This window comes from Schistocerca cancellata, chromosome 6, assembly GCF_023864275.1.
Source record: "Schistocerca cancellata isolate TAMUIC-IGC-003103 chromosome 6, iqSchCanc2.1, whole genome shotgun sequence".
In the NCBI taxonomy this organism is placed as follows: Eukaryota; Metazoa; Arthropoda; class Insecta; order Orthoptera; family Acrididae; genus Schistocerca; species Schistocerca cancellata.
Genome location: NC_064631.1, coordinates 624,833,502 through 624,905,590, shown reverse-complemented (window position 1 = coordinate 624,905,590; position 72,089 = coordinate 624,833,502).

Sequence of the window (72,089 nt, the reverse complement as noted above, 5' to 3'; positions counted from 1 at the left end):
GTTTTACTACCATACAATGTTGTATTCCAGACGTACATCCTCAGAAATTTCTTCCTCAAATTAAGGCCGGTATTTGATATTAGTAGACTTCTATTGGCCAGAAATGCCTTTTTTGCCATAGCGAGTCTGCTTTTGATGTCCTCCTTGCTCCGTCCGTCATTGGTTATTTTACTGCCTAGGTAGCAGAATTTCTTAACTTCATTGACTTCGTGACCATCAATCCTGATGTTTAGTTTCTGGCTGTTCTCATTTCTACTACTTCTCATTACCTTCGTCTTTCTCCGATTTACTCTCAAACCATACTGTGTACTCATTAGACTGTTCATTCCGTTCAGCAGATCATTTACTTCTTCTTCACTTTCACTCAGGATAGCAATGTCGTCAGCGAATCGTATCATTGATATCCTTTCACCTTGTATTTTAATTCCACTCCTGAACCTTTCTTTTATTTCCATCATTGCTTTCTCGATGTACAGATTGAAGAGTAGGGGCGAAAGGCTACAGCCTTGTCTTACGCCCTTCTTAATACGAGCACTTCGTTCTTGATCGTACACTCTTATTATTCCCTCTTGGTTGTTGTACTTATTGTATATGACCCGTCTCTCCCTATAGCTTACCCCTACTTTTTTCAGAATCTCGAACAGCTTGCACAATTTTATATTGTCGAACGCTTTTTCCAGTTCGACGAATCCTATGAAAGTGTCTTGATTTTTCCTTTAGTACGGCTACAATTTCGATTTTTTGACAAATCCTATGAAAGTGTCTTGATTTTTCTTTAGTACGGCTACAACTTCGATTTGTCTCCATATCTGTGGTGTTTCCAATCTTGAAACACAGCTGCTTAGCATGTCTACAATCTACGTCTTGTATGCTGGTCCAAACATTTTTAGTTGTTCCATTCTCAGGTCATCTAAACCAGCAGCTTTGTAGGTTTTCATTTTCTAATTTTTGCAAAGAGAAAGGTGTGCCAATATAGTTTTTTTCCTCCAATTCCTTGGCCTTTGGATTACAGATTTTTTATTAATTTTGTCATCCAGCAATAATTGCTGCGCTGTCTGGTTAGGTGTTATATTGGAATGGCAGAGGGAGCTGTTGAGTCGTTTCCAAGGGTATTCAGCAGTCGACATGCATCTCTATTGTTTTGTGTCATATCTAGCTGCATAATGAGGTCGCACTATTTTTCTTTCCTTGTATCTGATATGGGTAGCATCAAGTCTTCACCCGTCTCTATTGTTTCTTAAGAAAATGGATCGTCTTCGAAGTGGTGTTCATATTTATTCAGAAGAGTCTTTGTATCTTTGTCCAGTCCCGGTATTAGGTTGTTTTACATCCCTGAGGTGTGTGCCACCGTGTGACCTTTTTGACCAGTTTCATAAAGGTTCATATTTCTTTAGGGATGGATCGAATTCGAGGATTTTGGAGTCAAGTACCTTCATTGTGCTCGTTTAAAGTTAAACCTTCTCTTGAAAATGGTATTCTTGGATTTGGTGGTTACTTCTATAGTGCAGATAATAGCTCGGTGTTGTGTCCATGTAACTGGATTTCCCATTTCTTTATCATTTCGTGGCAAACGTTTTGACTTCCAAATATATTATCTGGGTTACATCCATGGCCCCATCTTCCACTCCATAAGGTAGCTTTGGGTCATGTATGAGCTTCAGTCCCCTCCGGAAGTTAGCTTTGGATCATGATGAGCCTCAGTCCCTTTCCGTTCGTCCCAGATTTCAAAGTCTTCTGCACTTTGGTCTGTTTCTCTGTAGCCGCATTATACACTGTGGTGGCTAAAATCTCCCATAACCAACTTCACTGGTTGCGAACAGAGATTATGTGATTTCTTGAAACTAAATATATTATTTGGGGATTTCTACGTGGATGTAACAGTATGAGTATGTGTTTGTACAGTCAGTATTCCTGTGGCGTTGTCTTCAATTAAGTTTGTGGACGAGATATTCAGCCCTAGTTTAGCAAATACTGCACTGCCATACTGTGCGCTGGGTCTCTCAACGATTAAGGTCAGTCCATTTATCTTTGGCCTTCTGTCATTTGGGTGTCTATAAATTTCCTGGACGAGCATTACATCACAGCTCTTTGTGTACTGATATTGGATAGTGGTATTTCTTTCTCTAATGGTATTCCTTGAATATTTGTGAGGGCTGGCTTTGAAGAAAGCCTTATTGGCTTACAATCAGGAATAATGTTCTGGTGGTCGAAGGATTTGCCGATAGGATTAATCCCAGTGATTCCCAGGGTGCACCCGATAACTGATAATGACATGTCGTGTCGTGCCTATTTCTCTGCGTTGCGATCTTCAGGGAGCCTCTCCCATGTGTCCTGCTATCCCCAGCAATAGTGAGGAAGAACTACAAGATCTGCTGAATCTGATGGTCTAACGAGTACAGAATATTTATTGAGAGTAAATCGAAGAAAGACGAAAGTAATGAGGAGTAGCAGAAATGAGAACTGCGAGAAACTTAGCATCGGAATTGGTGATGACGAAGATGATGAAATTAAGGAATTCTGCTACCTAGGGAGAAAAATAATCCAAGATGGGCGAAGTAAGGAGGTCAAAAGAAGAAGACTAGTGTTGGAAAAAGAGGGAATTCCTGGCCAAGAGAAGTATTCTAGTGTAAAAAAAAAATGGTTCAAATGGCTCTGAGCACTATGGGACTTAACATCTGTGGTCATCAGTCCCGTAGAACTTAGAACTACTTAAACCTAACTAACCTAAGGACATCACACACATCCTTGCCCGAGGCAGGATTCGAACCTGCGACCGTAGCAGTCGCGTGGTTCCAGACTGAGCGCCTAGAACCGCTAGGCCACGGCGGCCGGATATTCTAGTATCAAATAGGGCTTAATTAGATAAATAAATTTATGAGAATGTACGTTTCGACCACAGCATTATATGGTAGTGAAACATGGGCTGTGTGAAAACCGTAACAGAAGAGAATCGAAGCATTTGGGATGTGGTGCTACAGATGAATGTTGAAAATTCGGTGGACTGATGACGTATGGAAGGAGGAGATCTGTGCAGAATCTTTGAGGAAAGCTGCATATTGCAGAGGACACTAGCTATGTATTTTCTGTATGGGATGTCATGAAATCTTGGATATAGCTTAGATATACGTTACACCATGTCAAAGTTGTAATTATACATTACTGTCTTATGTCAATATATAAGTGTAAGATATGGGTATCTGAACTGCGGTACCTTCATTGTCGAGGATGACGCGGTCCCCGTAGCAACGACACTACATACGTAATATAGAACTTATTCTCGTTGGAGTTTGTTGTGTATCACGCTAGCTTATTTGTCGTGGGTGTTGTAAATCTGACAGGCGTTGATTGAAAGATTTCTATATTGCCTTTGATAATCTCTGAAATAAACAATTTACGCTGTGACTGTATTGATATCACTAACTTTTTTCAGCGTGAGACATAGTGTTCTATCACATTACAATCGTACTGTGAATTTTCATACAATTTGTAGCATAATGTAAGTGGATACATTATTTTCTTTGTGTTTCAATGGAATCTACGTACTGCAGTATTGTCTTCTGTTATAACTGCATTCTCAGTTAAATGTTTTAGTCGCTTATTTGGTGTTTGATTCATGTAGAATAGAGTGCGTTTTAATTGTTAATTAAGGTGCTATTGAATTTTTCTGTGAATGTATTGTTGCAATGTTATGTTTGGTCGTTTAAAATTTGTTCTGTGTGCTTATTCGTATGAATGTTGATTTCTGTTTCTTCTAAAATGTCCATTAATTGTCCTACGGAGGCATCATGTAAAATAATGTTTCCCTCGATATTTTTCTGGAGTATTTGTTTTTCTCTGAGGAGTGTGCCGGAAGCGAAAAGGTCATTTACGTTTATGTGTTCTCTATGTCTTGTTTTAATAGGTTTGTCTTTCTGTCCAATGAAGCCTGCATTACGCTCTCTGCACTCGACTTTGTAAGCACCAGGATGATTATGCTGTATGGTTATGGTTTGTCTATTTTGTGAATGGTGTTGCTGGTGTAGTTGGGGTCAATTCTAGTGTCCTTTTCCAGATGTCAGTTTATTTACGTAGGGCAGGGCGCAGCCCCGAATCCTCCCGAAACCAGGTAGGTAGGCAGGTAACAGGACCGAATCCTCCCAAACTGACACAGTGTATGTTGTATAATAGACAATAATATAATTATCTCTGCCATGTTTCTTATCTCCTTCCCCTACCCCTCCCATGTTTAAAACAAAAAATAATGATTCACTTATGTACGCTTAGCGCGTGACCTTGAGCGGGCTGGACTTTATCTCAATAAGATAAAAGATAAAACTTTTAAACATACAATAAACGCGAAATATTTTTACATCTTCTAGTGTAACTTCGTATGCTTTCCTTTGCCTGCTTGGAGTATTCATAACGTATAGAACTGCTGCCTGCTTCAAACGGGAGGAATCAGTCCCACCGTTTTTCAGACCCTTGCGGGCTTGGGAGGAGGATTTGGTACCATTTTTCTGAACGCGGGAGGTTGCGGGGCTGCACCCGTCGGACATTCCGTTAGCTGACGTTAAAGGTAGTTTTTGCGGTTACGCGGGTAAATTATAAATTCAGTATGTATTCGATTCTTTTCCATATCGTAGTTTTTTATTTAATACCTTTCTGGAAATACTTACGTGTTATGTTTGGATTGTCTACAATAACCTTGACCATATTTTCCATCATGGACACGCCAATTGTCTCTAGGGCGAAAAGGTTGTGGACAGTTCATTCATTTGCTACAGGTTTCGGTCAATGGCCATCATCCGCCGACACCGGGAGTGATACTTTCAATTAAAATGTCTCTCCTGTACTGGAGTGTACATATGAATGTACAAGTGCAAGCTGTAGACACATGACTGGCGACATATTGAAGTTTGAGTCTGGCAGCGAGTCGTGCTCGGAGAGTCAGTTGGTAAGACAACCGCTCACGATGAGCAGGAAAACAGAGTTCGTGGTCATTACACAGCTTATGGCTGTCCATATTCGCAACTGCGAATGCTTTTCGTGTATACCAAATATGGAAATCCGTAACAAAGCAATGCACGCATCTACCGCAAAAACCCTGCAAATAAAGAGCCTGTCAACTGATATGTAGAACTGACCAACATGTTACCTTTTCTTTCATTTTGCGGCTGTTGTGTTAGGTTTTATTTTGAATGTTGGGCTCCATAAGGTTCCCTTTCTGTGCAGCGACCGTGGAATATAAAATTATAAAGACTGTAGCTACCAGTCACGGAACCATAATTTATTTATTTTATTTATGACTTCAAGATAGAAATCTGCCAAGAACAGTACTTATGGCATGTATCGGTTGGAAAAATGCACCGATGATGACTGATGACACTCGAAATCGATTTGCAACAAGATAAATAAATTATGTTTCCGCGACTGGTTGCTATACTCTTTTAAATTTTCCTTTTTCGCAGCACAAAACTCGCAGCATCCCACTATATCGCCCTCCGACTCAATATTTCTTATTAAGATTCGCCACTATTCCAAAATATATCGAGTTCACGATGTTTGACATTGCAGCGGACTTTGGAAGTCGTCTGGCGTCCGTCCTTGTACGTCGGTAAACTAAGATAATAATTTATTTCACGTATTTGTATTTCCTTTTCTCGAGTTATTAATTTTATTCCTTTGCTATATAAGTCGCGGCTATGTAATTAATCGCGCCAACTGCGAATGTATTTTATAAGTATGAGTATTAATTTTTTTCTGTGATTCATTAGGTCGTTCACGAATAAAACTCGTTGTCCTCAAATATCGGTTTTGTTTAGTGTCTTTCGCTTTGGTATTACTTCATTGGTGAAAGCAGACCGGTGGAGTCGGGCTCCAGAATTTATGCCTGTTTTGAGTTTTGCTTCATTTAATGTGCAGTTTAATCTCAACATGAAATGTGCTCACATATTGTGAATACGGTACCACAAAGTCTATAAACTTTACAAGAATCATATTAAAATCTGTGCCGAATCGGGACTCGAACCCCGATCTCCCGTTTTCCGTGAGCAGTCATCATAACCATCTCGCCTCTCCGAGCACGCTTCCAGGATCGATCCAGACCTCTGTATGTCCCTGCGCCTGCGTCCCATAGTGCTCGCACAACTATGTGAGTTTCGCATAGGGACTTACTTATTTTTCTCATCAGGCTGCATTGTCTTGGGTATGAAATACGTTAAAGCAGTGTCTGTATTTTAACACTGACAGCTCTGGGCAATGTAATGCATGCATGACAAAAATAACAGATACTGCTGACGATCGATACGACAGAACAAACAGACACTGCACTAATGTACGTATTTCACGCTGTAGTCAAGGGAACTGACGAGAGAAACGAGTGCAGCAGCCACATAACTGTGCGAGCACCATGGGAAGTAGGGATTAGAATATATGGAGATTTGAGACGGTTCTGGTAACATTTTCTGATATCTGAAGTGGCTAAGGCGATTACTCGCTATAAGCAAGAAATCCAGATTCGAGTCCCAGTACGGCATAGATTTTTATGTTTTCAGGAAAGTTTACGGCTATTGTAGTATCGTATTGACAATTTGCGAATATATTTCATAATACGACTGTCGATCATTAGCACCGTCTGTTCCCTAAGACAGAGATGCGTTACATCGGCCGGTAGAGAGACTAACAAAATACAAACACTGCACTAATGTATAGTAATTTATTGTGTATGATACATTTCCCCACGGAAGATACACAAATTTATGTCTGAAGATGGTCCTGTAAGCCGAAAACCGGTCAACAATAAAAGTAATATTGTAGAACAAAAGTAAACTGGTGCTTTTCATTTATTATTTTCTAATTTGTTTCAATTTCGTCAGCCTTCTTTCGTCTTTAAAGCCATTTTTTTATGTTTACTTTCTTTTTATATTGTTTGTCGGCTATCTCTAGCTTCGTTGTTGATTGCAAATGCTGTCTCTCCAATTCTGATTTAATATTTGCGTTGCTATATCTAAAGTGTGATGACGTACGATGGTCACCCAGAAGGCAAAGAACGATTGCGCACCACAACATTGTGATCTCGAGACTACCAGTTAGCCCCTCCCCCATCTTAGTGTGACCGAGTTTTGTTTCCGAGCGGTCACATCTCTTTGTTGTGTAAGCTTTCGAACACGCGGCGCCTATTTAAAATTAAAATCCCACCAAACGCGAAGTCTGTATTGTCATTTATTTCCTTAATGCATAAAATGGTTGGCCTGTTGCAATTTATGGGCAAATAAAGAACGTCGATCGTGATAGTGCTATAAATGAGTCGTTTGTGACGCGGAATGTTGTAAGCAAAGCTGTTTCTCATTCATAATAATGCGCGCCCACATGCACCAGCTTGAACACAGCAAGAACTTCTACGATTTAAGTGGTAAATTTTTTGGTTATCCTCCTTACCAACCTGACTTTTCACCTAGTGATGTTTACTTATTATCGAAATTAAGGAATTTTTTTGATTGGAAAATAATTCACAGGCGATGAAGACCCCCAACAAGCAGTAACATACTGGCTCATAACTTTGGCGGTTGGCGGTAGAGGTGTACATCGTATGAATTGAAAAACTGATCGCCTGTTGCAATAAGTGCCTTGAAAGTTATCATGATTGGCTTGGAAAATAGAATAAGGCACTGAAACTTTGACATATAGTTTTGTGTTGATATCTTTCGTTTTTATTTGTTTTCTGGACGACCTTCGTAAACACCACTTTTCACACCAAATCTATCCCAAATACAAAATACCTACCATGTGGACAAAATTTGACGTACATCCAAAGTATGATGAATACAAATGTCCACTTCAACTACGTCTCAAATACAAGGTATACAGGTTTTTCCGTAAGAGCACGCAAAAATTTAACAGGACATGGAGGATGCTCCATTTGAGGTAGGGAACCAGGAATCGGAGAAGCTATCTTAAGGAGATAATAGGAATAAAATCGCATTACTGTGTACTTTTTTATTTACATTAGTTACAGCTAACTGCAAATACCATCATTGAGACAATGAATGTACTTTCTGTACTTCATCTTACAAAATGTGCTGCAACTGATGTCCATGAACCTCAACGCAAGCTTGACATCGGCGAACAAGATTCTGACGCACCCTGACAAATATTCCTGGTGTGTTACGAATCACATCACAGACAGCTATAATTCCGGAAAATAATTCCCATAAGAAATAATCAAGCGGATTTAGGTCACGTGATCTCGTAGGCCATGGAATAGGACCTCCCCTTCAAACCAGGAAGTACACCATTGAGATGGTTGGGGACATTCACACTGAACGGAGGTGATGCACTGTCGTGTTGTAATCACATCCTCTCACGAACAGCCAAGGGGACAACGTAAATACGATACAACAGTCGCCTCATGGACAAGTAAAGTAAACAAAACCTGCATCATGACTTCCTAGTAATCAGGCAGGTCCTCCTTGTTTCTCCACAGGGAATAAAGAATGCATATGTAAGTAAACATCATTGTGCTCGTAAAGCAAAAGCAAAGGCGAAGTCTTGAATTTCGCGTTTAAGAAATCGTTCATGCAACAGAATCGTACAAGCATACCAATTAAAGAATATTCTTCGTGATAGCGCAATACATGAGTCGCACAGTTTGCGGGTGTTTGCTGATCATGCTCTGGTGTACGGCAACATGTCGCCGCTGAGTGATTGTGCAACAATACAAGATGATTTACTCAGAATTTGAAGTTGGTATGATGAAAGGCAGGTAGCTCAAAATGTCAAAATTTAGGTTAATGCAGATTGCGACGGGGCGAGGTCGGTCGTCTGGGTTGTTGTTAACGCCATCGTTCAGTCCATCTACCTCGAAAGGATTCTTGCCGATCTCCCTTCACTCCGTGGTAGCAGATGCATGCTAGGCAGTGTAAAGCAGCGTTGATGAAACCAACACCTAACACCTACCACACAGAGGCCGCGTAACTCTAGTTGAAAGTCGGCTCCTGAAAGTTCCCGATTAAAAAATCGGGCGTTCGGGATACTCAGTCTACTTGCAGAAAAGCGTTTAAAATTAGATTAACCATGCTTTTTACTTATACTGAAACACATGAAATGGCTATCAAATCTGCAGTTTATATGGTGGAACGTTACCATTGTAGGTTCACTGTCTGTATAATAAATATTTACTCGGAAAAATAGGCAGAATTTTAGTAAGTCCGACCAGACAAATTTTCACGTTCTACCAGTCACAGACCCACAACTATTCCCGAGTTAAACATTCGGTCGTTTCAGTGGTCTTCTTCGTAAGAATTGCATGCCAAAATATTCCGCACAGAGCGCGAAACACGCCAGACGGAGTTGTTACTAAGACAAAAAAGTTCACACGCTCGTATCTCTCAAAATATTGAACTTAGAAACACCAAACTTTTATCAAAATCTTCGTAACTCCAGTCACTTCAGTCACGATGTGTTCGAACCGAAATTAGCTCACTATTTCCTCATCTTACAGAATATTGTTTTAGGAGCGATCCAACATCATGTTATCCGTAGGCCGGCTAGCAAGTGACTCCCGTGAGGTACTCTCTTCTCTGCTCACTCCTCTATTCGTGCGTCAACTGCTTATTTGTGATTGGCTGTCGATCTAAGAAACCAATCAGAACGTTCTTTTCCCCATCATTCTCGCCGCAAATCTTGCCTTATCCAATCACTAATTTGATAGCAATTAATGTCAGCCAAACTTCAGTTTCTTGTATTATGTTTAATCAAAATAAGCTTTGTGCGAAAATTCTACAAATTGATAAACTAATTCCGCCTCTAACTTCCCCATTCTTGCTGCTTTTCTACAAAAGCATGCTCACACAGATATACGTCACCTGAATCGTGGTTGCAACATAATTCTGCCACGGTTCGTTTGTACAAGGTTTTATGTAAAATGAAATATTAAATTTTAACATATGTCCCACATACACACTCTCAATCATTCTCACGCACACACACAACTAAATATAATCAAATAATAATTTTTTACAGATTTTTGAATTATGTAATGCAAAGTGACTAAAGCTCAAAAACGAAAATTCTAATTCATTGATTTTCATGCAGTGACAACTTTGTAATGGCTTGAAATGATAATGAAAGTCAATCTGTTATTGTTCATAACTTGGTGTTAAAAATGAAGCTTAGGTTTTAGGACTCTTAGGTATTTCTCTTTATCTTCGGAATTACAATAATTAAAAATCTGAAATTTTGACAGCATCATTCCATTAATAACTAAAGGCTGTGTACCAAATTTGAACAAAATCGGATAATAACTGATATAGATTATGTATATTCGCTGAAGGTATGAATCTTCGTGTCGACTGAATGTTACGCCATGCTGTCCTCACGGCAAGCTGTGAGCAGGGCGGAAAAAACATAGCGATCCTGCAGCCACCCTACTACACGGCTGTGTGCCTTACTGCAACGAATGTCACCTCGTAATAATTTGCTGCGCTACAAGATGATTAGGGAAAACAAGCTAATAACGTCTAAATATAGCATTAATAGTGTGCTTATTGACAGAGTTACAACGATTAACTACATTGATGTTACTTTAAAAAGCCTTATGAAATGAATTTTATGTTAGGATGGTAGTGAGGAAGGTGGATCGTCCACTCAGGTTTATTGGGAGAATTTTGAGGAAGTGTGGTTCATCTGTACAGAAGAGCATAGCAGGGACTTGCTATGACCCATTCTCGAGTACTGTTCCATTGTTTGGGATCCACACCAGGTCGAATTAAAGGAATACACTGAAGCAGTTGAGGTTTGTTACCTGTAGTTTTGGACAACAGGCAAGTATGATGGTGATGCTTCTGGTACTCATATGGGAATCTCTGGAGGAAATGGAACTTTCTTTTCGAGGAACACTATTGAGAAAATTCAGAGAACCGGCATTTGAAACTGACTGCAGAGCGATTTTACTGCCACCATTGTACGTGTTGCATAATGTCCACGTTGATTAGAGAAACTAGGGCTCGTACAGATGCATATAGACAATCGTCCCTTCCTCACTCTGTCTGCGCATGGAACAGAAAAAAAAATGACTATTGGTGCTACAGATTACCCTTCGCCACGTATTGTACAATTGTACAAAGCTTTACGGACGTATAGATATGTCCGTACTGAGTGTAACAATGAACACCACTGTAGAATATACAGACTGTACAGATCAAACTGTTAGAATAAGACATAAAAATGAATTTAATGCTCTTTCAACTAAAATTACCTGTACTTACCTTATATCTTCCAACAAACGGTTTTTATTGTTTTTGAAATTGCTTATAATCAACAGATCTTGTTCTTAATAATAATGAATTGAATTTGTTACAAAAGGGGCTCAATTATAATTTTCTACCAAATACAACTGCATCAAAACGCATTAGCTTTAAAAGCAGACAGACGTAATACTCTAGTCTTGATGAATAAATACACCATCATCATCATCATCATCATCAGCCAATTCTGTCACTAGGCGATGTGGCCTCAATGAGTCGGCGTGCAACAGGGAGTCTAAGTATTCTTCCGCTCCTGCCGATTCAAGACGGCTGCATTTTTCAAGTCTCTGTACCAGCTGCCTGGTGGTCCTCCCCTTGGTCTTTTGTGGTAAATTGGGCCCCATGTGCCATGTTATCTTCGAGCGACATGACCAGCCTACTGACATTTCATATGCATTCACTCTTTCCATGATGTCACTGACCTTCATTGTCTGTCTGAAATCAACTGCTTTCTTTCTATCCTTGTTTGTGTAGCCCAACATTGATGTTTCCGTTCCTCTTTTGGCAGCTGTTAGTGTTCTGAACTCATTTAACGTCCATGTCTTAACAGGCGTAAGTTATCACTGGCAGTATGCATCTGTCAAAAACTGTTTTCTTCAACTCGGCCGACATCAAAACTGAGGAGTTTAACGAAGCATATCTGGTTTTAGGATTCCTTTCATACGCGCCATGTTTAGCCGAGAGCTCTAATGCGTTGCTTCCTGGATTCGGGTAGGCGTGACGGCCCTGGATCGAAACCTCCTTGCGGATTAACGACGAGGGCCGGTGTGTCGACCAGCCTTGATGTGGCTTCTCGGCGGTTTTCCACATCTCACTAGGTGAATACTGGGCTGGTCTAACGTCCCGCCTCAGTTACACGACTCGTAGACATGTGAAAATGTTTGCACTATTTCAAGGCTTACACTAGATGCATATAGTTGGGGGTAACTTTGACACCTCACCGTACACTACTGCATCACCGGCATACAACAGCAAATTGCTGCAAATCATTGATGTATGTAGAGCACAGCAGCGCCCCTATCACACTTCCTTGTGGCACTTCAAACGATACCGTTGTCTATGATGAATTCCGTCCTGGGGGGTTTGGGGTGGTGACAGGAAGGGCATCCGGCCATCCTTTGCCACAAACATTGTCAAATGCATAGTAACAAGGCCGACCCCTCGTTGCGTAAGACAAAGGCTCAAAGAAAATCAGGGTTCCTTTCATATTTAGCACTTGACACAGAAAGACATATTCTGTGACCCTTTGAAGCTGCGTCGTTCCAACAGATAAATTTCACTCCGGTTTCTTTTAGTTTATCACGCTCTAGGTTTTGATATATTTCATTTTTTGGCCAATTCAAAGGTGACTGACTCAAGTTCAGTAACCAGCATTTGCAATTTTTCTATACTTTTTGCAATTAGTACAGCGAATCACGCGTTATTTAATCTCTTACCCAGAATTTGGATTCCATTTGTTTTCTAATCTCACTTAGACATTGCTTTTTCGAGGACTGCTGAAAATAGTTTTGGAGATACAGAGTCATAGAGTCACCTTGTTTTACGTTCTTTTTGTGCGTGAATCCATTGGTTTCTTCAGCTATACTGAGAAACGCTGTGGAGGTTTTGTATATGTTTTACGACACCTTAATGTACGCCTGTTCTACTCCAAGCTCTGTTAGAGCTTCATACACAGTTGGATGACTGACATATCTACATCTACATAAAAACTCCGAGAACTACCGTACGATGCATCACGGAGGGTACCCTAAAACGCTATTAGTCCTTTCATTTGCTGTTCCATTTGTAAACAGAGCAAGGGAAAAACGACTATCTATATGCCATGGTATGAGATCTAATTTCTCGTATACTACGAGGGCTGACCAGAAAGTAAGTTACGATCGGTCGCGAAATGGAAACGACTATGAAAATCCGATAAAGCTTTGCAAAGATGTGTTGGGCAGTGTCTCTAGTATGACTCTAGGTAGAATTATGTCGCTCTTTTCATTCCTGAGCACTTAGTGAACGCGTAAAGATGTTATAGAAAATAGTGTCTCCCGCCAAGTACGAGGGCCTGGTGAGAATTTTCCCCTGAAGCTATGCAACCAACATTGCATAACTGTCGTGCGGTTTCTTCTTCAAGACAATTCTCAGCCTCATTCTGCAGGGGCAATGAAGATGTTCCTGCATCGTTTCAATTGGAAATGTTTGGTTAGCCACAATACAGCCCGTAATTGTCTCCCACTGAGTTTCATCTCTGGTCAAACAAATCGCTGGCTATGAAGACAACATTTTGGCACAGACAACGAGCTTTAGGTCAGCGTAGAGAATTGGCGGAAAGCACTGGCGGCTGCCTTCTATGATGAGGGTATTGGAAAGTTGGTACAACGCTAAGACGAATGTCTGAGTCAGAACGGCGACTACGTAGAGAAGTAGCTGAAAGGTGTAGCTAACTGTTACAAATGAAACATTTCTGATTTTCACTGTTATTTTCATTTCGCAATCAATCGTAACTTACTTTCTGGACAGCCCTCGTATATTCGTGGCCCTAACATGCAATATATGTTTGCAGCAGTAAAATCATTCCGCAGCCACATTCAAATGTCCGTTCTCTAAATTTTCTCAAGAGCGTTCTTTTGAAAGAACGTCACATTCTTACCAAGGGATTACCGTTTGAGTTCCCGAGGCACCTCCGTAACACTAACGTGTTGCTCGCAGTCTAGTAGCCTGCCTTAGAATTGCTTCGATGTCCTCCTTCCAACCCACCTGGTATGGATAGCAAACACTCGAGCAGTATTCAAGGATAATTCTCACAAGCATCCTATACGTATGAGGTCTCCTTTATACATGAACTACACTTTCTCAAAATTCTCCCAATAACTCGAGGTCAACCATTCGCCTTCCCTACCACCAGTCCTCACACGCTCGTTTCATTTTGTATCGCTTTGGAGAGTGGCGTGTTAAGTAATACACTATTAATGCGTTATCCGAACATTACAGGTTTGTTTTTCCTACTTTTCCATATTAACTTACATTTTCCCCAGATTTAGAACTATCTGTCATTCATCACACCTACTAGAAATTTTGTATCGTCCTACAGCCACTCAACTTTGACACCTCACCGTACACTACTGCATCACCGGCATACAACAGCAGATTGCTGCCCACCCCGTCCGCCAAATCATTGATGTATGTAGAGCACAGCAGCGCCCCTATCATACTTCCTTGTGGCACTCCAAACGATACCCTTGTCTATGAAGAATACTTGCTGTCGAGGAAGACAAATTGGGCTCTATTACTTAAAAAGTCTTCCAGCCAATGACATACCTGTGAAATTTTTCATTGCGCTTGTCATTCGGTAACAGCTTGCAGTGGGGCACCGAGTCAAATTCTTTCTGGAAATTTAGAAATATGGACTCTACCTGTTGTCTCTCATCTATAGTTCGCAGTAAATGAGAAATAGGCAAGCTGAGTTTCGGAAGAGAGAATCTTTCTACAACCATGTTGATTCGTAGCCATAAGCTTCTCGGTCTCCAGAAAATTTATTATATTCGAACTGAGAATATGTTCAAGGATTCTGCAGCAAAACCTAAGCTAGGGATACTATCTGAAATTTTGCGGGTCCATTCTTTTTCCCTTCATATACACAAGAGTCATCTGCGTTTTTTTCCAGTCGCTTGGGACTTTATCCGGGCGACATTTATGTATAAAATATCACATCACACATACAGATAAACACCCCCACAAGCAGATACCATTCATTAATAAAAACAGTGATAAAGAAATACCATTTTCTCTTAACAGAAAAGAAACACTGTAGACGTGTAATCCTCATAGTGTCCCAAGCTAAAAGCACAACAGAAAATAGACAAACCAAATGTTCCAATTATATCCATCGTAAATTGCACAAACTTTCCTGCATACTTAAGTGAGAAGAAGTTGAAAATAATTATATGCAACAATTACACATACAATTAATAATATACTGTCATAAAGATGACAGACTTAATGGAACAATTAGACACAAAAGTTCCAGACAATAGTAGATTGTGTCCTTTGGATGTCGCTAATCTAGGCACAATGTGCCCATTGATGAGGTTATTGACATCACGAAGGCGAACTACTTTAAATACACAGTTTTACCATTTAGTGGAACATTTAACAATAATATCAGTATATAATATTAATTATACAATAATACATCCATCACAGAAGGATGGTGTCTAGACAGGAAGTTGCCTGTCTGGTGCACTTGCAAATATGTTTCTAGATCACCTAGAAAATCAATTATTTGTAGAATATGACTACTGGAAAGGATACGTAATATGCTATCTAAGATATGTAAATCACATGACCAGTCTGTATACTGGATCAGTGGAGGACATTAGCAACTTCAACCAAAAGTTTATCAATATGCACAACGATATAATCTGACAATCACACATAAACTTACCAGCAGCATTAGTTTCATCGACTAAACTGTCATGAATAATGATTCAGTTCATGCTCTAAATATCTTCCACAAATGAACAACTACCATCATTATCATTCATAATATCTCTTGTTATCCAAGGATCCGTAAAGAGACATACTTCACATCAGTATTAGAACGCACCACCAAATACTCTCTCAGCAATAGAAATATTAAATTTGAACTAAACACTCTTGAAGACAGAGATAGTCAAGAAACTGTATAAGAGAAATTAAATACAAAACGAAAAGCAATGAAGATGAAATCGCGTTAGCAAAGATTGAAACAAACGAGACAGATAAATGTGTAGTACTTCCGTAATGGAAACGTGTATCAGACAGAATAAATTACGCATTAGAGAAAACAAATCTGAAAGTATCGCTCTGCAGGGGCAAGAGTTAACATCATGCGTAAAACAGACAATCCACAACGATACAGTATAATCACTCAGGTGTTTAAAAAATCGAATGAAGCGAATGTAATGAATTCTATAATGGACGTATCGGCAAAAGTTTTGAAACAAAAATAGAGCACATTTGAACTCCATAGAAAATAACTGTTTTGATTTGGCACACAAATCAGCGAAACAAACACTCCACTGAAACTAATGAGAGGAAATTCATTATTTTACGTAATGCCTCTATAGACAAATTAATGGACGATTCTGAAGAAACAGAAATCCACGTTCGCGCGACTAAGCATCCACGTCCGCACAACTACGCGCCCTCAACAAGTATTAAGTTAAGAAAGATAGCTGTGCAACATAAAATTCGTAGAAAACTTCCATAGCGTCTTAATCCACAATTAAAACGTACACCATACAACATTAATCACCAATACGAGATTACAAACGATTCATCACTCACCAAATACGCGGCTACAAAAGATTCATTGGAAACACAATTGTAACTGGGGTCAGTATTGTCTGATGTAGATTATACAGAATTGTTGTTGTTGTTGTTGTGGTCTTCAGTCCTGAGACTGGTATGATGCAGCTTTCCATGCTACTCTATCCTGTGCAAGCTTCTTCATCTCCCAGTACTTACTGCAACCTACATCCTTCTGAATCTGCTTAGTGTATTCATCTCTTGGTCTCCCTCTACGATTTTTACCCTCCACGCTGCCCTCCAATGCTAAATTTGTGATCCCTTGATGCCTTAGAACACGTCTTGCCAACCGGTCCCTTCGTCTGGTCAGGTTGTGCCACAAACTCCTCTTCAATTCTATTCAATACCTCCTCATTAGTTATGTGATCTACCCATCTAATCTTCAGCATCCTTCTGTAAGACCACATTTCGAAAGCTTGTATTATCTTCTTGTCCAAACTATTTATCGTCCATGTTTCACTTCCATACATGGCTACACTCCATACAAGTACTTTCAGAAACGACTTCCTGACACATAAATCTATACTCGATGTTAACAAATTTCTCTTCTCCAGAAACGCTTTCCTTGCCATTGCCAGTCTACATTTTGTATCCTCTCTGATTCGACCATCATCAGTTATTTTGCTCCCCAAATAGCAAACTCCTTTACTACTCATTTGCTAATATAATTACCTTAGCATCAATCGACCTAATTCGACTACATTCCATATCCTCATTTTGCTTTTGTTGAAGTTCATCTTATATCCTCCTTTCAAGAGGATAGGTGGTTCATCTGGACGGAACAGCAGATAATCTTAAGACACATATACTACTCTTGTGAAATAATTTTTAAAAAGAATCTGATTTTAAAAGGAGGAGCACCTACTGCTATAGAAACACTGACATAGAAAAAAGGAAATCTAGTCTTTTTTTAAGTAGAATGAAACAGTAAATATACTGTATGACACCTTCTACTCACTTTAACACGTGAGATTTAAGAATAGAGGTCAAAAATTGAAAGATTGTATCTGTGCTCTTTCTATGAGTCAGAAATGAGAACAATAACATTAAGACCAAGTGATCTGACAACTGATTCATGTTAATAATGTTCACTAGTTGTTCTGTCGCCCCTATGCGGAATACTTTCATATTTAAAGGTGGAAAGCAAACGTATTACGTTCTGTTCTACTCACATATCTTTCTCTGTGTCCGGTTTTGGCCAATTTAGCCTCTGAGAGGTAACAGCTGACAGATGTCTAAAAGGTAACGGTGTGCAACAAATCAAACTTTTAAGAAAAAAAAATATCAACAGCATAAAAGTCTGGTCATGGCATTAGGCAGAAAATGTTGAATCGACTGTTCATCATATCAATAATCGTGGCATGTATGCCCTATCGTGTTTTACATTGTTATTTGTCTTATAATTTTGTATCTGTTGTACTTTCGCTTTTTCTTTATTTCCCAAAAATTACTTTTTAGAAATAATGTTTCCAAATATCCAGTGTAGACTATTCTAATTTGTAGTCATTATTGTTTGTAGTCTGAATCACATATTTTTCATATATTGATGGGGATGACCCTTGTTCCTTGTAATGTTCCCCATAAATACAATTACCATTTACCATTTTTTGTCCTCTGCACCTAGCTCCTCCTAATCCCCTTGCTGCAATTTTTAATACATTCTTTGTTGGCGTTTTATAGCTTGTCATTGTTTATTCGCACCCCTCGCTTTCTGCGTATTATTATACAGAAATTCTTTATATTAGAGTCACACAGTTTGTGTTAATACAGGGGCTATTGATTTTGTGCTATTTTGTTGCCATTCATTGTGTATATTGTAATTTAATACTACATCACATCCGAGTCTAGTTTTGGTTTATCACGGGCCTGCGAATGAAAACGTTCGGTTTAATGTCGAAATGTGGACTATGTGCATAACATTACTCGGTTAAGACCTGGCTATCTGGTATTCACTGGGAAGTGGTTCAAATAACGCCACAAAAATACGCGTTGATCTATGTGCCACAATTCTTAAGTAAAATGTAGGCTATCCAGAGGCAGAGGCGCAGAGCCGCCATGTGAGGGTCGTTGTTAGTTTGAGTTTATGATACCATGGTCTTGTCAGCAGTAACTGTTTATGAATTAATAAACTTTATTTCTTCATAAATTATTTATATATTGCCGCGTAATATAGTTTCTTGTAATGAATTTGTTAAAGTAACGAATTAAAAGAGTCGAAGGAAATGTCTTCAAGATAAAGCTAAGACCTGAAGGGAATTCCTACAAGGACAACCAGAACGTGCTGAAAAACAACTCAAACAGTTGAGGAAGATTTGAATACATATATCACCTCATAGCTCTAGGCCGTTGTTTATTAACAGCTTAAAGTGATGTTTCTCCTGCTTCTGCTGCCACTGTTGTTTGCATATCTGTTGTTGTTCTTAGTCTGAAGTAGCAAAAAGTGGGTTATTAGACGGAATGATAACGCCTATAATGATTTTCATTTTGTTGTTTTGTATTTTTGATGCCGGTGCCAATATTAATGCAAAAGGATTGCCTTCGTTCAAAAACTGAACCTGAAGCCAAATTTATATATGATGGGAAGTATACGTATCTGTGAAGTTAAACGTAGGCGATGTGGGTAATACATTGATTCGGAAGGAAGTCAAAGGCAGACTAGTGTACTTTTTTACGGCTGCTGGTGCAAAGGTGATCACCAACAAATGTGACAGCAAAAATTTCTGCAAATCCATGTTATCACAAAGCATAGGGTACAAACCTTGGTTAAATCGTAAAGACGTGGTGACATTATCTACATTGAAGGTATGGGGAATAAATCCAAAGAGAGGAAATGCACAGCTGATGATGTACAGCGTCTATAGTAGTATATTGTAAATCTTTTTTTTATTCGTGTTTGCTTACAAAAAACCGCAATATGGGAATTGTGGGTCAGACTTGATGCAAAACAAATAAATATCAAAAGTGGGGAATAAATAAGTAACAAAAGTGTTTTGCACCAAGGTGTACCTAAAATTTCCATCTTGTTGTACAGCGTCTAGTTGCACACATTGAAAAGTTCCCTAAAGAGGAATGTGAAAGTGTTCAAGAATGAAGTTAAAAGGACAGGAATTATCCCTTTGAACTGGAAGGGAGATGGAATAATGAGTGAAAGGAAGATTTGAAAAAGTTTATTCCTTACCTGAAAGAAGAGAACATACTTATTTTTATAAAAAAATTGTTCAGCAACAGTGTTTTAAGACAGCTTTTGTGCACTGCTTTCCTGTTTTTACATTGTAAATACTAAAAGATATTAAGTTTGTTTTTTATTGGTAATAAATTAAGCAATAAACAAATCTAGTTTTTTTCTAAATTAAACCTCAACTTGCTTCCTCTGACGGCACTTTAAATGAACAACATCCAACTTTATAAGGTAAGGAACTTACCCCTATTCTTACTGTTCACAAGGAAAACGCTGTTTTCATAAATGTTAAAATTGAGTGGTCATTCAAACTATCAATGTTTGTTGAATAATGTTAGACACTAGTTAACACGAAAAAACTGGAAATAAATACAAACTGTTTTATTTAGAAGGCTTTTTGTCTTTTACTCAACACCTTTCGTTTTGGCAATTAGAACGGATTTTGTAGTCGTCCTGCAGTTCTCTGTTAATAAGTAAGTTGCATTAGAAATTAGACCCTATATGATGTTTGCATAAAAATATGTCCTCTCTCATTTGTAAGACACTACAGTAAGTCGAATAAACTACCTATAGCAACATATTTAACAAATAACGTAATCGATGCACACTCGAATTGGCATTTCCTGTCTAAATGTCAATCCCATATATTCTCTACAGGTTCGTATGTTCAGTTTGAAAGGCTTATTTCCTTACACGCTAATCTCTTTATGGACACTGATCAGTTGTAAGCCGATTATGAACTAATAAGCCGAAAATACGAATATTAATAATGAAGTATTAGTGGAAAAATACTTAATTTGTTAACATTTAACGTTTAAAAGGTGTTAATATCTTTGGGAACAATCAACTGATTATCTTTCTGAATAGCGAAGTGTGAAACCAAATAGAGCTTCAGTGAATACATTGTGCCTCACTAATTCGGACTGCTGGAGATATTTCGAGACAAAAACGGCGGAAGTGGAAAGAAAGCTCCATTCGCTGCACAAACAAACGGCTGGATGATTTGTTCTTGTTGCTGCACGGGGCTGGGAGGGCCGCGCCGGGTTACCATAAACAAACCGATGAGTAATATACGTCACGAACGCTACTGGGATCCTGGAATACATCAGTGTTGGTAGGCGTGAGTTTCATAGTCCTCATATTCAGAGCGCGGAAAAGTTAAAAGCTTCCATCAGAACACAGAGAATTATTTATAGCTGCGTGACGGCAACGGCATTACCACATCGTTTTAAACCAACGTGACACCATAACTCGAAACAGAATTCCTAACTGAAAATATTTAGCTTTAATAATACGTATGCTCTATTTCAAAGAGGCACCAGTTTTACAGGATTACTTCCTTTTTTTTAAAAAAAACTGCAGTCCATTAAGGATATTTAATGCTGTATGCGAATCGGAGCACTCATGACTACTATGTTTAAAAATGTTTACCTAACTTGAACTGTTTCTAGAGTAACGTGAAGAGCCTTTGTTGATTGATTACAGTTAGCATCAATGTAAAGTTCTACCATGTAACATGTTTCTCTCTCTGTTTCTATCTGCCTCTCTCTCTCTCTCTCTCTCTCTCTCTCTCTCCCTCTCACTCGGCACATTGTTTGGTCTTATTCATGTTTATTCAGGTGGTAGAACACATGTTTAAGTAAGGTGTTACAACTATCGTCATATCATTGAAGCCCGTTTCATGTCAGGAAAATAGTTGTGAACTGTCTAGGCATATTGATAATCGGTTATCAGAGAAAGTTTTTTCTTTATAAGTAAATTAATTCATCAGTTCTCTTTCAGTCTAAGAACTGTTTCTACCATTAAGAACAATTCAGATTAGTTTACTTTGTCAGAATATATATCCAAAATATAGCCTTTCTAAAAAGAAAGTCACACACATCTAGTGATACAATCGAATCTCAGTCGAGATGCTTCGAAAGGAAAAAAGGGGGTGTGGTTCTTCGGGTTAGGCATAGAAGAAAAAAAATATTACCTATATAAGCACTGTTAAAATCAGTTAAAATGTAGTATATTGTTCACTCCATTCTTACAGCACTGGCTCTATAGAATCCACACAGTTATCATATTCTATAACACTACGTGTTAATTTATCAGGCGGCATATACGCGCCGCTGACGTGTACTTTGCGATGTATTTTTGCGTACTTGAATTGATTCTCACTGTTTGTTAGGCAGGAAGTGCACGTTTATTTTAACAGAACGGTGTAACATATTTTACTATAAATACTATCCTTCGGCAGCTACAACCTTCCCCCTCTTTTCGGATAACGAATGGAACCAGCGATAAAGAAAAGAAAAGTCAGGAACTTTTGAGGTGATCGAGTCACGGAGCCAATTTTCGAGATAAAAATTGTGCTATGCAGAAGGGGCATGCTGCACGGACACAAACAAATGGTAATCGCAAGGGGCCAAGTTTGGTGAATATGGCGAGTAGAGTACGACTTCCCATGGAATTCCCTGCAGGATTTCGCTCAGTCTGATTCCATAAATGTGGTACGATATTGTCACGAAGCAGAACGAATTTGTTATGTCTCTGAGCATATTGAGAGCGTTTGTCTTAAAGTGCGCGGGTCATGTTGGGAACTTTAACTTCGAAGTGTTCCGCATCCACCGTTTGACCAGGCTGCTTACGCTCATGGTGCGCCGCACCAAACATGGCACATTTTGTTACCTCAGAACCGTTGTCTTTGAATAGTCGAAACCATTATCTGCACATGGTTTCAAAAAGATCATGTTCTCCAGACGCTTCCACTAGCAAACGTTGTCTCTCCGATGGACATTTCCTCAGGAGGAAGCAGATAGGTAACTCATGCCGCTAATGCTGTTTTGTAAGTACAAAACCCCAATGTTCAAGGCTCTAAATAGGTACGTTCTTTTTACTTAAAAATCAGAAACAGATTTGAAAGCCTACTGTCTCTACTGTTAAACAGGTCTCGTGTATCTTTCCACAACTGCGGCACTCTCTTCGTCAACAGCGGGAATTAATTAAAGCTCTCAGTAACTGCGTGTCAGAGGTATGACGTCCGGAGCTACAGCCGTGACTTGCTTCGGCGGTGTATTAAGCCTGTTGCTGTTATTGTCTCTCAGAAATTAGTGTCCATATATAGGCTCACTGACAGTCGACCTTCCTACGCTACTTTCGCCAACGCATCAGGGATCGAGGGAAATGCTAGTGATACCAAAGTACCGTGCACCAGACGTGGAAATGTGTCTCATGGAGAATATATGTACGAGGGCAGTTCAATAAGTAATGCAACACATTTTTTTCTGAAACAGGGGTTGTTTTATTCAGCATTGAAATACACCAGGTTATTCCCCAATCTTTTAGCTACACAACACTATTTTTCAACGTAATCTCCATTCAATGCTACGGTCTTACGCCACCTTGAAATGAGGGCCTGTATGCCTGCACGGTAGCATTCCACTGGTCGATGTCGGAGCCAACGTCGTACTGCATCAATAACTTCTTCATCATCCGCGTGGTGCCTCCCACGGATTGCGTCCTTCATTGGGCCAAACATATGGAAATCCGACGGTGCGAGATCGGGGCTGTAGGGTGCATGAGGAAGAACAGTCCACTGAAGTTTTGTGAGCTCCTCTCGGGTGCGAAGACTTGTGTGAGGTCTTGCGTTGTCATGAAGAAGGAGAAGTTCGTTCAGATTTTTGTGCCTACGAACACGCTGAAGTCGTTTCTTCAATTTCTGAAGAGTAGCACGAGTGTGTTCGCACGCTCCGCCATTGCAGGAGTCACAGCTGTGCACGGCCGGCCCGCACGTGGGAGATCAGACAGTCTTGCTTGACCTTGCGGCGATGATGACACACGCTTTGCCCAACGACTCACCGTGCTTTTGTCCACTGCCAGATCACCGTAGACATTCTGCAAGCGCCTCTGAATATCTGAGATGCCCTGGTTTTCCGCCAAAAGAAATTCGATCACTCCCCATTGTTTGCAACGCACATCCGTTACAGACGCCATTTTAACAGCTCCGTACAGCGCTGCCACCTGTCGGAAGTCAATGAAACTATACGAGACGAAGCGGGAATGTTTGAAAATATTCCACAAGAAATTTCCGGTTTTTTCAACCAAAATTGGCCGAGAAAGAAAATGTGTTGCATTACTTATTGAACTGCCCTCGTAGATGTAATTGGAGGTGTAGAAGCAATAACACGGAAACCGATATTCGAGTACATCATACCAATATCACTTGTTTCCGAACTATCGATTCAGCATACACTGGCTACTGAGCAACGAGAGTTCGTATAACGACACTCCTGAGTAGCTCACACTACTGTGCGTCCTGTTGCATAAGTAGCTTTACTGAAGTTTCTGTAGCATGTAAACGTAGGCTTTCGCAGCCGTTGTCACAGACGGTAAAATTCTTCTGGGTTTGGGACCGCATTGTCAAGTATAAAATTCCGACATTTCGGCGACTATTGCAAGACGCCTTCCTCAGGTTGTGTTGCTCACTGCAAGACCTCTTGCAATAGTCGCCGAAACGTCGGAATTTTAGACTTGGTAATGCGGTCTCAAACCCAGAAACTATTTCTATAGCATGTTCGCACAACTATTAAAATTTACTAAAGGTTACTTTAATCGGTGGTTACCTCGTCAATGTAAATATTCTCACGTATTTTGGGCATTCTCATTTACTTAGAATGAAATATTTACATTTTGTCAATGGGTCCTATATCTCTTCTTTGTTTACAGTCTGCTGCATCTGTAGTTCTATACCCATCTAGACTGGCAGAAGTCGGATTTATAAAGGATGAACGAACTGTTCTCCTCATTTCGCTTTGTTCTTAAGGCATTCTCCCTCTCTCTCTCTCTTTTATAGTCAGCTTTAATAACCAGCACTTTATTTTGTATAGGCTGGTTAATCATATTTATTAAAAACCATAGGCCAAATCACTATACATAAGGCATCAGAATGGTGTTGATGTATGTGGTGCCACAGCCAGACACGACACTTGCTAGGTGGTAGCCTTTAAATCGGCCGCGGTCCGTTAGTATACGTCGGACCCGCGTGCCGCCACTATCAGTGATTGCAGACCGAGTGCCGCCACACGGCAGGTCTAGAGAGACTTCCTAGCACTCGCCCCAGTTGTACAACCGACTTTGCTAGCGATGGTTCACTGACAAAATACGCTCTCATTTGCCGAGACGATCGTTAGCATAGCCTTCAGCTACGTCATTTGCTACGACCTAGCAAGGCGCCAGTACCAGTTACTATTGATACTGTAATCATGTACCGTCAAGAGCGACGCTCATCATTAATGGATTAAAGTTAAGTATTCCACCAGCTACGTCCGTTTTTCTAAAGTCTAATTTCCTTGTCCTGTTCCAGACCTCACGCCAGCCTGCGTGAGCTAAAACGCGTGCCTTTCGGCTTCCTCTAGTATACCGGTGTTGGCTCTCCTGCCAACCCACAACAATGTATTGTTTCGTTGAACAATCATCTTCGATCGTCACTGTATAACGGAAATGAATTCGACGATGAATCTACTAAAATATGCCTATTTTTCATATTACCTTTTATGTATAATAACTCCTTTCTAAACACAAACTGTTCATCTGCGGTTGAACAAGTTGTGTACATACGCTAGGCTAAAGTAATAAACCATCGAAAATTATATATTAAAAAGTCCTGACTTCTTGAAAAACGGTAAAAAATTATCTAAGTGCACACATGTCGTCCAGTTCTCAAGCCTTGATTTAACAGAAACACTATTCCTCTAGATAAAATGATCACTTTATGATCCACCTTATACTGTACATTCCAACAGAAAGTTTGCAGCAGCCTTACGCTGATGGGTTTTATTAGTTATTAATTTAGCGAACATAATAGTAGAAAATTTTGACACGGTCAGCCCACAACCATTCCTTACTGGACAAGCATTTTCTCTTTAAAAAATACTTTTGTGCCGCCCTGCGCATAATACTAAATATTACCTTCTCATTACCTATGCAGTGCACATAAAACTAAACAAATAAGAAATCGTGATCACCAAAGAGAAGTTACTTCGTTGATATCACAAATTAAAAAATATATATATACGTATTACTGAACGAGGTGGCGCGGTGGTGAGACATTGCGTTAGTGTTCGGAAGGGTGGTGGCGCAGACACTGGTTTGTCAAAATCGCTTGAGGCGAATTCCAGGATGGTTCTTGGGAAAGGCGATCGGTGATTTCCTTCCCCCCCTTTCTAGCTTTGTTCTCCGTCTGTATTTTGACCCTGATTGTCACAGGACTCTCAGTTCTTTTGCCTCTTCTCTTTCCCTTACGTCTATAAAAAGCTATGTCAAAATACCTATAGTAACTTCTAGCACATATTTGACTCGTGGTTCTAATAGCAGTTACAAGGACGCAGTTAACTGATAACAACAACCTTCCCTTTAATAGGCTGTTGTAGTACAGTGGCTCACCGCGAGACATTATGATACAAACGTACCTATACTCGCTAGTATGAACTACTCACTTGTCGTATGAAATGAAATCTATTCATAAACTGGTGCAACCTGTTTGCAATTCATGTTTCCACTTTTGTCGTAGATGTAAAATTCTTTCCTGTCATACAATTATTTGAAGGTATGTACGTTGCTGTGAAATGTAAAACGAATGTGTCATGTCCGAGCAACTGATTTATATTCGATATGGCTGTTGTCCTTATGAAGGAAAATTTTCTTTACGGGGATCTACATAGTGAAACGAAAATGTTTATCGGGAATTTCAGGACACAAAACGGGAAGGGTGACAGTTATTGAACTATATAAAAAAACATAAATTTGTTACAAACTACGGCGTGCGCAAACTTTACTCGACATGTAAACGTCATTACAGATATTCGGATTTAGGTTATGACATGTTCGATATGCCTGCCATTATTGGCGATGATGTAACGCAGACGAATAGCAAAATTCTCCATGACCCGCAGAAATGTCGGAAAATCGATGCAGTCGATGACCTCCCGAATGGCTTTTTCAGCTCAACTGTGGTTTTAGAGTTATTGCTGTACACCTTGTGTTTAACATAGGGGAGTCACAATGTTCTCAGACTCGGAAAATATGGCGGTCAGAGGCCTGTGGGTACCCTAGAGCCAGAATGCGATCCCCAAAAGCTCCTTCAGAACATCCTGCTTCGATGGGACCGAGCTCCGTCTTGCATGAACCACATCTTGTCGAAATCAGGGTCACTTTGGGCAATGCTGATGAAAACAATTTCGGAAGCCTTCACATACCGTTCGGTAGTCAACGTGCCCTCGAGAAATACGGCACCGATTATTCCGTAACTGGGCATCACACCATACAGTCCCCGTTGAGGGTGAAAAGACTTCTCCATCGCGAATTGCGGAGTCTCAGTCCTCCAAATGCACCGATTTTTTTTTTTGACGAACCCATCCAAAGGAAAGTGGGCTTCGTCGCTAAACCAAACAATAAGGCCCATACTAATCCGCATAATGCTCCACGGCCGCCGTGCAGTTTGGACGTGCTAACGCGAACCCTTCAGAACTTATGACGATTTTATTTCATATACAGTAGTTCAATGATTGCCACCCTGTTTTGTCTCTTTGGTAGGTGGCTCACGTCTATTTTATTTCCATTACATGACAACCCATCAATCTGAACAACTGAAAGTAACAGAGGGGAAAAGATCGTGGAGCACACTGTTTTGCCGTGTTAACCAGTAACTTACGTAGTACGAAAACTGGAAATGAACTCACAGATATCCGTGATGAACAATACAGAATGCCCCCTTCAGTCTAGTTATGCCGACACGATATTGCCGTTCCTAGATTAGTTACGTTTCAGTTTCTTATTTCATGTAAATCCTGACACCTGCTACTACTGTCGTTTTTTTTTTTTTTTTTGGTAGGATTTTCATCCGCATTCCTGCAAGTGAGAGGTCTTCTCTTTGACAGAATGCTGAGAAAGTCTTACTTTGACATTATAGAGAGATACGATTCATCGAAGACGAAAGATAGATTTCCCAGAAGGACCCAGAGCGGAATTGTTTGTGTCACCTTCTGACAACACCTCTCGCAAGGCATGTTTATACGCTCGGTGAAAAGCCGTTGGGGGAGATACGTCCCTCACCGACACTCAGTAAGACGAAACTAATAAATAACGAGAGAGAGGACAAGTGTCCCCTAGTCGCATCTGTCACTGAGCGCCTTGAAGAAGCCGCTCCGCTGCCGACCACATGTTCCCAAGGGAGGTCGGCCCCACATGCGACTGCCGACAATATCTGGAGCGATACCCGAAGCCGAGTAACACAAGGGCCTCGTCGGCCTCCAGATGCTACTCGCTACAAAAGTGCTTTCTTCTTTCGGGTGCGCTGCTGGACGGGCATTGAGCTCATTCTTCTGTAGTGTCGTCAAGTATGTTACTTTAGGTCTTCAGAGTAGGGACGCTTTAGACATATATAGCCGATACTCTAGTTTGGTGGTCGTCAAACGGTGGCTCGCGGGCCGCATACGGCCGGAATTTAGTATTCGTGCGGTCTGCTGTTCTCAGTCGTATTCTATAATAATATGTATGCGGTAACCAACAGCTGAATCCAGAAATATCAACTAACGTTAAGATCTTCCTAAGTGTATAGTTTTGCCATTCAATAACAAACCAAAATTCTAACAGAGACAGCGATATTTAAGATGTGCTTAACTTTAACTGATGTTATTGAATTGGGAAGTGAGCTAAATGTCGTGTGACTAGGGCCTCCCGTCGGGTAGACCGTTCGCTGGGTGCAAGTCTTTCAATCTGACGCCACTTCGCTACTTGCGCGTCGATGGGGATGAAATGATGATGATTAGGACAACACAGCACCCAGTCCCTGAGTGGAGAATATCTCCGACCCAGCCGGGAATCGAACCCGGGTCCTTAGGAGTGACATCTGTTGCCCTGACCACTCAGTTACCGGTGGCGGACAATGAGCTAAACGAAGTTGGCCACGAATCTGAAGGGCGGAGAGGTAAGTAGCGTGGCCACTGCGGATTTACGGGATGAGAGAGAGGGAAAGTTTTGCTGTCGTCCAGACAACTCATAGGCGTGTACGTCTCGTACCGATCAACTGCTGTGTTATACATTTCAAACGGTCGTCGATGCGCGTTATAAATGTGGTCATCTTCAAATGCACTACATATTTATACATGGAATACGATATTTAGGCTGTTGTGATAAATGTTCGGTTTAAAAGGATATAAGACAGGTGTGTAAGCTTTCGTCCCTACTGTGCTATCTATACTTCGGACAAGTAGTTAAGAAAATAAAAGAAAGCTTCACGAGTGGAACTGAAATTCAAAGTGAAAGGATATCAATTATGAGATTCGCTGATGACATTGCTATCCTCAGTGAAAGTAAAGAATAATTACAGGAACTGCTGAATGGAAGGAACAGTTTAATGAGTACAGAACAAGGGCTGAAATTAAATCGAAGAAAGACCTAAGTAATGAGAAGAAGCAGAACTGAGAACAGCGAGAATTAGTACAGAACAAGGGCTGAAAGTAAATCGAAGAAAGACCTAAGTAATGAGAAGAAGCAGAACTGAGAACAGCGAGAATCTGAAAGTCAGAATTGATGGTCACAAAGTTACCTAGGCAGCAAAATACCCCGTGACGGACGGGGCAAGGAGGGAAGAAAAAGCAGACAAGTACCACCAAACAGGGCATTCCTGGCTAGAGAAGTCTATTAGTATCAAACGTAGGCCTTAATTTGAGGAATAAATGTCTGAGAATATACGCTTGGAATACAGCACTGTACGGTAGTGAAACATAAACTGTGGGAAAATTGTGAGAATCGAAGTATTTGAGATGTGCTGCTACAGAAGAATGTTGAAAACTGGGTGGACTGACAAAGTAAGGAAGGAGAAGAAGAACGGACAGGATGATAGGACATCTGGTACGACGGAACACTACAGAAAAACTACAATGATACTGGAGGGAGATCTACAGAGTAAAAGCTATAGAGGTAGACAGAGATTAGTCTGGAACCGAGCGACCGCTACGGTCACAGGTTCGAATCCTGCCTCGGGCATGGATGTGTGGGATGTCCTTAGGTTAGTTAGGTTTAAGTAGTTCGAAGTTCTAGGGGACTGATGACCACAGCAGTTCAGTCCCATAGTGCTCAGAGCCATTTTGTGGACAGAGATTGGAATACATCCAGCAAATAATTGAGATTGTTGGTTGTAAGTACTACTATGAGATTTAGAGGTTGGCACAGGGGAGGAATTCATGGTGGGCTCCATCAAACTAATCAGAAGACTGATGACTCAAAAAGTTACAATGCAGTGACTAAAAGAAAATGTGCTTCTCGTGTCCCGTATTGTATTATTATGCTTTTCTATAGATGTTGCTGTTATTAAGCAGTCATTCGCTGACATAGACAAAACACCAGCAGTGCGTCAGGCTGAGGGTGGCAGCAATAGGAAACAGAACATTCAACACGAAGTATTCCGAATAGTGCCGTCTTCTAACGATGATTACTGGTTGCCTGGCAGCTAACGTGTCGCTTCTTACTACTCTGTCGGAGGCTCATGACAAAGTATTTACGAGCATACTAATTAATAAAAAGATCGGTACACATGCGGTCCGACGTGTTCGACGTCAGTATTGGCTCTTGAGCACAACGGTCTATCCCCACTACTCCACTTCCATGGCTGCTGGGATTCTGTTGGTATTGAGGTTTTGGTACATCACTTATTAATTCAGTACTTGGAACCATTCTTCAGTCGTGTAAGACGCATATACATTACATGGACATGAATCAGCAGAGGCTTCTTTACAGCTATTCTTTTATATGTACGTCTAACTACACCTTACTGTGTGTGACGGCGGGTGCTTTGGTACCGCTATCACACCTGCTTCTCCATTCGCGAGTAGGTCGTGTAATGAACGAATGTCGATGAACTTCTGTATGGGGTCTAATTTCTCTGATTTTATTTCGTCGTGTTCATTTCACGAGACTTACGTTGGACGGAGCAGTATGCTGCCTGACACTGAGAGGACTTTAATCATGCGAATACACTCTAGAATTTCACGCAACAGCATAGGACAACTCTTAGTTATGCTATAGTTCTTAGACATCTCGTGTTTTGTTTCGTGGAAGGTAATGTTGATATGTGGCAAATATCATTGCTTCTTTTGACATTACATCCGATTCATTTAATTTACCTTTCTTATGTGTAGCATCATCACTAGGGGGAGAGCACTCAACAGCTAATACTCACGGACTGATAAGCACTACAGTGCAATGGCGGTGGGCGCAAACTCGGAATTGGCAGTTACATATTTCACTTACGGCTACTAGACTCTGATTCGTAGAGAGATTCAAAATCATTTTATGGAAACTCTTCAACGGCATTGCCCTAGTGGTAACACCTGTTGCCATCAGATCTGCGAATCTGAGAACTGTCTGGCTTGGCTACCATTTGGATGGGTGGCCGTCTGGATCTGCTGAACGCTGTTGGCAAGTGGGATCCACTCAGCCCTTGTGAAGACAATTTTGGAGTTACTTGAAAGACAAGTAGCGGCTCCTTTCACGAAAGCTGACAACGGTTGAGAGAGCGGCGTGTTGACCACATGCCCCTGCGAAGACGTGTCTGGAAGTGCCCCGGACAATGACGGGATACGACAACCAAGAACGTTGATCAATAATACCACTGCTTTTCATATAAGATAGCGGTGCCCTAGGGTTATCATCCGCGGGACCCTTACAAGCATAACGGTACGTCGACGATATTCTGTGCCCCGTTTTGTTGCCATTCACGGCAAGCCATCCTGGGCTTAGATTCAGCAAGGTAATGCCCGCCCGCTTAGTGTTTCTATTGCTTGTCCTCGTACTTGTGAAGTACTATCTTGGCCATCAAGGTTGCTGGATCTCTCCACAATTGAGAACAATGTATCCAGATCTATTATATCTCTGTGGAAGATAATGATAAATCTCCTGTGTGCCACTGCTCCCTTCGTGACCTTGATTTCGTGGGACTGCTGTCCCGCGTGCTCACAGTTTGAAAAAATCCCATCGCTGTCTTATTTACAGAGTATACTCGTCTATACAATGTCCTACACAGTGGCTTTTTCGGAACAGTTTCAGTTCATTGCCTGATAATATGTAATTCAAGGCTGCTTCATCAAAGCATAGCGCACGGAATGTGCATATCTGATATCTCTGACTAACCGATTTGCGCCCATTGCGCACGAGACAACTAAGTTAGCCCACGCATAACGCAGTGCGCACAGTTCACAGTTTAGTCAAACTTAATCAACGTCTACCTGTAATTCACACGACATGGCGCACTCTAATGCTGTTAATGTTTTATCCGTGTCTATCCGCACTGAAAACCAAAATACCAGTTATTTCATACGTGAAGATGCTATTTCCGTTCGATTGTTCAGTAACGACGCTCGAAAACATGCACTCTTACAGCAAAGCTATCTTCAGATACAATGTAACATTTACGTTCACTCAGTATTTGAATCTATCGACATAATTGTTAAATGTAATGATTAAAACATAATCATGAAAGGAAAAAACAACAATTTGGCATTTTCCATAGAGCTGCACATTTATATGTATTAGATGTTGTCTACGTCAGTAGCAAAATGTGCTTGTGTACCATCATGCATGTACCACATTCCCCTAACCGAAAAGTTCAAATTCAAATACATTTGTACGAACTAGACAATATTTCATACTGAGGGAGGAGAAGATTAGTGTTTAACGTCCCGTCGACAACGAGGTCATTAGAGACGGAGCGCAAGTTCGGGTGAGGAAAGGATGGGGAAGGAAATCGGCCGTGCCCTTTCAAAGGAACCATCCCGGCATTTGCCTGAAGCGATTTAGGGAAAGCACGGAAAACCTAAATCAGGATGGCCGGAGACGGGATTGAACTGTCGTCCTCCCGAATGTGAGTCCAGTGTGCTAACCACTGCGCCACCTCGCTCGGTATTTCATACTGAGACAGCGGAGACTCGTAACCACACATTCGTATTTACCACGCAGTTACTATACACCGATAAATTTTCAGCAGTAATAATGATCACCTTTTGTAATGGAAATAAAGTGATTTGGTATCCATCTTATTATGACGCAATTTCTTCATCTGGCTTTGTGGAACGTGTCTTCAAAATTTGGCTAAGCATTATCTGCGCACCATGCACGACTTGGAAAACGAAGTGCTTCCTTACGGGAAAGGCAACACATCGACCGGAAATCAAGTGTTCGGACTTGGCGAGTTGGCTTTTGATAGCAACATAGGATTCTTGTAAGAATTATATCAGCTGTAAGAGTGTTACTTACCCGAGAAAATTTTTAACGGAAAACGCAATTAGTGATTTCCCGTCTAATCACCGATTCCATGGACATAGAGCCACCCTTCTTATTTATCAAGCAACTCTGGTTCTGAACTTGGTGCAGTATTTTCTTCACTCATCCTCTTTTCACATACTAACGTGTTCCTCGCTCTGCGGCGGCCATGCTTTCCATGTCAGATAACTACGCTACGTTTATGGTGTTCGTCCCTGTGACGTTGTTGTTGTTGTGGTCTTCAGTCCTGAGACTGGTTTGATGCAGCTCGCCATGCTGCTCCATCCTGTGCAAGCTACTTCATCTCCCACTACCTACTGCAACCTACATTCTTCTGAATCTGCTTAGTATATTCATCTCTTGGTCTCCCCTACGATTTTGACCCTCCACGCTGCCCTCCAATACTAAATTGGTCATACCTTGAATCCTCAGAACATGTCCTACCTATCGAACTCTTCTTCTAGTCAAATTGTGCCACAAATTTCTCTTCTCCCCAGTTCTATTCAGTACCTCCTCATCTGTTTTATGATCTACCCATTTAATCGTCAGCATTCTTCTGTAGCACCACATTTCGAAAGCTTCTATTCTCTTCTTGTCCAAACTATTTATCGTCCACGTTTCACTTCCATACATGGCTACACTCCATACAAATACTTTCAGAAACGACTTCCTGACACTTAAATCTATACTCGATGTTAAAAAAATTTTCTTCTTCGGAAATGCTTTCCTTGTCATTGGCAGCTACATTTTATATGCTTTCTACTTCGGCCATCATCAGTTATTTTGCTCCCCAAGTAGCAAAACTCATTTACTACTTTAAGTGTCTCATTTCCTAATCTAATACCCTCAACAGCACCCGACTTAATTCGACTACATTCCATTATCCTCGTTTTGCTTTTGTTGATGTTCATCTTATATCCTCCTTTCAAGACACTGTCCATTCCGTTCAGCTGCTCTTCCAGGTCCTTTGCTGTCTCTGACAGAATTACAATATCATCGGCGAACCTCAAAGTTTCTATTTCTTCTCCATGGATTTTAATTCCTTCTCCGAATTTTTCTTTTGTTTCCTTTACTGCTTGCTCAATATACAGATTGAATAACATCAGGGATGGTCTACAAACCTGTCTCACTCCCTTCCCAACCACTGCTTCCCTTTCATGCCCCTCGACTCTTATAACTGCCATCTGGTTCCTGTACAAATTGTAAATAGCCTTTCGCTCCCTGTATTTTACCCTTGCCACCTCCAGAATCTGAAAGAGAGTGTTCCTGTCAACATTGTCAAAAGCTTTCTCTAAATCTACAAATGCTAGAAACGTAGGTTTGCCTTTCCTTAATCTATTTGCTAAGATAAGTCCTAGGTCTACCTCACGTGTTCCAACATTTCTACGGAATCCAAACTGATCTTCCCCGATGTCAGCTTCTACCAGTTTTTCCATTCGTCTGTAAAGAATTCGTGTTAGTATCTCTCAACACCTGCTTTCTTTGGGATTGGAATTATTATATTCTTCTTGAAGTCTGAGGGTATTTCGCCTGTCTCATACATCTTGCTTACCAGATGGTAGAGTTTTTTCAGGGCTGGCTCTCCCAAGGCTATCAGTAATTGTAATGGAAAGTTGTCTACTCCCGGGGCCTTGTTTCGACTTAGGTCTTTCAGTGCTCTGTCGATTCCCTTCAAATTCATTGTCTTCAGAGTAGATGAATACTCTACGCTGAATGTACTTGCAGCTACATAAGCTGCTATTTCAACAGTTGCTGCCTCACAATGTACATATTTCGGTACCATTTTCCAGATGCTCACGTGGAAGCCCTCTTTGACACTTTGCGCATTGACACCTGTACACCTTTTAAGCAATTCTTCCGTGGACAGAAATTCGTATACACGTCGAATCTTTTCTGGAAGTCAGAGAGTGCCGACAGCTGCCTGTATTTCGGTCTGCGCACGATTTTATTCAACGCTCTGTAACTTCAAAATACTTCGTCAATCAAAAACTACTTTTGCAGACATGATCTATACACTTCAGGAATGCAAATTGTGTTAAAAAATTTATTTCGTCATTGATATCGACCATAACTTCCTTTTAAGTCGAAGACCGTACGAATCGGCTTCAAAAAGTAACTTACAGGTTATTAAGGCCGGTCAAGTAACTTCAATTGAAAGCTGTGCTACGAAGTGATACAGACGCAGTGACAGAGTTTTTCAACATAGTCCACACTTCGGTCGGCACATTCAACCAGTAGTTCAGTTCCTCGCAAAGCTATTCAAGAACCGCTAATTGAACGTCGTCACCGTGGAAAAATTTGCAGTTTTTATGAATCAGTCCCTGGACATTCCCGTGTGTTGTCCTCCCTCATCAGAATTGCACACGTCTGTGCGGCTTCGCTCAGACTGATTTACATCTATTTACTAAGGCTGGATGCCATATTGCACGTGGTCTGTATATTGCCAGAATTTCATGGTCATTATGTGTGCAATTTAGAAATTTTGACCACAAGAATGGTACTTCCACGCGTGCACAAACTTCGGAGTACGTTCCCATTTGCCGCGTCATTTCGCTAGCACACTGTGATGCACTTGTTACCCGTACTGCAGCAGAAATGTCTTTGCACGAAACCCAGAACTTGTACTCTCTCCTGACCATGTGCCACCGCTGTTGTGCAATAGTCTTAACATGGGAAGAAATGAGTAACTTACACTACTGGCCATTAAAATTGCCACACCAAGGAGAAATGCAGATTATAAACGGGTATTCATTCGACAAATATATTATACTAGAACTGATATGTGACTACATTTTCGCGCAATTTGGGTGCATAGATCCTGAGAAATCAGTACCCAGAGCAACCACCTCTGGCCGTAATAACGGCCTTGATACGCCTGGGCATTGAGTCAAACACAATTTGGATGGCGTATACAGGTACAGTTGCCCATACAGCTTCAACACGATACCACAGTTAATCAAGAATAGTGACTGGCGTATTGTGATGAGCCAGTTGCTCGGCCACCATTGACCAGACGTTTTCAATTGGTGAGAGATTTGGAGAATGTGCTAGCCAGGGCAGCAGTCGAACATTTTCTGTATCCAGAAAGGCCCATACAGGACCTGCAACATGCGGTTGTGCATTATCCTGCCGAAATGTAGGGTTTCGCAGGGAGCGAATGAAGGGTAGAGCCACGGGTCGTAACACATATGATATGTAACGCCCACTGTTCAAAGTGCCGTCAATGCGAACAAGAGGTGACCGAGACGTGTAACCAATGGCACCCCATGCCATCACGCCGGGTGATACTCTAGTATGGCGATGACGAATACACGCTTCAAATGTGTGTTCACCACGATGTCACCCAACACGGATGCGACCATCATGCTGCTGTAAAAAGAAGCTGGATTCATCCGAAAACATAACGTTTTGCCATTCGTGCGCCCAGGTTCGTCGTTGAGTACACCATCACAGGCGCTCCTTTTCGTGATGCAGCGTCAAGGGTAACCGCAGCCATGGTCTCCGAGCTGATAGTCCATGCTTTTGCAAACGTCGTCGATCTGTGGTGCAGATGGTTGTTGTCTTGCGAACGTCACCATCTGTTGACCCTGGGATCGAGACGTGGCTGCACGATCCGTTACAGCCATGCGGATAAGATGCCTGTCATCTCGACTGCTAGTGATACGAGGCCGTTGAGATCCAGCACGGCGTTCCGTATTACCCTCCTGAACCCACCGATTCCATATTCTGCTAACAGTCATTGGATCTCGACCAATGCGAGCAGCAATGTCGCGATAGGCTACAATCCGACCTTTATCAAAGTCCGAAACGTGATGGTACGCATTTCTTCTCCTTACACGAGGCATGACAACAAACGGTTCACCAGGCGACGCCGGTCAACTGCTGTTTGTGTTTGAGAAATCAGTTGGAAACATTCCTCATGTCAGCACGTTGTAGGTGTCACCACCGGCGCAAACCTTGTGTGAATGATCAGAAAAGCTAATCATTTGCATATCACAGCATCTTCTTCCTGTCGGTTAAATTTCGTGTCTGTAGCACGTCATCTTCGTGATGTAGCAATTTTAATGACAAGTAGTGTATCTATTGAAGCCCGCTCGTTAAATGGCTAAGTAAACTGCAATTTCAGTTCTAGAAACCCGTACGTAGCATGCCCCCGATACCGTGAAGCAAGAACTCAGCGGTGTAGAAACAGCTCTTATTTATTTTGGTAATGACCCAAAAGTAAAACTAAAGTGATTGGCATTTCTGTTTTTAATACTATTTTGAATGCCGGGGCGCTACAATTTACACAGGTGGATGTGAACGACAGTAATTTCATCACTCATTTTCATGATTCTGTTCAATAGTTTACGCCATTTTGTACTGTAAACATTTTCTTCGTATGCGAAAGTGGATATGAATTAAGAAGCTGGATTGACACAACGTGATGAAGTTGAGACCTAACGCTGAGCTGCAGTGTGTAAATGTCACCCGAACTCGCATAGCAGTTTCGCTGAAAGGAAGAATTTTATTTCTCGTCCGCTGTGCGTTCGTAACACACCGCGGGCCAACTTTTAATGGAACGGCGGCGTCGCGAGTTGAGGCTCTGCAATACGCCACGTTACGAGAGAAGAGAATGTTTTACAAGTTTTCTGCTATTCTAACGAGCTTGTGTGTGGTGGGTCGTTTCAGCCTAACACGGTGTCCTGTCAGACAATGGCTTTCACTTCAACCCACAAGTTTTTTGGAACATACATCTGGTTTTAACTTTTCATTTGCATTGCAGGGTATTATACGGTGTATGTTGGCTTTAAAGGAATACATCCACACAAATTCAGAGTTAGAGCTAGACCGTTTCTCTCTGTCTGAATTTGTCTCGCCAGAATATCATGACTGTATTTCCCCCTCATGTTCGAGAAATGTATAGGAAAGAGGAACAGTCTGGAAGCACCCAAACGTTCCGCAACGTATCTCTCGGAAGCTTTTATTTCCTCAAAATTTAACTTAAGATACTCGAAGGCTGCAGAACATCCCACCTCCCCCTCCTATTTGGGTTTCTCTCAAAGTAAATTTCATCTCTCACCTTGATCCTCCAATGTACATCCACATACTCCTCATCTGCTTTAGTCGGCGGTCAGAAGTTTAGGAGGACGTATATTTTTCTATATCCTCTGAGTTTCAGGTCTAGGAATCCTAGCAATGCAGTAACATTTGCAAGTACAAAGTCGTTCCGATACTCGTATCTGACTATAAGAAAATCGTAACTTTTGTTATTTCTGAATATTTATTATGCTAACAAAACTAGTCCAGGCACATATCCTTGTTCGAGAAAAACCATTTGTGCAAGTTTACACTTTGTTTACCAAATATAGTAAATCTCTTCAGCAATTCTCTTCACGGTAAATAAACTGAATTTGTTTGGTTTTATAACGTTTCGCATTGAAGCTGCCCAATATTCAATCCAATGGAATTCAAGCGTCACTGACATTGGACGCCTTTGCAGTAATACCACAGAATAATTCCCTTGTACAATAAAAAGTAAGAACTCAGATTAAAAACTCAAGACTGGTTACGCAACAAATGCACCAGTCCCATAGCTTCACAGATAAGTGCAGTACCATGCAGCTGAAATTATGATATCAGGAATGTTGTTCATTAGTTACGAAAGGTAGGTAACTGTTTCACACTTCGGCTAGCAAGGTTATAGCTTATTTGAAACAGAGAACATAAAGCACAATCAGCCTTTACACTACCATGAAATTCCTTGTAAACAAACAAGCAAGGAGGCGATAGGGAGAAAACATCACACGTATCTTCATTTTCTACGAAAGTTCGTACGAAATTTGTCTTGTATTCAGAATAAAATATAAATGAAAACTGAGAAGTTGTGTGTTTGTGTGAAATACAGGTGGGGGGGGGGGGAGGGGAGAGATAGAGATAGACGGAGAGAGGAGGAGCGTTTGTGTGTGTGTGTGTGTGTGTGTGTGTGTGTGTGTGTGTGTGTGTGACTGTGTGTGTGTGTGTGTGTGTGTGTGTGTGTGTGTGTGTGTGTGTGTGTGTGTATGTGTGTGTGTGTGTGTGTGTGTGAGAGAGAGAGAGAGAGAGAGAGAGAGAGAGAGAGAGACCGCTTTCCGATACGATGATATCAGAGAACTAAATAAGATCAATACATGAAACGCCATACGTACTTAGTGGTACTTAATTTGATTGTAATGATCTCAAACCACAAAGAAATACTGGAAACACTACTAAGGTAATGTATTGTTGTAGGTAAATCTAACATAATAACATAAAGAAAATTTTAGATTCTGAAACAAAAACATTGTTCACTGGTTGGGAACTTACTTCTTGTAAACTTCTTCTCGTTGTATTTGTAAGTGACATTAATCAGTAAATATGTTATAGTGTTATCAATTCTCAAATTACAGCAATATTTAAACTAACACGTACAGACACAGTAAAATGAAAGGTAAAATAAATAAGTGTAGCTGTAAGTCAAAACCCATGATCTGGGGAAGCCACACAGGCGAACATCAGGAATCTGACTTTCAAAGTAGGACTTTCACACCTCTGTTTTTAATTAGTGTTCTGTGCAGGCAAAAAATCTTAAAACAGTACGTCAGACGGGCATAATATTAGGTGAAAATTTCGTTTAGGTAAAAGACAACCCACGAGCACATAGGAGAGTATTATTAAATGAAAATCTAAGACAATAAGAAACTCCGAGGATACCAGTCCCCTTGCCTAAACCTTATGAGAAATAATAAGACTCTCGCCACCAGCAATACTGAAAACTGTGAAATCCTGGCTGAATATTTTGAGACACTCCTAAACTGCCAAACACCCATCCAGACTCTCAGTTTTACGCAACCAGAAACATTACCAACACATTCAGCACCTCCGACACGAGAGGAAATCTCAAACATAATCAAAAATCTCAAAAACAGGAAAGCATGTGGAGAACACACAATTACAGCAGAAATGCTCAAGCTTGGGGGAGAAACATCAGTAGAAGCACTACACAAAGAACTTGAACAAGTATGGGAAACCAAGAAAATCCCAAGTCACTGGAAAACTGCCCTAATTCACCCTTTGTTTAAAAAAGGTGACAAAAGGGATGTTAACAACTATCGTGGAATATCGCTTCTCCCAGTCCCATACAAAATTCTATCAAAAGCCCTGCTCAATCGTGTATCACCAATTATAGAGGGAAAACTTGGAGAATATCAAGCTGGCTTCAGACCAGGAAGATCCTGCGCCGAACAAATTTGTAACCTCAAAACAACAATGAACTATTTATCTACAAGGAGCAAGAAATATTTCATAACATTCATTGATTTCAAAAAAGCTTATGACTCAATCGATAGGGACACACTCATCAAAACACTTCGAGAATATGAAATAGATGAAACAACAATCACCATAATCAAAGAAACATTAACAAATACAACATCAAAAGTAAAATTCCAAGGAGAAATTTCACGGCATTTCGAGGTCAAAATCGGCGTCAGACAAGGAGATGCGCTGTTCCCGGTACTCTTCAACTGTGTTCTGGATAAAGTCATAGCAGAATGGAGAAAACTCACGCAAAAACATGGAGTTGAGAAAGTCCAAATTGGAGGGAAGTGCTACAAAGCCATTGAAACCAACTGTTTTGCCTTCGCTGACGATCTCGCCTGTTTAGCTCACACACAAAAAGACACAATAAAACAAATAGAATTACTTAAAGAAACTGCTGAAAAAGCAGGCTTGCAAATATCATTTGAAAAGACAGAAATCATTACAAATATCAAAAATCCACCAAAGAAAATAACTACGAAATACGGGAAAATACAGGTATCTAAACATTTTAAATATCTTGGTGAACTAATTCAGCCTGTGGCAAAAGGTCATCCAGCCTGCAGAGCTAGAATACAAAAACTAGAGACAGCAACTCACTACTGCAGACAAATGTATTCAAAAAAATGTATATCCAAAAACATTAAACTCAGACACTACCAGACTGTCATTAGACCGCAGATACTGTATGCATCAGAAACACTGGCAAATTTTACATACGCGGAGCAGATAGAAAATCGTGAAAGAAGAATTGTGAGGACAATTCTTGGACACAGGAAAATAACAGATGATCAAGGCAAGCCTGTATACAGACTAAAAAGCAACAAAGAAGTGTATACGAAGTGCAGCAAAATTACAGACAAAATTAGAAAAAGAAGATGCTCCTTTTATGCTCACATCATGGGGATGAACCCGAATAGGCTTACAAAACAAATATTTTCGTACATCGCAAATCTAAAAAATAAAAATTTATGGTTTATCAACACAGAAAGGGATCTAAAAGAAATGGACATAGATCAGGAAACAATATTTAACAGAAACCTTTTTAGAAAAAAAACTGAATTCATTCACGGGTTTCGGTGTGAAAATTAAGAAGACTTGTGGAACTAAATGGTCTGAAGAGAGAAAAGCCGCCTTCAGCGCACGAATGAAAGAAGTGTGGATTGAGAGAAAGAAGACTTCCCAGAAGCGCAAGAAATAACTGTTTTCACGGTCTTTAACGGCCAAATTTGTATAATAATAATAATAATAATAAGAAACAGAGTAGGCTGATGTGAAGATATGAGTATAATACGGGAGGGTACTGTCAAGAACTTAAACACAATGCCTTATACGCCTTTATTGTACTCCTGAAACACAATTTCAATTTTAGGTAATACTTAAGTATAGGAGTCACTGTACACTTCGGTTCTTTATAGACCTACTTATGATGTATAACACAAAGAAACCCCTTGTGACATGAAGAGGCTCTGGAACAAAAGAAGTAATACTAAACAGTCTGTTCACAATTAAATTTATGTCAGTCTAGACTTCTCTTTATATACAAAACAAGAAGGGAGTTTATTTTCTTGGTCACTGTAAAGGGCTTCACACTATTTAGCGTTTGGAAATAATAATACATGACGCATATGATAGTGAAGTCTCAGACCTCGGAGGAACAGAGTAATGAAGTAATCATTCGTACATTGGCAGGAAAAAAAAAATTCTTTGTAAGGCCTGATGTAACGGCAGCGGCAGTTGTAAAACCTCACTTACGTACCTTTTCTGCATATGTGTTTAATGTGGAACACGTTTTGTTGATCCTGAAACTCTCCTTCTTATAGGCCCTGTAAAAGTACAGTGTGGAATATACGGTAATATATTTCGTCACATCTATTAATTTAACTTCGTCAGGTTACCTTCCATTCAGAAGGCTGTTGCACTCAGTGATTGTTATATTGACTTTTAAATAAAAGTTTTCAGCTATCAGAGGTCCTTTTGAAATTTTTTATTCGTAGATCTAGATTTCAGCTAGAAACTGGCCATTCTCAATGCACTATCATTTTTGATCAATGTATGTAATGCCTGTTGGTCTGGCTTTATCCACAGTTCATTAGTACTGTGCATGAAGCCCGACCAACAGGCATTACATGCATTGATGAAAAATGATAGTGCATTGAGAATGGCTAGTTTCTAGCTGAAATCTAGATCTACCAATAAAAAAATTTGAAAACGACGACTGATAGATGAAATATATTATTCAGAAGTCAAATTTAACTTCGGTTGTTGAAATGTGAAACCGTAGGTAATTTTGATTGTACTATGACACAATAAAGAAATGAAATGGGAATCGGGTTAATAAAGCGCATGTGAGTGAGAGCGATTGCTGTTTCGAGCTCATACCAACACAATGAGCGTATACACGGACACACAGTTGATGTCTGCTACGGCTTCATACTATTAAAAGTGTGGGAAAACACGTTGTAACTTGAAATATCTACTCATTGTCCGACAATAGAACCTTTCGTCGTAGAAGAAATGAATTACATTGTGGTGACTTTTATTGTGCACAGTTCTCTCTCATCTGTTTTTCTCTCCTACATAAATCCGCTGAAATAGCTTCGAGGAATGTACTTTAAGAAGTTAGTATTGTTGCTTGAAATCCCTACAGATAACTCATTCTGTTATGTAATACACTGCAGAACAATATCAAATATTGAACTGTTTAAACAACTTCCAGATTTTCTCAAATTAACATCATATTACTTTTTTAAGACATTAGTCGGTATGAAGCAAGTTATTTTTGAGCAGACCGCACGCTTATCAAATTGCATTGCTTTCTAGTACTAAACAATACGTCATATTATACAAATCTATGTGCAGAGTCTATCAGAGGGTGCTAAGTAACACTTTTTTTCCACTCAGTTTTCAATACCTAGCACTTATTGACTGAGAGATAATTACTCATACGTGACTCGACACTTAGTAATCTCGTTATCGCACTTCGCTATTTTCGATAGAATCAGTGGAAGAGTTTCACAGGCCACCTCAAACTTAAAATTTCTAAAGGTAGAGTTGGTAACGAAAGAAATACTTCACTGGATATTCCAATAAGAAAAAGAATTTTTTTCCGTGGAATAGAGGACCACGATGACTTTCAAATTAAATCAATAGAAAGTGCAGTAAAACTGAAGCGGTATCGATACAGTAAACTGTAAAGAAACTGGAAGGAAATGGTCCTTGGAAGGACGGATCAGCGCGCAGAACTTAAAAGCGCAAGGAAAAGACTGCGAAAGGAAATCTACTATTAAAAGCAGAGGGGAGAGCGAATAGACTGAAAGAGTACACTGAAGGCCTTTACGATGGAGAGGAACTGGTTCCCATTGCCGTAAGAGAAGTCGTGGATCGCAAGTTTGAATGACTTAGGGTCAAGCAAGATGAAGAGATGGATAATAATCAGTTAGAGCTTCTAGCAGCATTGGAAGCAACAAGTAACATTCAAAACAGGTTAGAGCTTGTAAGACCTCACAACTATTTGTTGACACTCGAATTTTCGAAGAAAAATCATTCAGAGAATTCCATAGGAAGCTAAACGAGAAAAATGACAGCCACAGCGCATCGTACTCACTGCTCATCCATCCAAGACGATTAACTGAGCGCCACAGTAATCTGCAAAGGTAACTGAGGATGACATAGACAACCATCCGCATGTTTTTAATGAATGTAAAAAAGACAATTGACGTCAGGCTTAACACTGTGAGAAAATCTTAAGGAAAACGGGCACATATATAGCTTTTGCGACTTAGAAAAAGCGCTAAAGTCCGACATCCTCAGAAAACAGGTAAATGCGGTAATAAATGGAAGGTAATATGCAGTAAGTAAAATTATGGAACATAAAGAAGGAAGAACGGAAGACTAAGAGAAAAGTTCTCGGAAAGAAAAGCGCGAGAGGCATGGATGCAGTCTTTCTACCATACTGTTCAGCCTTCGTATCAAAGAAGGCATGACGAAAATAAAGCTCTTCAGAAGAGGAACTCACTTCGAACACCGATCTTGGACTCTTGATAAGTGGAAAGATGTTGCCTCGTCGGACGAGTCTCGTTTAAAATTGTATCGAGCGGATGGACGTGTAGGGGTATGGAGACAACCTCATGAACCTATGGACCCGGCAGGTCAGCAAGGGACTGTTAAAGCTGGTAAGGCCCTGTAATGGTGTGTGGCATGTGCAGCTGGAGTGATGTGGAAACCCTGATACATCTAGATACGACTCTGAGGAGTGACACATACGTAAGAATATTGTCTCATCCTGCATCCATTCATGTACATTGTGTATTCCGACGGACTTGGGCAGTTCCAGCAGGACAACGGGAAGCCCCACACGTCGGAATTGCTACAGAGTGGCTCCAGGAACTCTCTTCTGAGTTTAAACACTTCCGCGGGGCACCAAACTCTCCAGACGTGAACATTAATGAGCATACCGGCGATACCTTGCAACGTGCTGGTCAGAATAGATCGCCACCCCCTCGTCCTTTCGCGGTTTTATGGACATCCCTGCAGGATTCATGGTGTCAGTTTCCTCCAGCACTACTTCAGACATTAGTCGAGTCCATGGCACGTCGTGTTGCGGCACTTCTGCGTACTCGAGGACAAAAAAAATGGCTCTGAGCACTATGGGACTTAACTTCTGAGGTCATCAGTCCCTTAGAACTTAGAACTACTTAAACCTAACTAACCTAAGGACATCACACCACACCCAGTCATCACGAGGCAGAGATAATCCCTGACCCCGCCGGGAATCGAACCCGGGAACGCGGGCGTGGGAAGCGAGAACGCTATCACACGACCATGAGCTGCGGTCACTCTCGAGTCTTCGCCATGGTGGTGTCTCACGACACAGGTGGGCAGAACGGCCAGGCACCCGTATATCCCTGACTCGCAGTAACTCTTCAGATTACCCGCTGCCTTTCTTTTAGCCGGCTCAGCTCAGGGTTTCTCATTCCGCCAGTTACAGAGACAGAAGCGTCTTCTGTGGGGAGGTAAGCAAACTGTTTCAGTCGCTAACCCCTCGCTTGTTATGCATCCCGTGTCACACGTGGCACGCACCGTATCACCTGTGAAGCCACCACGCTTTTAACCATGCCTACTTGTACGGCAGGCATTAGATAGGTTTAGTAATACGGATAGAATTTCAACAAAGCAGTATGCAAGTTTTTGTAATAGATTTAATGTTTTATGTTGGATTTAATTAATCAACTTACCGTTCACAAGGAGTTTTGCTATTTTGGGAGCAAAATAACTGATGATGGTCGAAGTAGAGAGGATATAAAATGTAGACTGGCAATGGCAAGGAAAGCGTTTCTGAAGAAGAGAAATTTGTTAACATCGAGTATAGATTTAAGTGTCAGGAAGTCATTTCTAAAAGTATTTGTATGGAGTGTAGCCATGTATGGAAGTGAAACATGGACGATAAATAGTTAGGACAAGAAAAGAATAGAAGCTTTCGAAATGTGGTGTTATAGAAGAATGCTGAAGATTAGATGGGTAGATCACATAACTAATGAGGAAGTATTGAATAGGATTGGGGAGAAGAGAAGTTTGTGGCACAACTCGACCAGAAGAAGGGATCGGTTGGTAGGACATGTTCTGAGGCATCAAGGGATCACCAATTTAGTATTGGAGGGCTGCGTGGAGAGTAAAAATCGTAGAGGGAGACCAAGAGATGAATACACTAAGCAGATTCAGAAGGATGTAGGTTGCAGTAGGCACTGGGAGAAGAAGAAGCTTGCACAGGATAGAGTAGCATGGAGAGCTGCATCAAACCAGTCTCAGGACTGAAGACCACAACAACAATAACCGTTCACAATTCTCATTGTAATATTTCCTCAAGAATCATAATGCCTACTTTTTCTTCCCTATCATACAATACAGGAAGATTATAATTAAAGTTAAACTTTCAAAACGCTGTAGAAATAACGCCACTGGTCAGAATGACGTCAAATTGCTACGGAATATTATCGAAGAAGGGGGGAAACGTATGGTAGAAGAAAAAAAGTTGTGTGAAAATTGATCAATATATGGCGCTGCATGTGTCAGAATACGTAAATGAAAACACCTCTCATACGCACGACCCATTAAAGTTGGTATAAAGACGCCGGGTACACGGCTTTTCCTCCTTTATCATCTGCGACGTTCGCCATGACTGTCTAAATGCGGGATCGCGCTCTGCTTGTAAAGCTGCATTACAAGAATGATGACTATGTCGCTCTGCAGAAGTTCCGGGCATTGAAAAGTTTGAAAAATTGCGTGGGTTCGATGACAGCCGTGGGTCTGGAGAAAATAATTCGGAAATTCGAAAAGACGGGTTCTTTTGATGTGCACACTGATAGAGGGAGGAAACGAATTGTTTCGACGTAAAGAAGCAGTGGCCACAGCAATGTAGGAGGAGACGAGTGGTGGAGTGCAAACGTGTAGTGCACGGAGAATTGCCCGAACATTGTACATACCCGTGAGTACGGTGCGTAAAATCCTACGGAAGATCCTTGTTTGCTATCCATTCAGAATTAATGAGTGCACGAGTTTCTTCCTGTTGACCTGCCAGCAAGAGAGCACTTGGCTTTAAAAGTTCTTGCTCACGTGGAAGTGGACAATGATTGGCCGTGGAACATTTTGTGGACAGGCGAAGCCCACTTCCATCTGACAGGATATGTCAATACACAGAATAGTCGAATATGGGCAACGGGAAATCCGTATACAAATGAACCAGTACCACTTTATCCTGATAAGGTCACTTTGTGGTGCAGGTTTATGGCGTCATGTATCATAGGGCCATATTTTTTCGAAGAGACAGGTGCTTCCGGCCCTGTTACCTGTACCGTCACTGGTTAGTGCTATGAGTGTCTTTTGCGCAACCACGTCATTCCAGCTCTCCAGCAGCGTGGATTATGGATGATCATTTTTATACAAGATGGCACACGTCCGCATATAGCTAATCCAGTCCAGCAGCTGTGGAAGTGCCATTTCGGAAATGTTACAATTATCAGTCGCCATTTCCATACAGCTGGCCGTCCCAATCACCTGGTCTTAATCCGTGTGACTTCTGGCTGTCGGTTTACCTGAAAGATGTTTTGTTCAGTGTTCCGATTTTAAACTTAGCGGCATTGAAGGCACACACTGCAGAACACATTCTGAACCTGACATCGGAATCACTTCGATTTGTGGAACATGCTGTTTCTCGATTTCAACTTGTTGCATGAAGCGGTGGACAGCATATTGAATATGTTTTGCGCCAGTCACTCAGAAGATAATAATTTGATGTTTTTATGCGGATTTTGGCCTCAGGACAGTTAAAAACTCATTTTTCCCATCCAATGTGATATGACCTTGACATGGGGGATGGGCTTACTTTACTAACAGTACCACACCTGTACACGCATTCACACTGGGTAGTACAGTTTGTTTAACGTCAAACGTACACCTTAGACATTGTTTTATGATTCAAGCGTCATTTGTAGTCGACCACTATTAAATTATGATGCTTACAGCGCCATGTATTACAAAATTTGTAACTATTTATTTTTCATCTGCCATACGTTTTCCTCCTTGTCATTCTGACCAGTGGTGTTATTTCTAAAGCGGTTTGAAGGCCTAACTCTAATTATAATAATTCTGTATAACCAGAAAACCTAAATTTAGTCTGGAATAATGCGGCAGTTATCCTATTCTTATCCTATTTTCTCAGTTCCCTACAATTATTCACATCCTGTTGCGCATTGTTTCTAGACTTCCTGTGCGTGTAAAGTAAAGTTCGTAGCCAACACGCTGCCTCACGTCCGTTTTAAGTCATAGTATAAGCTATACTCTCCTATCAGTAAACTGCATATTTTCCAGCGTACTCTATAATGGAGCGGCAGGTACTCTTGCCCGAAAAGTCTGGAAGCCCACTTTTGTAAACGTCACATTATATCAAACGAAAAGGCTGTTTCTGTGGTGATGATACAGACCTTCACATGTGCTGGTGAGAGGCAAATGTATCAATTTGAGGCGGCCGGTAGTTTGGAAGTAATTTATAAATCCGAACTTGTTATACGATGACTCTGCTAATGGAAAACGAGAAGCTCCGATGTAATTTCAGATGTACGTATTATAAACAGTACAGGTTAACTAAACAAAGACGTATGACACTCGCGAGGGATAGGAACAGGCAAGTCTACGAGTAAACTGCTGATGGCGTAATTTTTACACTAACATGGTCAGTCCTCCTGTAAAAGTCTGAGAATTTTCAGTCTATGTTCACAGATGGAAATGTCAGTTGACCGGCCGAAATAAATACGCGATTTGTCGGTTACTGAACTAGTGGAAATATTTTTCCTGGATGACTCTATATCAAATTGATTCCATACTTCTAAATATTCTATGGCTTTTGCCACTGTTCATCATAACGAGCTTCTAACTGTGAGGCGGGAATTGTGGCCACGTACCTTTCTTTTTCTCATCATATTTTCAACTAGATTGTTAAAAGTGGTCTACAGCAAAGAAACTGGTGGTGTTGAGATTCATAAAATTTCAGAGACAGGACTCTATTGCATTAGAAAGCATTATTCCTTTTCCTCTCTAACCTTCTGATGGCTAGCTTATTTTCGTAATGAAGAATGTAGAGTGCAGTGCACTTTTTAGGGGAACTGGACAGGTAGAGGAATGCTGCTACAAAAAACAAGGTTCTTTGTGCAGAGGTCGGTCCGGCATGCGAGCGACTCTGTGTAACGGTAGTCTGGCGCCGAGGTGGTGAGCAGCCACGTAGTACGTTGTGCTCTTTTATAGCAAGGGACAGGCCGAAGGCCGCAACACTGACCCGCTCAGCTTTCTAAAGTCGGGAGAGAGCCACGTTGCGCTATTTTTTCTTCTTTTCTTTTTTTTCCTCCCGAAAGGCCTAGCCTTGTATCTCTGTTGACGAAAATTCTCACCACCTAGCGAGGCTGCGGGAAAACACGAGAAGGCCCCATTTATAGAGGAGTCAGTGACGTCAAAGCGGCGATACTGAGACTACTGTTTTTTGAAAGTGGAAGTGGATTCAGAATGTCCTTTGGATTTGTTTGGAAAACGCGTTACCTTGGAGGAATTTTCGATGACAGGGGTTTCACGCGATTACAGCTGCTATCTCCGTGCTTTTTACGATTGGAGGACTCCCGTGTTTTTGTGAGAATGTGTAAGAGCCCGCGATTGTGCTTCGTGGCAAGAGGTTGTAAAGTGCGTATCGCGGTGTCTCGTCGGGTGCATATCGCGCTGTAGATTGGTTTGGAGCGTGGTGCAGAGTCGGTTCCTGCACAGACGTCCAGTTTTCGAGCTGGAAAGCGCCACTCTCCTGCGGCAGAGCTAGCAACACGTCAGTGGCGCCATTTTAGCACACGGCGAGATAATTTGCAGCACCGGATCATAGAAAAACACTGAGTCGTCAGTTCGGTTTTATGTAGTGGGCGAGTTTCTATCTCAAATCCACAGTAGCTCTGTTGAATGCGTGTGACTTGCCGAGAGTTCGGCAGATATCCAGTCACTTAATCAGAATTTTTTGTGCAGTTGATCTGAAGTGAAAAGGGTTTAGAGTGTGTCATGATCGTGTTTCTGGGGCATAATTATTCAACACTGTGGTAATTCTATGAGCCACTGAACACAGTTACTTTGTAATTTAACACTGTTTCCTCATTATAGGTTCGATTTATGTATTATATAAATATCGACTTTCCATATGAATAAATTACTGTTCAGTTATTGGGTGTTTATGTTTACCCCCTATCACCGGCATTACAGTAGGTTTTATAACGCATTGCTTGAAGGACTAATACCTTTGGTGACCTTCAGATAGCATTAATGACCTGTATTGTGTACACTGATTATAGGCTGTAAGGGGCCTTAATGTAAGTTTCTGGACGAGATATTAAATCTCACATACACATGGCATTCTGCATCAAACGGCATGCCTTTTCAGTTGTGTAACTGGATTTGCTATTTCCTGTGAGACGGGTCACTGTTCGTAGCAACTGGCGGAAAGCCATGGAAGTGATATCTGGTTTTTCCAAGTATGTATTATAACCCATGTTTGTTTTTAAATATAACCCCATCAAACCAGAAAGAAATTACATTGCATGGTCTTACTGTGAGCAACGTGCAGTTGAATTCACATAAAATTTAAGATCGGCAATCAATTCTGGATGATCTAATTTTCGTTCCTGCACTCCTTTTTCCATAAAAAATTAAACAATAGCATTATTTAAAGCGAAAAATCGTGTAGACATGCCCCTTTACTGAACGAGTGTATTTTTCTATAATTTACGAAGTCCCCATACTCTTCGTTCATTTCTATTGAAAACTGTTGAAGCTGAAATTGGAATAATGGATGCGACTACAGAAATTTCGCTATTCGTATCACAAGCTTTTTTCAAGTGCTCCATGCCAGCAAATTTAACAAAGTTCTTCCTCATATACCGAATTATGAATCCCGTGTGCCAATCGTTGTACTTTTTTGCTCTTTCATTGCCATCTGAAAGTTTAAATTCATTCTGCATGGTACTGTAACGTTATTTGGTAGCGAATAAGCGGTATCGTCGCTTATGCGAACTGAGAATTCCGTCATTTCCATACAGCGAAAGGTAAAGAGCGCTGACACCACGATTATGCCGAACTCATAGAGTTGTGCCGACCGCAAAATCCCACACTGCAATGCTAAATGAAATGTCATGCTATTCCAGGTACTTCCGAGAACGACCGAGTAAACTCGAGAGACAGACCGGGCGGTCATCCGCCAGCGGCCCACACACGCAACACGCGTGAGGTCTGGTACGCCGTGACAGGCCTTTATATAAACAATTTACGAGACAGCGTGAGCAGCCTCCTTATATTGTTAGCATATTATGCTTTCGTTTACCAACCATGCTGCAAAGTGACTTAGACGAGATTTCGATACTGTGCGAAAAATGGCAATTGACTCTAAACAATGAAAAGTGTTATTAGGAGTCCGTTAAATTTCGGTTGCCCGAAAATAACACTAAAGTAAAAGCTGTCACGTCAACTACACTCCTGGAAATGGAAAAAAGAACACATTGACACCGGTGTGTCAGACCCACCATACTTGCTCCGGACACTGCGGGAGGGCTGTACAAGCAATGATCACACGCACGGCACAGCGGACACACCAGGAACCGCGGTGTTGGCCGTCGAATGGCGCTAGCTGCGCAGCATTTGTGCACCGCCGCCGTCAGTGTCAGCCAGTTTGCCGTGGCATACGGAGCTCCATCGCAGTCTTTAACACTGGTAGCATGCCGCGACAGCGTGGACGTGAACCGTATGTGCAGTTGACGGACTTTGAGCGAGGGCGTATAGTGGGCATGCGGGAGGCCGGGTGGACGTACCGCCGAATTGCTCAACACGTGGGGCGTGAGGTCTCCACAGTACATCGATGTTGTCGCCAGTGGTCGGCGGAAGGTGCACGTGCCCGTCGAACTGGGACCGGACCGCAGCGACGCACGGATGCACGCCAAGACCGTAGGATCCTACGCAGTGCCGTAGGGGACCGCACCGCCACTTCCCAGCAAATTAGGGACACTGTTGCTCGTGGGGTATCGGCGAGGACCATTCGCAACCGTCTCCATGAAGCTGGGCTACGGTCCCGCACACCGTTAGGCCGTCTTCCGCTCACGCCCCAACATCGTGCAGCCCGCCTCCAGTGGTGTCGCGACAGGCGTGAATGGAGGGACGAATGGAGACGTGTCGTCTTCAGCGATGAGAGTCGCTTCTGCCTTGGTGCCAATGATGGTCGTATGCGTGTTTGGCGCCGTGCAGGTGAGCGCCACAATCAGGACTGCATACGACCGAGGCACACAGGGCCAACACCCGGCATCATGGTGTGGGGAGTGATCTCCTACACTGGCCGTACACCACTGGTGATCGTCGAGGGGACACTGAATAGTGCACGGTACATCCAAACCGTCATCGAACCCATCGTTCTACCATTCCTAGACCTGCAAGGGAACTTGCTGTTCCAACAGGACAATGCACGTCCGCATGTATCCCGTGCCACCCAACGTGCTCTAGAAGGTGTAAGTCAACTACCCTGGCCAGCAAGATCTCCGGATCTGTCCCCCATTGAGCATGTTTGGGACTGGATGAAGCGTCGTCTCACGCGGTCTGCACGTCCAGCACGAACGCTGGTCCAACTGAGGCGCCAGGTGGAAATGGCATGGCAAGCCGTTCCACAGGACTACATCCAGCATCTCTACGATCGTCTCCATGGGAGAATAGCAGCCTGCATTGCTGCGAAAGGTGGATATACACTGTACTAGTGCCGACATTGTGCATGCTCTGTTGCCTGTGTCTATGTGCCTGTGGTTCTGTCAGTGTGATCATGTGATGTATCTGACCCCAGGAATGTGTCAATAAAGTTTCCCCTTCCTGGGACAATGAATTCACGGTGTTCTTATTTCAATTTCCAGGAGTGTATATTCCTGGAGATTAATATTTCAAACAAGCTGAAACGAGAACATAGAAAAAGTGGTGCGGAAGGTAAACCAAAGACAGCGTTTGATTTGCAGAACCTTATAGTACCATGCATAATGAATTTAAACTTTAAGTGGACAATGAAAGAGCAAAAAATTACAACGATTGGCACACGGTATTCATAATTGAGTATATTTGGAAGAACTTTGTGTTAAATTTGCAGGCTTGGAGCACTTGAAGAAAATGCACCAGATCCACTAAGGAGGCAGGCTACACAACTCTCTTCCGTCTTCTTCTGGAATACTGCTGCGCGCTCTGAGATCCTTACCGCAAAGGACTGACGGAGACATCGGAAAGGTTTGAAGAGGGGCATCTCGTTTAGTATTATCACGAACTAGACGAGACAGAGTCATGCATATGATACGCCAGTTGGAATGTCAGTCATTAAAACAAAGGTGTAATTCGTTGCGCAGAGATCTTTTCACAAAATTTCATTCACTAATTTCCTTCTCTGAATTCGAAAATACATTGTTGATCCCCTACTACATATGGAGAAATGATCATCGTAATAAAATAAGAGGAATCAGAGCTAACATGGAATGATTTTAGTGTTCATTTTTCCTGCTCGCTGTTCAACAGTGGAAGGGTAGAGAAATATTGTCTGGTGGCTGCAGGAAACGCTCTGTCAAGCACTTAAATGTAGCCTGCAGCTTAGTTATGGAGATTTAGATATAGGTAACGAACGGCAACTGTACGGAAAGTGACAGGTTGTATCGGCTAAGTACCCTCTCCATCTGCGTGGATGAGGTGACTTTAACCAGCAGTCGAAAAAGAGCCTGCGAAATGTGTGACGTGTACATCATTGTTGTAACACAGGAAGGACAGCTACTGAGCAACTATCCGCTGCCAGTGAAAACTCCTGATGACTTCAGAGCTTCTTTCCCACACAGGCATTCGTATATTTACAGCGTATGTACTTTTTACAGGTGAGATCTGGTTCAACAGATATGTTCTGCCGTTCGAATATTTATGTATGGGTCACCGAGAATCCCACTCTATAGTAACGCTGATTTATAATGGGCACGTTGGCTTTCAGTGATTGTTTAGTAAGTCCGCATACGATTCTTCGGCTTAAAATGTGCCGTTGTATCCCGTTTCTCTTTGTGACGTCCGTAATCTCCGTCTTATTGGAAGATATCCCACACTATCTCCATGCACGTTTGTGGCTCCAATATGAAGGAGCACCACCTCAATTTGAAACTCTTGCTCTTGACCTGTTGTATGAGACATTTCCTGACAGGAGTCACATATTTCCCCTGAACTGACCCACTTGACTTGAGCTTGTCGAGTCATGCGAAATATCCTGTGTGCTAGAAATCTGTCAATTCTCAGAGTTTCTCATCAAAAATTGTCCCATCAGTTTTAGAAGAACAAACGCAATTCTTCAGAGGGTACGACAAAACCCTGTGCGATAATGTCTACACAGAAACTGCGGGACGATACTTTGAAGAATAATTCTGGATTTAGAGCTTTGTGAAAATGTTTCATATGTTCAAGATTGTTACTTAAATGCCTGACAAAGCAATGTATCGGAGTGTCTTTCTAGAGGAAGGTGGTTGGAATCGCAATACAATCATCGTTATTTAGAGTTTTCACTGTTTCCATAAAATCTAAGGTTTCACACACACACACACACACACACACACTTTTGTGCGGACTAACGAATAAGTTAGGACAAAAATACATTTAAATAGCTCAATTTTTTTCAGTCATCAGTATTCAGACTAGTTTTATGCGGCCCGGCAGAGAATTCTCTCTTGGGCCAACTTTCGTCTCAGAGTAGCACTTACAAGCCATGTCAGTTATTTTTTGGAAGTATTCCTTTCTAATGACTGATGACGTGCTGGATTGGGGGCCAGTTAAGTAGCCTGTGATGCCAAATGCTTCATTACGGCACCCCACCTTAGTACAGGAAGTGGCAGCTTGGGTGTGGAGTTCCACGCGTCCTGTGTGTTGTCGCTCCAGAATGTTGACAGAGCCCTGCGTTGGCCAGGCTGTGGCGTGTGATGCCACTGCTTCCATCAACCGGAGATTCCAGCTCCGGACAGTCATGGCATTGTGGTCCGGATAGTGACAGCACTCTCCAGTAGACGGCAGCCATGTGACGTAACAGCAGTGACCCAATGTTCTCAAGTCGTTGGCCAGCGAACTGCTTCCCTGTGCCGGTGCTGGACAGTTGAGACAGCGGCTCCATATCCTACAGCCTCAGGGCAGACGGCCCAGATGCAGAGTCGAACTGTGGTCCGATTGCAGCATTCCAGAGGGGGGCTGAACGACACGTTCTCACAGTCACAGAGCTACGATACTAACTGAAGTGTCATTAGTAGAAAACAGTTAGTTATTTATATTCTTTCGAGTTGTACCTGTTTCGGTTTGCCTCTCTTGCAGCACACATGAACACATTAAAAAACGTTCTGCATCACCTCGTTCCGAGAGTTCCGTGACCAGTAAAGAAAATCGGAATAGAGATCAATATGAAAATAATTTCTGCCATTTTTAATGCTCATGAAAACCACACATTTCACTTTGTACCACCATACAGCAAGACCTTCAGAGGTGGCGGTCCAGGTTGCTATACAAACCGGTACCTCTAACACCAAGTAGCACGTCCTCTCGTCGTGGCATACTACCCATAAGTTCATCAAGGCACTGTGGGTCCAGATTGTCCCACTGCCAATGGCGATTCGGCGTAGATCACTCAGACTGGTTGGTGGGTCACGTCATCCGTAAACAGCCCTTTTCAATCTATCAAAGGCATGTTCAATAGGGCTCATGTCTGCAGAACTTACTGGCCACTCTAATCGAGCTATGTCGTTATCCTGAAAGAAGTCATTCACAAGTTGTGAACGATGGGGGCGCGAAATGTCGTCCATGAAGACGAATGTCACGCCGGTAAGCTGCCGATATGGTTGAACTATCGATCGGAAGATGGCATTCACATATTGTACAGCCGTTACGGCGCCTTCCATGACCACCAACGATTTACGTCGGCCGCACATAATGCCACCCCAAAACAGCAGGGAAGCTCTACCTTGCTGCACTCGCTGGTCCGTGTGTCTAAGGCGTTCAGCCTGACCGGATTGCCTCCAAACAAGTCTCCGACGATTGTCTGCTTGAAGGCATATGCGACACTCATTGGTGAAGAGAACGCTATGCCAATCCTGAGCAGTCCATTCAGTATGTTGTTGGGTCCATCTGTATCGCGGAGCATAGTGTCGTAGATGGACCTCGCCATGGACATCGGGAGTGAAGTTTGGCACCATCCAGGATGGACCTTGCCAAAGACATCTTGAGTGAAGTTGCGCATCATCCAGCCTAATGCGCACAGTTTGAGTCGTGTGGCTGCACGAAAAGCGTTATTCAGCGTGGTGGCGTAGCTGTCACGGTTCCTCCGAGCCATAATCCGTAGGTAACGGTCATCTACTGCTGTAGCGGCCCTTGGGTGCCTGAGCGAGGCATGCCATCGATAGCTCCTGTCTCTTTGTATCACCTCCATGTACGAACAACATCGCTTTGATTCACTCCGAGACGCCTGGACATTTCCCTTGTTGAGAGCCCTTCCTGGCACACAGTAAAAATACGGACGCGATCGGACCGTGGAATTGACCGTCTAGGCATGATTGAACTACAGACAACACGAGCCTTGTACTTCCTTCCTGGTGGAATCACTGGAACGTATCGGCTGTCGGATCCCCTCCGTCTAATAGACGCTGCTCATGCATGGTTGCTTACATATTTGGGCAGGTTTAGTGACATCTCTCAACAGTCAAAGGGACTGTGTCTGTGATACAATATCAACAGTCAACGTCTATCTTCAGGAGTTCTGGGAACCGGGGTGATGCAAAACTGTTTTCATGTGTGTACTAAGCATTACAGCGCTCGCCGGTGTGGAAAGACGTAAGGTATATACCACCTGGGTACTGCTGCGTCAGCTGTTTCCAAACACTGAGAGGACTGTGTCATATTGTGTAGGGCGTAACGCACGTTTTCGTGCCCCGAGACAGAGTAGGAAGGACGCGATTTGACTGACAAGAGCTTACCGCGATCGATGTAATCGAAGAGCGGCTTTCGCATTGGCAGCTTGCAGGACTCAATCCTGTGAAGGACTTACAATCTTACGGGTGTTTCAGGGACGCAGAATTCAGCTTAACTCACCAAGGAAACTCAGGAGTACGTGAAACTCCCAATAACCAAAAGTCGGTGGAAGTTTTTTCCTGCCAATACTGAATAGAGTTGCTCCAACTCCATACCTGTTGTTAGTTTATGCAGCCTACGCAGCTCTACTAATCAGCTGTCTGCGATCTCTCGATCCTACGTTCTCTAGACGGTCCCTGAAATATTCTGTCCGCAGCCTGGCGATGACCGACTGAGGTGTAGCGCTACAGACGACTACCAAAATGCGCGCGCGCCTGTGTGTGTGAGTGTGTGTGTGTGTGTGTGTGTGTGTGTGTGTCCGGTTTCAGGGCAGGTCTCTTCTTTATAATGCTCGTCGAGCGTCTGGGAAGTTCTCGCTTATGTACGTATGAACATAACCATGTAGGTCAAGTTATGAGCCGCTTACACTGTGGTCACGTACTCGGTACAGGACTCGAGTCACGCACACGCTGGCCATGGTCCGTGTCTTGTGAGTGCGCTGTGTGTGCACTGTCTGTGTGCAGTACAGCGGTGGTCTGCCGCCGCGAGAGAAAATTATTGCTCTAACACTTCCTCTGACTTCGCAAGACAACGACACTTCAGTGGCATCTTCTGTCTCTAAAATCGGTTTACTTGACAACGTGCTGGCCTGCAGGTGTCCATGGTGCAATTCACTTCTAACCTCGAATATATGTGGCCAAATGTGACTTATGCATTACAACTCGCTGAAAAGAATAACGCTGTACAACATTCCGCTCAGATCTCATAAGAAGGGAACGAAAGACGTACAAAAAATTGAAAATGCAGGATGGCTAATTTGAAAAGAAGACAGCCGTTTTGATTGCTCACCTTTTTCCTGTTTTACCATGTTCCCGGTCTCTAATGACGTACTTTGCTGCTGTACGTCAAACCCTAGTCCCCTTTACTATTTATTTTTCTTCATTAAATTGTACCAATTTGTATTTTTGGTGCTATCAACTATCCAACATTAATACTGACTACGTCTCTTCATCGCTCGTAATTTTCAGCTGAATCGAGTATAGAGAATGTTTCCGTATCCCAGTACAGAGGTACTCCCCCATCGTCACGGGGGCACCAGCACTGAGTTCACGGGCCTGTTGCAGCTGCGCCGGCTGGAGTGACCGAGCGGTTAAAGGCGCTACAGTCTGGAACCGCACGATCGCTACGGTCGCAGGTTCGAATCCTGCCTCGGGCATGGATGTGTGTGATGTCCTAAGGTTAGTTAGGTTTAAGTAGTTCTAAGTTCTAGGGGACTTATGACCACAGCAGTTGAGTCCCATAGTGCTCAGAGACATTTGAACCATTTTTAGTTGCAGCTCCCACGAATAATTCCGAAATTCGGTACAGCACTGAGATATTCCTGGTAATAAGTTAGTCTCCAAAATACCCGTGTCGTAGGTAATTTCCTGCCGTCGTCAAGACAAGAATGAGAGTTTCACTCTGAAAGAAGGATGCGTGTAATAAAGCTGCTCATATCTGCGAAGCGGATCTCAGTGGAGCAGTAATACCGGGCAGCGCTGGCAGACAGAGGTCGCACCGGCAGACGGCGACACTTGCTTGGCAGGGGCAGTCGCCGCTGTGTCAGCAGCGCCACTTGCCAGCCAGGGCGGCTTCTTGCTCCCCACAGCCGGCTAATGGATGCCTGGCCGGGTCGGGCTGCCTCCGCGGCAAGAAACGCCGCCTCCGCCTCCGCCGCCTCCATCGCCTCCTCCGCCTCTACCTCAGCCTCCGGTGGCGCTGCCGACTCAGCGGCTGCGGGACCTCCGCGGGCCTAATTACGGCTCCCTTCAGAGGGCGTCCCAGCCGGCACGCACGCACCTGCCAGCCTTTCTCTCACACCAACTCCCTCGCCGCCGGCTCCTCCCCCGCGTGGCGAATAAGAAACGCGTTTCCGCTTGGGGTGATGTGAGGTGTGACCTACAGATGTGAAATCGACTTACGATTCCGCCAAAGAAAAAATTCCGACCACTCTCTATATTAGCGATTCCGAACGTAGAATTAATTGCCGGCTTGGGGATGAAAGAAAAATTTCTGATGAGTTAAACCAAAAAATCTTTCGATACAGTGGGACGACAGCTATTATTAATGTCTATATTTAGTGGTTATTACTTCAAATCATCTTCGGTGTTACATTGAGGTCACTTCCTTGTGAATCCGTTCCAAAAAACCAAGCTTTTTTCATTTTAAATCAATGCTTATAGATTTTTTAAAACTATAGTGATTAAAATAACTGATTTGAACATCAGGAAGTTATTTAAAAACCAATTTGAAGATCTCTCAGTGAACGTCTACATTCGTGATTCCGCTGTTTTCACACGTCAAACATTATCATCAGACTCCCATGTGAGGAACATATAAAACTCTTTTTTGAGTTTGCAGCCCCGTTACAAATATGTGTTTTTTTAAATTGTCCCTTGCTTAGTTTTGGTTTGCGGGCCCTATTTTGGGGATAAACTTTTTGTAGTATGATTTTTTTCTATTTTGCCATTCTCAAAAGCTGTCATGCCTCGGAAAAGTGTTTTGGTACTGGTGTGAAGTTCTACAGTTCGTAAGACTGTATTATGGGGTTAGTATGAGATAATCGCTGATGGCAGTTCATTCCATGACAGTGGCCAAAGCCGAAAGTGGGTCCTTGAGGCAAAAAATAAGCCAGAATAACAAGAAGAAACAGGAAATGGGAGAGAAAATGTCGGGAACATTTAAACCAAGAAGCTTATTAAGCTGGAATGCGATACAAACGACAAGATGAATCATAACTCAAATAGAACTTAGGACTTGGTTTTCTGAGAATTAAGTTATCTGCAAGTTTATTTTATACATAAAAATTATTTCGGATACAGGTTAGATATGTTTCTGGGACGTTCCAGGAACTATTTGGAGGAAATTAGACCCCAGACACTAACGTACTGCCCCCAGAAAGTCAAGTGTACACTGATTAATTACAAAAAATTAAACACAAATTTTATTATCAAATGTAAATATTTCTACAATAAAAACTTGTGACTGAAATGACGTGATTGTAGTATACATTTTAGACAGAAGTATTGTTAGTGTGTGCTTACAGATTCGAAGATCTAAGAGAGATAGTTTGTTAATGCATGGATTCCAAGTATTCACCAGTAAACAGAACATGTAATTTATTGATATGCGGAAAAACCTGTAATATATTCAGTATGAGGCCTAGAGAGATTAATTGTGAATCAAAATCTGCAGAAAAATTCTCCCCTTTTCTCCTACATTTTACATCCTACTAAGAGTTCATGAATTTTAAATCTCCTTTTGTGCACGTCTGTGGTCGCAAATGATTATCGGTTTCGATCTACTGGGTGATCAAAAAGTCAGTATAATTTTGAAAACAGAATAAATCACGGAATGATGTAGATAGGTACAAACTGACACACGTGCTTGGAATGACATGGGGTTTTATTATAACCAAAAAATACAAAAGTTCAAAAAATGTCCGACAGATGGCGCTTCATCTGATCAGAGTAGCAATAATTAGCATAACAAAGTAAGACAAAGCAAAGATGATGTTCTTTACAGGAAATGCTCAATATGTCCACCATTATTCCTCAACAATAGCTGTAGTCGAGGATTAATGTTGTGAACAGCACTGTAAAGCATGTCCGTAGTTATGGTGAGGCATTGGCGTCGGATGTTGTCTTTCAGCATCCCTAGAGATGTCGGTCGATCACGATACATTCGCGACTTCAGGCAACCCCAAAGCCAATAATGGCACGAACTGAGGTCTAGGGACATGGGATGCCAACCATGACGAAATTGGCGGCTGAGCACACGATCATCAGCAAACGACGCGCGCAAGAGATCTTTCACGCGTCTAGCAATATGGGGTGGAGCGCCATCCTGCATAAACATCGTACGTTCCAGCAGGTGTTTATGAGCCACGCTGGGTTGATGCGATTCTGTAACATATCGGCGTACCTCTCACCCGTCACGGTAGCAGTTACAAAATCAGAATCACGCATTTCCTCGAATAAAAAAGGCCCGATAACGTTAGATGTGGTAAATCCATCCCATACCGTGACTTTCTTGTCGTGCAATGGAGTTTCTACGGCATTTCTAGGATTTTCAGTAGCCCAAATTCTGCAGTTGCAGGCGTTGACAGACCCGGGGAGGGTGAAATGAGCTTCGTCGGTCCACAACCGGTTATTCAACCAATCGTCATCTTCCACCATCTTTGAAACGTCCACACAGCAAATGCCCTCCGCTTCACTAAATCGCCAGGTAACAGTTCATCATACCAATGGATTTTGTAGGGATAGCATCGGAGGGTACGCCTCAGAGCCAACCAAACAGTAGTGTATGGAATGCCGGTGCGACGTGCGACTGCACGGGCGCTGACTTCCCCGTGCATAGACGAACCCGCTACAGTCTCCATTTCTTCCTGAACTGTATCAGCAGCATTACGCCTTGTGCTCGGTCGGCCACTACGGGGTCTATCATCTAAACAACTTCGAAATCATTCTCGCCCCAGCTGCATTTGTCAACGGACCTTTACCCATTCGAATCCCCTTCCTATGGTGATAGGATCGTAACGCTGAACTAGCACATACCCCATTCTGATAATACAGCTTCACTACAAGCGCGTTTTCAGGCAACGTCAACATGCTGCCACTGGTGGCGCATCTGATTCTCTCTCTTTTTTTTCCTTTATTGTATTTCAATTCCCCATCGGGGCGGGCTGGCAGCAGCATATGCGCTGCTCTTCAGCGGAAAGACATAGAACAAACAATAGAAGACATTTAAAAATAACAAGGGAGAGAATATGGTGAACATAGATATAAAAAAGGGGAACATCATGGAAGGCAATAGACAAAAAACGGGGTGACTGTAAAATGGAGATAAAAAAACTGTTTAAAAGTAGCACACACAAAAAGCCACACACTGGGACAATTAAAAGAACACAAGGCACAGTATGACTGGAGCATAAAAGGTATCGACTGATGGCGAAGATTCTCTCTCTCATTGCAGCTCCTTTTATACACTATTGTCATGCGCAGTCACTGACGTTTTGCTGTCCAGCGCCATCTGTCGGACATTTTGTGAACTTTGTTTTTTTTTTTTGAGTTCTAATAAAACCCCATGTCATTCCAAGCATGTGTGCCAGTTTTTACCTATCTATCTACATTATTGCGTGGTTTATTAAGTTTTCAAATTTATACTGACTTTTTGATCACGCAGTATAATGACCATTTTCAGAATTGTTTTATAAAGACGTGTCCTAATATATTTGTGCCTTAGTGGCACATCAAATGCTAAACAAGCATATTTCAGTAAGGGCCATGTAAACTTTATGAAAATAGTTCTTATTTTTCAAAGCTTTCATTGGCAAGTTACCTTACACTTCCTTTAGACCCTTCCATGATGCAAAGTGACCGTGCGGATACCAGGTAATCATCGTTATGCCGTCGTTCATAGCACAGCAAGAAAGAATATTAAGACTGCTAGACATGCTGCACGTCTGCGAATTGAGTAACGATTATTTCTCGGAGTACACTTGACCACTTGGTATCGCATAGGGGCCTGAAGAAGATTTAACACCGAACAGTAAAAAATAAGACTACAAGTACACCTGAAAGTTACATACCAGACATACAATATGTGATCAAAAGTATGCGGACACCTAGCTGAAAATGACTTACAAGTTCGTGGCGCCCTCCATCGGTAATGCCGGAATTCAGTATGGTGTTGGCCCACCCATAACCTTTATGACGGCATCCACTATCGCAGACATACGTTCAGTCAGGTGCTGGAAGGTTTCTTGGGGAATGGTAGCCCATTCTTCAGAGAGTGCTGCCCTGAGGAGAGGTATCGATGTCGGTCGGTGAGGTCTGGCACGAAGTCGGCGTTCCAAACATCCCAAAGGTGTTCTACAGCATTCAGGTTAGGAGTCTGTGCAGGCCAGTCCATTACAGGGATATTATTGTCATGTAACCACTCCGCCAGACGCCGTGCATTATGAACAGGAACTCGATCGTGTTCAAAGATGCAATCACCATCCCCGAATTGCTCTTCAAAAGTGGAAAGCAAGAAGGTGTTTAAAACATAAATAATATATACCAGTGCTGTGATAGTGTCCAAGCCCTCTCCATGAAAAACACGACCACAACGTAACTTTACCGCCTCCGAATTTTGCTGTTGGCACTACACACGCTGGCAGATGACGTTCACCGGGCATTCGCCATAACCACACCCTGCCATCGGATCGCCACATTGTGTACCGTGATTCGTCACTCCACACAACGTTTTTCCATTGTTCAATCGTCCAATGTTTACGCTCCTTACACCAAGCGAGGCGTCGTTCGGCATTTACCGCGTGATTTGTGGCTTACGAGCAGCTGCTCGACCATGAAATCCAAGTTTTTTGACCTCCTGCCTAACTGTCATAGTACTTGCAGTGGATCCTGATGCAGTTTGGAGATCCCGTGTGATGGTGTGGGTAGATGACTGCCTATTATACATTACGACCCTCTTCAATTGTTGGCGGACTCTGTCAATCAAGAGACGAGCCAGTACGGTTTTGTGCTGTATGTGTCCGTTCGCGTTTCCACTTCATTATCACTTCGGAAACAATGGATTTAGGGATGTTTAGGAGTGGGGAAATCTCGCGTACAGACGTATGACACAAGTGACACCCAATCACCTGACCAAGTTCGAAGTCCGTGAGTTCCGCTGAGGGCCCCATTCTGCTCTCTCACGGTGTCTAATGACTAGTCAGTTCGCTGATATGGACTACGTGGCAGTAGGGGGCAGCGAAATGCACTTAATATGAAAAACGTATGTTTCTGGTGGTGTCCGGGTACTTTTGATCACATAGTGTACAATAAATTATTGATTATACGCTCCTGGAAATGGAAAAAAGAACACATTGACACCGGTGTGTCAGACCCACCATACTTGCTCCGGACACTGCGAGAGGGCTGCACAAGCAATGATCACACGCACGGCACAGCGGACACACCAGGAACCGCGGTGTTGGCCGTCGAATGGCGCTAGCTGCGCAGCATTTGTGCACCGCCGCCGTCAGTGTCAGCCAGTTTGCCGTGGCATACGGAGCTCCATCGCAGTCTTTAACACTGGTAGCATGCCGCGACAGCGTGGACGTGAACCGTATGTGCAGTTGACGGACTTTGAGCGAGGGCGTATAGTGGGCATGCGGGAGGCCGGGTGGACGTACCGCCGAATTGCTCAACACGTGGGGGGTGAGGTCTCCACAGTACATCGATGTTGTCGCCAGTGGTCGGCGGAAGGTGCACATGCCCGTCGACCTGGGACCGGACCGCAGCGACGCACGGATGCACGCCAAGACCGTAGGATCCTACGCAGTGCCGTAGGGGACCGCACCGCCACTTCCCAGCAAATTAGGGACACTGTTGCTCCTGGGGTATCGGCGATGACCATTCGCAACCGTCTCCATGAAGTTGGGCTACGGTCCCGCACACCGTTAGGCCGTCTTCCGCTCACGCCCCAACATCGTGCAGCCCGCCTCCAGTGGTGTCGCGACAGGCGTGAATGGAGGGACGAATGGAGACGTGTCGTCTTCAGCGATGAGAGTCGCTTCTGCCTTGGTGCCAATGATGATCGTATGCGTGTTTGGCGCCGTGCAGGTGAGCGCCACAATCAGGACTGCAGACGACCGAGGCACACAGGGCCAACACCCGGCATCATGGTGTGGGGAGCGATCTCCTACACTGGCCGTACACCACTGGTGTTCGTCGAGGGGACACTGAATAGTGCACGGTACATCCAAACCGTCATCGAACCCATCGTTCTATTCCATTCCATTCCTAGACCGGCAAGGGAACTTGCTGTTCCAACAGGACAATGCACGTCCGCATGGATCCCGTGCCACCCAACGTGCTCTAGAAGGTGTAAGTCAACTACCCTGGCCAGCAAGATCTCCGGATCTGTCCCCCATTGAGCATGTTTGGGACTGGATGAAGCGTCGTCTCACGCGCTCTGCACGTCCAGCACGAACGCTGGTCCAACTGAGGCGCCAGGTGGAAATGGCATGGGAAGCCGTTCCACAGGACTACATCCAGCATCTCTACGATCGTCTCCATGGGAGATAGCAGCCTGCATTGCTGCGAAAGGTGGATATACACTGTACTAGTGCCGACATTGTGCATGCTCTGTTGCCTGTGTCTATGTGCCTGTGGTTCTGTCAGTGTGATCATGTGATGTATCTGACCCCAGGAATGTGTCAATAAAGTTTCCCCTTCCTGGGACAATGAATTCACGGTGTTCTTATTTCAATTTCCAGGAGTGTAGTTTAATCATGACGATGGCTAATTCAAAAAGCTCTCTTGTTATCACTGTTTTTGCATTCCAGTAAGATTTTGTTCATCATCATCACTATCTAAATTATTTGTGTCATCGAGCATTTGATTTCCGTTGCTGAATGCAATCCTCTTCCGTGGTTCTGATGTATTACCGTTTTAAATGATGTCTATTTATGTTGCTATTGCTTATTTTCTAATGTTATTTCGGTATTAAGATTAACGTTGAGAGTGAACCGATACCTACGATACAATTTCCTCTCAGACGATGAGGAACGATGTTCTACTTCAGTGGAATAAACAGTTGATTACAAAATATTGATTGAGAGTAAACGAAAGTGCTGAGGATTTAGGCAAGTGACATTTGTTACAATAGTTTATCCTCTTGAGCTTACTGCAAAATCCAAAGTTGCGTATTATTTATAAGATTAATTTGTTAACTGGTTTCTGGTTTGCTCTGAAAGCCTGATGATGGCCTTGCAAGCTGGAAACCGATTAACTCAGTACTTTAACCTTTTAGAACATACACAGTACTGTGTTTTCATTTATCGTTATTTTGTGTTACCCACAAGCGATGGTACAAAACAGTTAACGTAACACCATTATGGACCGTGAAGTAAACGATGTAAATATTTTTGGTTACTTCTTTAGTAACATAATGCGTGACAGAAGATACTTGAAAGAATGACGTTGTGAGTTGACTTATCGTAAGCTTTAATTTTCTCTAGTTTTGAAACTATCAATTTTTTGTGATCCAATATTAACCGGTGTAATTCTTCTGAACGTTAGGGAACAGTAACTGTTAGATTAAAACTTGAAACAACTATTTTCAATAGGTCGATCTGTGAACGTATAAGTGTGGTATTAACACGAAATGGTTCGTACTCATGGGTGGTGTTTGATCAACAAGTGTTCACACGTGTCAACAAATAATAAAAGCAGAAATCAGCTATTACATATATCCAAGTGTACTTCTCCTTCTCTACTCTTTGTGTTACAAGCGCCCGTCCTGTGTTTAAAAAAATAAAAACCTTGTAGAATCAACTGAGTTCTTTACAGTAAAAAAGACAGAATAACAGTTCTTATGGTACGTTTTTCGGTGGCCGGTGGCGCTGCACTTCGGGCTGCTAGATGTTTACCCACCGAAGATGAGCTTAGGAGAGACGACACGGAAAGGACGACCAGTGCAGCTCCTTGTTGCATCTGGAGCTCTTCTTCCAGCAGCGAAGTGTTTGCGTTTGCTGGATAGATGTTAGAAAGCGCAGATGCGGCCCGGACAGCACGGTGCAGCTCACGTACACGAAGGTCCCATGATCAGCTGAGCATGCATGTAGGATACAGCGACCATCTCAGATCAGTAAATTGTCGTAAACATTAAAGAATGTATTAGTTGCAAACTTATTTTGTTCTTTGAGGGGTTTAGCTGATTATTTTCGTTTCGTGACATAAATCTCCGGTTCTTCTGAAATATCTAACCGTCTACTTTTTTTAACATAACGTAAATTTTTTAATTGTTTGCCTCTGTTAAAAATATCATGTTCCTCCTTTTGTATATGTATACTTAACGCTGTTTTATTGCCGGCGTAGGAATGCTCTTTGAATCTCAAGTCAAAGGACCTGCTTCTCCGGCCACAACAGCTTTCATTATAATTAATTATGGCGTGATATTAAGACGAACCCATATTTCCCACATTCATTACTTCTCTGTGGCAAGGTACCACGCACTAGTGCTTTTATGTTATCTGCTGTCCTGAACACGGTTTGACTTCCCTTTGTCCAGAATATGTAATTAATTCGATCTGGAGATAAACCTATGAATCCATAGTGGCGTTCTTGGCCTTATCGAATGAGTCTGTACCTGCCGTTCATTTCTCTTCTTGGTATTCTTCTTAATTTTGTCGTACGTAGTGAGTCCGAGGCATATAAGTTCGTAAGGGCGACATGTCTTAGAAAATCTCCGATTCATTTTTCCTTTGGTGGAAGCTGTATTATTCTATGCAAAACAGAATAAAAGTAAGCATGCTTCTGGCGTAGGATGGATAGAGTGCGTGCTGATAATCACATCCGTACGTGTTTGTTTATTGTAAAGTTGAAATGCACGTCTGCCATTTTCGTTGTGTGTTGATGGATCTAGAAAACTAATTTTTCCGTCTTCTTCATGTTACGTCGTCAATTTAATCGTGGCATGCGTACTACTTATTTTCTCGACCAGGCTTCTGTTTGCGTATTGTTCGTTTTGTAAAGCACAAATGAGGTAAGAACGTATCTTTTGTAGTATACCATGTTGTTAAGATTTCTGGATTCGCCTTGAGAAAAATCTTTTCTAGCTGCTTAATAAAGACATCAGCAATGGTTCCCGCTAAGCCTTACAAAGGCAACAAGGAAACCTGCTGCAGCAATTAAATTACAATACAAAAAAGAACTAGGAGCGTGGCTTACAACTTCCGTTCGCTGACAAGAACCTAATATAAGGAAGGTGGTTTGAAAGAATCAGCGCCAACGTTTTATCGGCTCATTATGTCATGGTCTATTAAGTTACCAACTATGAAACAAATGTTTTGTAAGTTCGTAGGTTAACTAAGTATAAATTATGAAATATAGGTAACATATTCGAGCTCTGGCTATTGTATTTGACATAAAAAATAGTAAATAACAGTGCAAATTGCCATTTATTTTCGTTCTACTGGAGGTAACATGTTTTGGTTACAATCTCCAGCAACACCTCGATTCATATAGGCCACAACTGTTCACTCTGCGTTCGTTCGCAAAATACCTTGAATTCTATATGGAAACCGACTGTATATCATGCAGTCCATTCTGCGAAACAAATATCTCATCTATTTCCTGTTCTTAGAATAACGTCTATGAATCAAGAGCAGCCATAAGAAAATGGTTTCCATGCAGCTGAGTATGACTCCATCAAGGAAATTTTAGCATGGTGGATTTTGTTTGATTTCCTCTAAATCAGTGTTCATTGTCTTCAACAGTTTGCTGATTCCTGTTATATGAAGTAAAATAAAGAGAAAATTGATTTTAGTTCCTCGAAACAGTCTCATAAATGGATTACAGTTAATTTGTTAAGTCTTGCCGGCCGGTGTGGCCGTGCGGTTCTAGGCGCGTCAGTCTGGAACCGCGTGACCACTACGGTCGCAGGTTCGAATCCTGCCTCGGGCATGGATGTGTGTGATGTCCTTAGGTTAGTTAGGTTTAAGTAGTTCTAAGTTCTAGGGGACTGATGACCACAGATGTTGAGTCCCATAGTGCTCAGAGCCATTTGAACCATTTGTTAAGTCTTCCGAAAAACATTTAATGCATCTAAGAGCAAGTAGCAATCGACACCACTTGATCCTCTTCCTCTATACTTAAAATATTTAGTTTTGTTGACGAAAACGAATGACCATCAAAGGAAGTCCGAAAACTGAGGGAGAGGAAATTGATAAAATAGTGGAGGACAACACAAGGAACTGAACATCCATTTTACCTCTTCCCTACTGGTGAAAAGACAGTGCTAGAAATGGCTATGGAAAAAAGAACAAATCGAAGTACAGAAGACGGTGTTGAAGCCAAAAAACGTGTAGTATATTGACAGAAGATGCTCCTTTCACATTATTCAGAAAGAAAGTACCTTACGTAGTTTCATATTTAATAAAATAATCAATATTTTGTAATTTTAAATTCTGAAAAGCTGTTTTCTTTCGGAATAAATAAGGTAGGATGTAAGTTTCAACACTTCTGTATTAGTTCAGTAAAGTAAAACGTAGTAATATTTATTTTTACTTGTGTCATTTTGCCCTGCTAATAACCTTACGTGGGATGTATGAAACGTAATCGGCAGCAGCCTATAACCAATCGACAAACATTTTCCGTGAATTCATTATGAACACAGGAGTCAATCATTGTATTAAAAGCTGACAGCTTCAATTTACAGAGTTATTTTGGTTTCAGGTCTTTAGAAAATATGAGTAGTAACCATCATCAGGCGGGAATAGTGAACTGCAATAATACCAAAGTAGGGCATAATAGCGGATGACACACTATTGGCATAACTGAATCTTGGGCGTAAAGAAACTTTACTAAGAGCTTAAAATAAACTTTCCGCAGACAACATGAGCAAACGATGATTGCGGCTGCTGTGTAATACAGCAGGGAATCCGTCATCAACTTCTGATTAACCAGTGCGAGCTGGGAGTCGTAGGAGCCATGAGTTGCCCACTGTTACCAGAGCGACCTCTATACGAAAGTGTTACAACCCAATACATGTAGCAGATGAAGAAACATCATAAAGTATCTGAAGATGGTTCAAAAATGGCTCTGAGCACTATGCGACTTAACTTCTGAGGTCATCAGTCGCCTAGAACTTAGAACTAATTAAACCTAACTAACCTAAGGACATCACACACATCCATGCCCGAGGCAGGATTCGAACCTGCGACCGTAGCGGTCGCTCGGTTCCTGACTGTAGCGCCTAGAACCGCACGGCCACTCCGGCCGGCCAGTATCTGAAGACCTAACAGGAAGTTTTTAATATCTGTTATTTTTGAATTTACGTTTGTTGTTGTTCTTGTAGTCTTCAGTCCTGAGGCTGGTTTGATGCAGCTCTCCATGCTACTCTATCCTATGCAAGCTTCTTCATCTCCCAGTACCTACTGCAACCTACATCCTTCTGAATCTGCTTAGTGTATTCATCTCTTGGTCTCCCCTACGATTTTTACCCTCCACGCTGCCCTCCAAAACTAAACTGGTGATCCCTTGATGCCTCAGAACATGTCCTACCAACCGATCCCTTCTTCTAGTCAAGTTGTGCCACAAAATTCTCTTCTCCCCAATCCTATTCAACACTTCCTCATTAGTTATGTGATCTACCGTAACTGTTCAAATACTCGAAACCGTTAGCCAGAATTCTGAAAGATCGCCACCTGTCGCCTGAGCGAATTATGAGGCTGAATACGTTTCCAGGTTAAGCTTATGGAAGAAGTTGTCTTTACGCTTGGGCAAATAATACGTGAACCACGACCGAAGTGGCAGTCATGGCGATGCATATTAGCTCATACTGTCATCCTGTTGACAAACCGACGTCGCTAGTAGTCCGACAGCCGATTGCAGTCCAGTACTCCGCTTTACGGGGCGTCGTGTCGCAGCAGGTTCTAAACACAAGCTAGCCACTTGCTTCCACAGTCGGCATACCACGTTAAAACTGCCTGAAAACATTCGAAACAGTGCTACAACAAGATTGTGTTACCAACGAGACATGATGTACGCACACTGTATGTCGATAAGTATTTTCTCCATCTACCATGCCGTGATTTCTTGCTTATAATTTTCTTCTCAAAACCCTGCCACAGAAGTTACGAAAACACGTCATTGTGTACATACACTTGTCAGTAACATCTTAGTTTACGATACACTGATATGAAGAAGTTGTGCTGTTAACTATATTAAAGACGCTTTGAAAATAAGAAAAAATGTAGAACAATTGCTCAAAATGATAAGAATGTAGAAAACACTTCGTAACATTATTTCTATTTAAAGTTTATTTGCTCGTTTCACAAACTCTCTCTCTCTCTCTCATTGTTCCAATAGTTCTTTGTTCCATGGCTAATACATCACAAAAACTATCTCTCTCTCTCTCTCTCTCTCTCATTGTTCCAATAATTCTTTGTCCCACGGCTAATACATCATGGCTAAAACATCTTATTGTTTAAAGTGAAGCAGCTAAAATCTAGGACAATTTAATCCAATGGCACAAGCTATTCTACGTCACTTTGTGTGTTTCAGTACATTAGCCTTAATGCTGCCAAACGTATTTTGATGGGAATGATTGTATGCAGATTTTTAGTGTCTAAAAAAGAGTAGTTTACACCACTCGGAATTCCGGTGTCACGTACTGTGCGGCCAGAAGGTAACTATTATGATTTCTCAAATGTTGTCCATTCAGCTATACGCTACTTACTTCATTGTTTAACTTTTGTTCAGTTTGTAAGATGGAGATTTGGTGTTGTTAACAACAGGTTTAATTGAGACACTCATATAATGCAGTTTCAACTGTGCAAAACTTTTATGTTTACTTGGTTTCCTGATCTGCTACTTTACAAATACAACCGTCTTAGACTTTTTCCTCTGAGAACGCAGGAAGCTTATTGGCTAGGTGCTTTAAACAACTTCAATTTTTATCAAATGCCTTTGTAAATTGCTTCATCAGTCCCCAATATAATACGGAAGCGCGGTAGCGCAACTTTCTAAGGCTCTGTTAAGTTCTTCCTGACAATGTTCTTGGATCCTAGAATCAGGCAGTTCTTGTGTTGTCCAATTGTTCTTTCTGTCTCAGCTATCGCATTCAATGATATAACATGGGTACCTGGTATAGTTCTGTTGTCCTCTTTAGAGCATACATAAAACCTTCAAATCACAGTAGATAATTATCACTATATTCACTGTAATCTACCTCTTCGAGTAGCAGATCCAGATTCTGTCCTTGAGATGGACAGAGTGAGCGACTGGGGCTGTTGCTAGAATGGTGCTGTTAATGTAGCAACACACTTCTTAAAGCTCTCTTACTTGAATCAATGAAGAGTCTCCATTCCCCTCTGTTGAATTGTGCTTCTAACTTATTACTGTGGTTTGGAATATCAATGCAGTAAAGAGTCTTCCTGCCCAAAATACTGTTCGAGTTTTCCTCCCCGTGTCTGTAAAATGATGCAC